The sequence below is a fragment of the Mixophyes fleayi genome, chromosome 11, assembly GCF_038048845.1.
Source record: "Mixophyes fleayi isolate aMixFle1 chromosome 11, aMixFle1.hap1, whole genome shotgun sequence".
Classification (NCBI taxonomy): Eukaryota; Metazoa; Chordata; class Amphibia; order Anura; family Limnodynastidae; genus Mixophyes; species Mixophyes fleayi.
In genome coordinates, this window is record NC_134412.1 from 89,247,879 (window position 1) to 89,313,630 (window position 65,752).

At 40.1% G+C, this 65,752-nt stretch overlaps 5 protein-coding genes across 5 annotated transcripts in view; 4 read left to right on the forward strand and 1 right to left on the reverse strand.

The window, feature by feature from the left end:
• Positions 1-9,177: 9,177 nt before the first annotated feature.
• On the forward strand, positions 9,178-11,394 carry LOC142106680 (olfactory receptor 5V1-like). The gene is made up of 2 exons (XM_075189668.1): positions 9,178-9,207; positions 10,441-11,394. The coding sequence occupies exons 1-2, from the start codon at positions 9,178-9,180 to the stop codon at positions 11,392-11,394; spliced, it is 984 nt and encodes a 327-aa protein (XP_075045769.1).
• Positions 11,395-22,591: 11,197 nt separating this feature from the next.
• On the forward strand, positions 22,592-23,581 carry LOC142106681 (olfactory receptor 5V1-like). Its single transcript, XM_075189669.1, has one exon. It carries the CDS (start codon positions 22,592-22,594, stop codon positions 23,579-23,581), a length of 990 nt encoding a protein of 329 aa, XP_075045770.1.
• Positions 23,582-40,021: 16,440 nt separating this feature from the next.
• LOC142106682 (olfactory receptor 1f45-like) lies at positions 40,022-40,996 on the forward strand. The gene has a single exon (XM_075189670.1). It carries the CDS (start codon positions 40,022-40,024, stop codon positions 40,994-40,996), a length of 975 nt encoding a protein of 324 aa, XP_075045771.1.
• A 1,524-nt stretch (positions 40,997-42,520) lies between these two features.
• ZBTB45 (zinc finger and BTB domain containing 45) lies at positions 42,521-58,354 on the reverse strand. Its single transcript, XM_075190168.1, has 4 exons — positions 58,118-58,354; positions 54,540-56,156; positions 48,422-50,193; positions 42,521-48,365 (listed from the first exon to the last, which is right to left on the reverse strand). Exons 2-3 carry the CDS (start codon positions 56,134-56,136, stop codon positions 49,940-49,942), a joined length of 1,851 nt encoding a protein of 616 aa, XP_075046269.1. The 5' UTR covers positions 56,137-56,156; positions 58,118-58,354; the 3' UTR covers positions 42,521-48,365; positions 48,422-49,939.
• Positions 58,355-65,544: 7,190 nt separating this feature from the next.
• Positions 65,545-65,752, forward strand: part of THAP7 (THAP domain containing 7) — a 10,148-nt gene continuing 9,940 nt past the window's right edge. Inside the window, exon 1 of the mRNA XM_075190169.1 lies at positions 65,545-65,673. The gene's annotated coding sequence lies outside the window, so the exon portion shown is untranslated. The remainder of the gene's footprint in view (positions 65,674-65,752) is intronic.

Genomic DNA, 65,752 nt, shown 5'->3' on the forward strand with positions numbered 1-65,752 from the left:
GACACCGCTGCAACACCACCCGCCCAACTTCCAAAGAAACCGAGGTAAAAGTAGAGGCAGACGAGAGACCCACGCCCCAGTGGAACGCACTGTGCGCTCCACCAATACCAATACACTGGGAGACATCAGGAGAACCCACTCGGCCACAGCTACACAGACCGCTCGGTACACGCTACAAGTAACTCTGACTACAGCGTCTACCCACAGATCAGCCAGGAGGGATGACAACTATTATACCCAACTGCTCTTATATAGCAAAAGAAACACCTACTTACCACCCTCACATCCATATATATATACACATATTAACTGCCCAAAGGACACATAGCCACAAGCACAGCCTACACAGAGAGCTACATACAACATACAAGAGCTATAAACAGCCTTATTTAACAGCAGCACCCACAGTTTCCATAAAACATCACCACTGGAGGCAGTCCCCCACCACCACTGCCCTCCTATTAGAGCTATAAACACTGAAGCAGCTAAGAACTAAAGACACCCCTGCCCACCACCATCACCAGAGCTATAGACATCCCACATACAGAAGGTACCACTACCACCACAATATACACAGCTTTAGAGCTTTAAACAGGGCAAAAGAGCTATAGACCCACATCAGCAAATCGAGCTATAATCCACTGCTTACCCATAAGCATCTACGTATATTGTTGGTACCAAATCTGTATCTGTGTTCTCGCCATACCCCATACCCCCCTCTTTCTCCACCCCAGGTTGCGCCACGGCACAGACAACGATACAAACAAAAAGTTCGGGAATTGGAACACCCGAAGATTCCGTAATGGCAGCACCAACCCCTAAGACACTCCCATCAAGCGCAGACGTCCAAGGTAAGCTCCCCAAAAAGAGCCCCTTCCACCTACTCCTGAAATAGAACCTGACTGCAATCCCTCATCTTGAAACTCCAAATCAGAGACCACCCTACTAGCAGATTGTGCCAACGGGCAGGGTGTCTTCATACCATTCATGCTCAGTGACTACCCTTTTGCATTTGCTCACCTGCAGTTCCCCATCAAGCTTTGTTTTGCCGTCATCATCAAGTCTCAGGGGCAGTCCTTTAAAGTGGCTGGGATCAACTTGACGGATCCATGCTTCTCACACGGACAGTTATACGTTGCCGCTCAAAAGCCGGCAAGAAGTAGAATCTCCAGATCCTGACCCATACCAGAAGAACCCAGAAAAATGGTAACTTGTTAGTAGCTAATATAACAAACCTGATTTATCATATTATATACTCTAGCTTTATTCAAATAAAAAAGTTTAATGAAACATTTGCAAATATCCTATAATTTCATAAGGAAGTATTGGACATAATCGATCACATAGGGACTGATTCATCTTCGAACGCAAGGTGAACGCAACTTGTGTTTAAAAAAGAACGCACGTAACTTGAACATCCGTTTCGAAGTACAAGTGAATCTCAAGAAATGTTTTGATTTGAATATGGGTATAAGTGCACTCTGGCTATACGTTACTTGGGGTAGTAATCGTTTTTACGATTACCACTGTTCCGACATGGAGAAGGCCTACAAAGAAAATCAGAAATTATGAAAAACCGATTGGAAAAGAAACAGACTTACCTTCAACCCGACGTTGGAGATCTCAGATGGGAGCACCATGCTGACAGCAAGTGATTCCGATTGGAGAAGTGTTCGGCACTGCAGGCTGAAGTCATCGCGACGTCTGTCAATAGAAATTTAAAGCGGATTTTCTATGTAGGCCTTCTCCATGTCAGAATAGTGGACATCAGTAAAGTGTACCCAACCCATTACTTGCCGTATGTAGACAGACAGACCACAGTGCAGGATACGCACATGAATATGTGCACTATAAGGTCTGATCAGAAAGCATGCAAAAAAAAGAAATCTATTAAATAAATGTTCATATCTTAATACTATAATCATTAATAAAAATATATGTTTAAAAACTATTTTTTTTTTTTCATTTTGAAAAACATAAAATCGGGATGTTCTTAATTTGCACTGTACATAAAATGCATTTTGAAAGTTCCTCTTACTTACAAACACATGTCCTGGCGTGCTTACGTGTAGTCATCACTATCAGTCAGCACCTTCCCAGTAGCTGGTGCACGTGATACGACCAGGGCTGCCAAGAGGAATTCAGGGCCCCGGTACAGAAACCCCATGGGGCCCCCGTATTGGGGGCCCAAAAAAATTTGCGCCGCCGCTTCGCGGCGGCAATTTTGGGTGCGTGCCTATAGTGGGAGTGGCCACTCATTTGGGCGTGGCTATGCATAATTGGGGCCGGACCCATGTCTACCAGGTTAAAAGCATGATACTGTGAGATGTTTACAAGTTTTCCCTTTTATAAGACTGCAGACTTTCCAAGTATTCTTAGTAATGACATATATGGTTATATATATGGTTATTGTCAGACAGTGTATGTATAGGTCCATTCCAGTAAAATTGTTTTCAGAGATCAGCGTTAAAGGGAGTTTAGCAGACTTCTAGAATGTGCATTTAATGTACATGTTCTATCAATGCATGCAGACATGAAATAAGACGAAATGTCCACTCAATTAATTGTATGGAAAGCATTTAGTGAAAGTGAAACCTGCATAAACTGTTTCAGGGAGTTAGAGCTACCCTTCGCCAGGTATGATCGGAAGCACACGGTCACAAATAATATGTACATTGCCGGACACTTGATGACCCCTTTTGCTCCAATAGATTACATACTTATTTTTCTATACATAATCTTAGGTGACCCTATGTATATGTGATGTTGCTCCCTCTAGAGGGCAGGGGTTGGTGGCAGCTTTCAGACCGAGCAGAGTCCTTGTCTGGTAATCATGTCCGAGTACTGTGCGCAATGTTTCTCTGACAGCCAGCAGAAGTCATTCCATTGCTATGATAACAGAGAGGAAAGTGCACAGCAGATTGCAGAAACACCCTCTGAAAAGGCGTGGGAGAGTGTGTCCTATGGGAAATGATCCATGGTACTTACAATGTTCCCTGCTGCAGCCTGCACCGAAGACAGCCCTATGACTCGCGCTCCTTACAGGCGCGGTCACAGGCTGTAAACAAGTAGTCAAAGTCACGCGAGAGCACAGCAAAGCACTCTCGCGTGACGTCATCGCATCGGCTGACTGGTCCAGGCGCCGCGGAAGGCACAAGGCACAACTAGTGTGGCACCCCCGAAACGGAAACCAAGCCAACCCCCCCCCCCCGGAACTTCAAAAAAGTTTTGATGAAAAAAGAAAAAAAAAATTTTTTTTTATTATTTAAAAAAAAAAAAAAAAAACGGCAGTGCAGCCCCGGGCCCCCTGTCATACCCGGGCCCGGGTAAATAGTACCTGCTCCCCCCCCCTCTCGGCGGCCCTGGATACGACTAAAAAACATGAACCTGAGAGATGCCCTGAACTTGAAATGGACACGTGCACACACTTGCCCTCACATGCCCTCACATGCGTTAGTTCGCCCCTTCCCCTTTCCAGTTTTTTTTATCTCCCTGTATCTGGGAGAGTCGAGCCCCAACAGCTATTTCAGATGCATCTATAATGAATGGCTTGGTTGGATCAGGATGAGCTATAGAATTGGAGCAGTTGAAGAAGCATTTATTAGATATTCAAAATCTTTTTGGGCAGGTGTTGTTCAATTAAAAGAAAGTGGTCTCTTTAAGGGTTAAGACATATTGGTTGAGTAATCTTAGAAAACATTTTTATAACATACATGTGGCAATCATCAAAGCAGAGAAAACATTGTACCGCTTTTCGGTCATGCAGTAAAGGCCACTTCACAGTTGCCCGAGTCTTACAAGGATCCATTCTTAGATCTTCAGCAGATTGGATATATCCAAGGAAGTCTATCGCTTCAGCTACAAAATTAATTATTTTAAGTGTGACAGAACTAGGGGTTCAGCAGCAACCTATGAGTTCTGAGATGCTCTAGAACTATTCATACATGTCGTTGATGCTTGGCTATTGACTGTGAAGATATGAGAATATCATCCAAAAAAGATGACTACAAATTGGTCCAAAATATCTAAATAAAAACATTGTTTGCAAAATTCGGGAGGGTGACTGGGGCATTAGCGAGGTTGAATGGCATGACTAAATACTCAAAGTGTCTATAACAACGTTGGAAAGCTATAATCCCCTCATTCCTAGGATGTATGTGGACTAAATTATAAGGCCTTCTAGATCCAATTTAGTAAAGATTTGTATAGAGTGCAATCACTCAAACAATTCTGGGATGAGGATAACAATTTCAGATAGTTGCTAAATTCAGTGCTCTGTAGTCCACACATGGTCACAAACCTCCATTCTTTTTCCCCACAAAGAAAGCAGGTGCACTGGCTGGTGATGTAAATGGGCAAATAAAAGCTTGCTGAAGGATTTCTTCAATATGGTCCTTTAAGGTGGCCAGTTCTGGTTCCAACAAGAAGTAGATGCACCCAAAGGGAATCGAAACACAAGGCACTAAGTCAATAGGACAATTGTATGGGCAGTGTGGAAGAAGAGTCTCGGCTTGTTTCTTATCAAAGTCATCTATAAATCCTCGGTAGGGTTCAGAAATTTCAATGTTGCTTGAAAGGACGGAAACCATAACCATACAAGTTGTGTCGGTAAATAATGGAGACTACAGTATTTTAAAGTAAACAAAAGCTCTTTAGAAATCCAATTGATTATGGCTTATGCTTGGTAAGCCAAGGAATACCTAGGATCATGGGGAATTTCGGAGCTGGAACAACATCTAACATGAGCACTTCTTGGTGACACTTAGGGGAGTTTTTAAAGTACAGTTTACCTGTCCACTGGCCCAGAGACAATCAAGGAACTGTTTATGGTTGAGAGGGAAAAGGGTGAAGCTTGACAGTAGAAGGAATCTGATACCTTTTGATAATTTCATAAACAATAAAATTATGGAACTGGAGATAACATAGGTGCAAATAAATATAACAGCATGGAATAGGGTCAATGGGACTAATATAGTTAGTTTGGAGACAGATTGAGGTTGCATGACCCAAGTCCCACAGAAAGCAATTGTGGGTTTTTTTGCACGTGCTTGACAGGGGCTTGGTATGATAGATTTAGTGAGGTGTTGGGAGGTGTTTAGGCTGTTTTTGCAATCACTTGGGAATATGGGTTGTGATTTGCATAGTAATAAGTGACCAAAAATGGAATATTAAATAATTAGGACTGTTTTAGTGGGTGATCAGGTGTGATAAAGTATCAGGAATGGGGGGATCTACTCCAACATCTTTAGGACAGTATCCATATTTGATCACTTGCAGGTCAAAGAGCTGAGATTGCTGTCATTTGACTTACTGTGACGTCCCTGGTCCTTCTCCTGTGTATGATCCAGCAATGTACACAATTACATTACTGCACAGCTAGTCCAACAGGCTGACAGTTACTCTGCTTAATCAGTTAGTGAAGCACCTGCCTCCTAAAACGGCTAACTGCTGTAAAGGAGTGACAGAGAGCGTGATGGACATATTTAGTATAATACACACTGTGACAGGATGGACCTCCTATACCACCCTGTCATGGTATTTAGGACCGGCCGAGCTTGCCTTGCCAACATCCCCTTTCTTTATCCCAATTGCCCCCTCTAAACGCAGTAGCTCTGCTGTCACCACTAGTCTCCTTCACTGGCACCTAGAACCACTTGTTCTGGGTAACTCTTGCTGCTAGTGTACCCCCTTGCTAATTCAACAGGACTGGTACCCCTGACCTCTCGCTTTCAGATCAGGGTTGCTGAGGATGGTACCCCCTGGCCTATCGCACTGGCTAGAGCTGCTGGTATCGGGCAGAGCATTGTTACTAGGTGCTGGGTCCCAGCCTCAGAACAGCTGGATAACGGATTAGATTGGCCTGATCTGTAGGTCACAGGAATTACAGCAGGTAAGTAGGCATCAAAAACAGGATCTTGAAGCAGTGATATTTATTAGCATAAGAAGTCCTTATAAGGATAGTTATGCAGTAGTTAGTGGAACTAATGATCTCTAGAAGCTCAGATGGTATAGTACATAACATAGTCAAACAGGGTACTTTTTATACAGTTTCTGGCACACATATTGGCAGGGAGTATCCCAGCCCCCTGATCCTAGCTGGCACCACAAAGTCTGAGATATTACATCTGATGTCTACCTTCAGGATGTAATATTCTCTAGACTTGGAGATAACACAATTTAAATTTAACAAAATTTACATCAATTTCTGATTTCCAAAATCACTTGCTGTTCCATTATTCAGACAGGTTCTAAGCCACAGGATTATAAATTACACAGAATAGAAAGAACTCCTGCTGTAAGTTAAGACAATAAAGATATGTTGGTCATACTGAGATGAAAAGACAATTAGCATGGGAGTTCCTTTCTTTCAAAAACAAGCTTCTTCCAAAATTACATATTACCTCATAAATCAATACATGAACAATATGAGAATAAATATATTTACACTCCCAAAGCCCAGCGGCCAGGACATTACCCTTTCTGGCACTGCACCCCGGTTACTAACCCGCACCACAGCATCCATGCATTAAATATTTACATTTAAATGGATAAATATCCCTTTAATACATCTTTGATCCCTTAGTTTTGAACTTTAACCTATTTGGCACAGCAACATCAGGTATTAACCCATTCGATGCTGAAGCAGTCATCTAGACATGTGGGAGGTAAGGGGGGCCCGACCACACACTCCAGTTTTAAATGCACAGGATTTTGAATAAATTAAATAGTGGCTTTACTTGCTCATTAAGTGTTAAGTCATGTTTTGTTTTGTTTTTTATTTGTGCGCTGGGGTCAATTATAATATAGGTGGCAATGGGAGGAGAATTTCCCAATGGGCAATTTTCTCAGGTTAAATATTCGGAGTCTCCAGGAGTGTTCATTAGGTAGGTGCAGAGTGCATACATGCTTACATTGCTTTTATAGACTTAGACTAAACTTGTAATCATGCAGTAATAATATAATACACGTTTAATTTACTTTCTATGCTATAGACCTAAGTAACCTAAGCAATATAACATATGCATTTCTATTTGTCTCAATGCCACTAAGAATTCTATTCAAGGACTTTTCAGGTTAGTATACACATATATTTTTTTTATTTTGCACTACTCTTTTTGCTTTTTAGCTCATTTGAACAGACATGTTTATTGTTATTAACGTAACTGGAGTGTATTTTTCATCAGTTACGATCCAATCAGTCAATTTGATCATTTTTTTTACCAAATTGCTACAAAGCTGACTAGTGATTTTTTTTAGTGGAAAATGTTTCATCCAAAAGATATCATAATGAAGCTGGTCGAAGTTTGCGTTTTATAATTGTGCAATTAATGCCCAAGTACCCTACAACTGTCATAAATTGTACATGTGCTTTCACCTCTATCAGATCACAGGTAAAATGTATGAGAATAAATCAGTCTTTTTTTTATTGATTTTCAAACAATCTGATATTATTTTAATGCAAGAGTATTACCCTCATGTAACAAACTTTTACAAATGCGATTTAATTAAAAAATAACAACATTCATACGTAAACATGCCTGAGACAGACATAGGTCATGCTGTAACAATGTATCATTCATAAGTAAAATAGCGTCATCTGTGTATACCTGAGGTTCACATTCTTAAAACCTAAGTAGCAATCAAGGATGTTCTGATCACAGAAACATTTTGACATAGCTGATAGGTACAACTTGACTGTATGTTTCTATGATTTATTATAGAAATTACAAGACAGAAATGTAAGAGGAAACAGAATTGGTAATTTAACTAGATGTTGAAAATAATTTACTATTGAATCCCAAGGCCTTATGGTATTACTATATGATTAGTAGAATACTTCTTTGTAGTTCAGTATATATACTGGAGATCGTCTGAATGACACAACATCATCTGTCTAAAAACAAACGTATTATGTGCAGCATTGATACATCTGGAGATATCTTATATAGTAACGTGACAGCAGCAGAATTTATATTTTTAGTGCGTTATGCAACCAATCTTGTTATTGCACTTGTAGTTGTTTCTGGGAGCAGGACATTCAGTTGCTGACATTTTGACAATGTCACGGTTGGCTAAGATTGAATATATTCCTTACACAATGTTAAGAGACGTTACTGACGGCCACCGATTTTTACTGACATATTCATGTAGCATGCATGTATTAAAAATGTGTTAAAAGTGGATGAAAATCAACGTAGAGGGCTGTTTTTAATAACAGACAAAAAACTTATTTTCTCTGACTGTCAGTAAATTTACTGATTGGTTGGCAAACATGAGCACTCTCATTCTGGTGTCAAAACTATAATGCATGTACCAATAGGTTCAGCGCTGTTCATCTCTGCAACAGGTCCCATTGGCAATACATGCCACATATACACAGGGAAATGACTGGAGACAGAGGGGTAGATTTACCAAACCTTCTAAAAACCTTCTGAAAATTAAAAGTGGAGGTGTTGCCCATAGCAACCAATATGATTCTATTTATCATTTATCTAGTACATTCTAGAACATGATAGATAGAATCTGATTGGTTGCTATGGGCAACACCTCCACTTTTCCTTTTTTAGGAGCATTCATAAATCTATCTGAGAAACAAGGAGAAATTGTTCCGCACTTACACCTGTATTTAAACGGAAACGTTTCTTAAGATCCGCTTGTACCTGAATACGGGTGTAAATACGTGTTATGCTTTAAAAACTGGAACATAAAGTGCTGTATTTCATAACCAATAATAACCAATTGTCATTTCCTTTTTAGGTGTCAATGATAGTTGCAAAGTTTCGCCTATCGCTGTCTGAAATAAGGTAATAAATAGATTACTTCTAAGAGGTGTTTAGTAGAGAGGGACCTATTTAGGAGATATTTACTATGCAAAGGGATTAATGAACAATAACAAACTCCTGTTAGAAAAATGTATGGTATTTTTGAACATTTGCAATATATAATAACAGATAGCAATACTAAGGGGCTATTTAAATAGTGCAAAACTCCTACAACACTATAGTAATTAGTGCCTAAATGTGACATTATTGGCACCAACATTTGAATTTTAGCAGGTTGTTTAGTGAATAAGATGGCATCATTTCTAAATACACTCAGATTAACAATGTGTGGACCAGGATACATTATACCATCTAAGGTGTAATGGATAGTCCTAGGTCTCCTTATTGTACCAAGATGGACCCGTCATTAGAGACCAGGAAAAAGGTAACATGGGTTCCTCAACGTGGGTTGGAATCACAGCTCAGAGAGGAAGCCAGGTCAAAATAAAACAAGTTCATCTTGTCATAACTGACCACCACAAGCTATAGAGTACCACCAAAAGTCTTGCCCGGATATGATTAAATAGGGCTGGCCAGATCCTGATTATTCAATAGGCTGAGTAGGCTGCAGCCTTAGGGCACAAAGCCTGTAGGGGGCGCAAAATTATTGGAAGTGCAAAAATGTGACTGGGAGAGGTATGAACTGAAATTAATTTTAAAGTATGAAAGAATAGTTGTTCTCCAAAGCAAAAAGAAAATCTAAAAGACACATGTAGTAACGTTTTAATCTTGAGGTATTCCCATGGTAAAGGTTGAAGACAATGAGTCATTGCAGGGACAGTACTTAAGGACAAGCGAGCAAGAGAGACAAGAATGGCGACAGGCTGAGACGTGACAGCCACTTCCCCTTCACACCTTCACCCTCAGTATTGCTCGTTCATGCCTCCGTAAACATTGGTGGGGGGGGTAAAGGAAGCCACATTTTAAATTAAAGACGTGTTCGTTTTTATCTACCACATATTAGCTTGGCATGGTAGATGAGGGGGTACAACGGGCGTATTAGCCTAGGGCGGTCAGAACCCTTAAGCAGGGTTTGGGGCTGGAGTTACCATTAGGTTTGCCTAGGGCGCCAATGGTTAGGGGGTATCTAAAACACTATAGAAGTGACAATGTTCCTCATCCAGTAATTTTAATGCTCCTGTGGGACCCCCATATGGAGCTTTGGATGCTAACATGAAGGAGAATTAGGCAGCTGGTTCTTATATGCCGACTGCTCGTCCTCCCAGGTCAGTGGTACAAGGGGAGGGTGGCGCTCGGCTATGATGTCACTACCAAGCGCCACACTCAGAGGTGAGGATTCCTCCCCCCCCCTCCACTTCCAAGGGCGGGGTGACTTCTAGGGGCACCCAGGGATTACGCCAGCCCTGTAATTAGAGCATGTATTTGTATTTTAGTTGTATCATGCGAGAAAGGGATGAATATGAGAGAAGTTTTTACGTTTAAGATGGTAGGCGGTTGGTAGAGCGCAAATGTAAATAGTGAATTAAAGAGCAGAGGTGATAATGAATACAAAGCAGCGAGCTTGGGGAAGTGGAAGATTGGAATGTTCTTAACCATGATTAAATAATCTATTCATGATGTCTTTACTTTAAGTGATGTTTATTTCTTATCATTTCAGATGCCATTCATTGAATCACAAAAACGTGAAAATCAGACAACAGTGAAGAATTTTCTATTGCTCAATTTCTCCGACAGTTGGGTTTTCATCACCATTTTATTTTCGATTATTTATTGTAGCATCTTGGTAGGTAATATCTGCATTTTCGCCATCATTAGACTTGAAACCAGTCTGCACAGCCCCATGTACTTTTTCCTTAGCAACCTGTCCCTCTTGGACATCTGTTACTCGTCTACCACACTCCCAGTCACGTTATTTAATTGTGTAACAGGCAACAAAAAGATTTCTTTCGGCAAATGTATAGCGCAGTTGTATTTGTTTGTATCGCTCGGGAGCGCCGAGTGCATTCTGTTGGCTGTCATGGCATATGACCGTTTCATCGCCATTTGTAACCCGTTACATTATCCGGTGGTCATGAACTACAAACTCTGCGCCAGTCTTGCAGCGGCATCATGGTTGAGTGGATTCCTCAACTCCATTCTTCATACCGTCATGACCGCAAACCTCTCCTTCTGCCAGTCAGAACAGAGTATCAATCATTTCTACTGTGACGTCCCTCCTCTCATACAGGTAGCCTGTAATTCCACCATAACTAGTAAAATATTGTTGTACGTAGTCAGTATTTTCCTTGGTTTCACTCCATTCCTTTATATCGTTATCTCTTACGTCCACATCATCTCCATGATCTTGAAAATTAAGTCTTCCGATGGTCGTTGGAAAGCATTTTCGACCTGCTCCTCCCACCTCATCGTCGTGACTCTGTTCTATGGAACAGCTAACTTTAACTATGTTGGACCATCGGGATACCCTTTGGAAGTTGAACGCTTGGCTTCTCTCTTGTACAGCATTCTGACCCCTCTCGTAAACCCTATTATCTACTGCCTGAGGAACAAAGAAGTAAAAGGGGCCTTGAAAAAAAATTTCAGACGTTTTTATTTTATGACTTATAGATAAAATTGCATTATAAGCCTGTACTATAATCCGATAACAGTCCTGGAGATAGTTCGCTATCTTTATGTTCATAGATCATAATTGCATATGGCTCACTATTGCTACCTATGTAGAGGGTTGTGCAAATAAAGCTGAGTTCATGAGTTTGATTCCAAGCAGGGCCCTATCTGTGTGGTGTTTGTATGCTCTCCCTGTTTGCCTGGGTTCTCCTTTGAGTGCTCCGGTTTAACCCCACACTCCAAATACACACCGATAGGTAAATTGGCTTCTAACAAAATGTACCTTACTGTGTGTGTGTGTGTACCATAGGGAATTTAGACTGTAAGCTCCAACGAAGCAGGGACTGATGTGAATGACAACATATCCTCTGTACAGCTCTATGTAATATGATTTTCACTATATAAATAAAATTCAACACCATGATTTCTCTCTTGTTTTGGGTAAAACAATAATACAATTAAATGTTCTGTGACATCAATATAAATGCAGACAGCTTCCTTAATGGCAATATTCAAACCCCATTATATCAAAATCAGCTGCTACCCTTTAAGAAACCGTTCCTCAGTGTTTGTCTGGAACATAAGCACAAAGTAAAGGAGGGTTGCATTAGAGTGCAGCATTGTTTATTCACCTAAATATAAAGAGGTTAAACACATACATATACTAATTAAAAGCAGTCACGTATCTGATCATTGACTATAATGGCGAACCAGTCTGTTTATTGCTACTTCCAAAACTTTTCTGGCACCCTCTGACTTCATTTTTATATTGGGGCATACACATAACGTGCAATACAACCCCAGAACATTAGTTACGGACACACACCCAAACTTATGTCACACAGTATATATTTATGTATACATTAATATTTATGCATAGATCCATATAATAAGACATAAAACAATATTATCCGCAGTATCACCAATAAAATAAAACAAATTAAATTTGCCACTTAAATCCCTCCTCCCTCCCAACCGGAATCCCATTGGACACAAGCAAAATGAAACAGGATAAGAAGAACAAGACACTCACAGCGCTGGAGTCATGAGTTCAATTCCCGACCATGGCCTTATCTGTGTGGAGTTTGTATGTTCTCCCTGTGTTTGCGTGGCTTTCCTCCGGGTACTCCGGTTTCCTCCCACACTCCAAAAACATAATAGTAGGTTAATTAGCTACTATCAAAATTGACCCTAGTCTCTACCTGTCTGTCTGTCTCCCTCTCTGTCTGTGTGTGTGTGTGAGTGTGTGTCTATATTAGGGAATTTAGACTGTAAGCTCCAATGGGGCAGGGACTGATGTGAATGAGTTCTCTGTACAGCGCTGCGGAATCAGTGGCGCTATATAAATAAATGGTGATGATGATGATGATTATGACACTCACGGCACATCCACATCCCTGAGGAAGTCTACGGACGAAACGCGTTGGAACCCTTACATACCCAGTGAAAGACCCCCTGCATAACTCAATCCACTCCTGAAAGCTCTGGACACCGCTGCAACATCACCCACCCAACTTCCAAAGAAACCGAGGTAAAAGTAGAGGCAGACGAGAGACCCACTCCCCAGTGTAACGCACTGTGCGCTCCACCAATACCAATACACTGGGAGACATCAGGAGAACCCGCTCGGCCACAGCTACACAGACCGCTCAGTACACGCTACAAGTAACTCCGACTACAGCGTCTACCCACAGATCAGCCAGGACGGCTGACAACTATTATACCCAACTGCTCTTATATAGCAAAAGAAACACCTACTTACCACCCTCACATCCATATATATATATATACACATATTAACTGCCCAAAGGACACATAGCCACAAACACAGCCTACACAGAGAGCTACATACAACATACAAGAGCTATAAACAGCCTTATTTAACAGCAGCACCCACAGTTTCCATAAAACATCACCACTGGAGGCAGTCCCCCACCACCACTGCCCTCCTATTAGAGCTATAAACACTGAAGCAGCTAAGAGCTAAAGACACCCCTGCCCACCACCATCACCAGAGCTATAGACATATCCCACATACAGAAGGTACCACTACCACCACAATATACACAGCATTAGAGCTTTAAACAGGGCAAAAGAGCTATAGATCCACATCAGCAAATCGAGATATAATCCACTGCTTACCCATAAGCATCTACGTATATTGTTGGTACCAAATCTGTATCTGTGTTCTCGCCATACCCCATACCCCCCTCTTTCTCCACCCCAGGTTGCGCCACGGCACAGACAACGATACAAACAAAAAGTTTGGGAATTGGAACACCCGAAGATTCCGTAATGGCAGCACCAACCCCTAAGACACTCCCATCAAGCGCAGACGTCCAAGGTAAGCTCCCCAAAAAGAGCCCCTTCCACCTACTTCTGAAATAGAACCTAACTGCAATCGCTCATCTTGAAACTCCAAATCATAGAGACCACCCTACTAGCATATTATGCCAATGGGCAGGGTGTCTTCATACCATTCATGCTCAGGGACTACCCTTTTGCATTTGCGCACCTGCAGTTCCCCATCAAGCTTTGTTTTGCCGTCATCATCAAGTCTCAGGGACAGTCCTTTAAAGTGGCTGGGATCAACTTGACGGATCCATGCTTCTCGCACGGACAGTTATACGTTGCCTGCTCAAGAGTCGGCAAGTAGAAGAATCTCCAGATCCTGACCCATACCAGAAGAACCCAGAAATAAATTAGTATTTTTTATAAAATGTATACGATTTCTTTGGAAAGCATGTGAGAAAAAGGGTAACTTGTTAGTAGCTAATATAACAAACCTGATTTATCATATTATACACTCGAGCTTTATTCAAATAAAAAAGTTTAATGAAACATTTGCAAATATCCTATAATTTCATAAGGAAGTATTGGACATAATCGGTCACATAGGGACTGATTCATCTTCGAACGCAAGATGAACGCAACTTGTGTTTAAAAAAAACGCACGTAACTTGTACATCCGTTTCGAAGTACAAGTGAATCTCAAGAAATGTTTTGATTTGAATATGGGTATAAGTGCACTCTGGCTATACGTTATTTGGGGTGGTAATCGTTTTTTACGATTACCACTGTTCCGACATGGAGAAGGCCTACAAAGAAAATCAGAAATTATGAAAAACCGATTGGAAAAGAAACAGACTTACCTTCAACCCGACGTTGGAGATCTCAGATGGGAGCACCATGCTGACAGCAAGTGATTCCGATTGGAGAAGTGTTCGGCACTGCAGGCTGAAGTCATCGCAACGTCTGTCAATAGAAATTTAAAGCGGATTTTCTTTGTAGGCCTTCTCCATATCAGAATAGTGGACATCGGTAAAGCGTACCCAACCCATTACTTGCCGTATGTAGACAGACAGACCACAGTGCAGGATACGCACATGAATATGTGCAATATAAGGTCTGATCAGAAAGCATGCAAAAAAAAGAATTCTATTAAATAAATGTTCATATCTTAATACTATAATCATTAATAAAAATATATGTTTAAAAACTATTTTTTTTTTTCATTTTGAAAAACATAAAATCGGGATGTTCTTAATTTGCACTGTACATAAAATGCATTTTTAAAGTTCCTCTTACTTACAAACACATGTCCTGGCATGCATACGTGTAGTCATCACTATCAGTCAGCACCTTCCCAGTAGCTGGTGCACGTGATACGACTAAAAAACATGAACCTGAGAGATGCCCTGAACTTGAAATGGACACGTGCACACACTTGCCCTCACATGCCCTTGCCTACGTTCGTTCGCCCCTTCCCCTTTCCAGTTTTTTTTATCTCCCTGTATCTGGGAGAGTCCAGCCCCAACAGCTATTTCAGATTCATCTATAATGAATGGCTTGGTTGGATCAGGATGAGCTATAGAATCGGAGCAGTTGAAGAAGCATTTATTATATATTCAAAACCTTTTTGTGCAGGTGGTGTTCAATTAAAAGAAAGTGGTCCCTTTAAGGGTTAAGACATATTGGTTGAGTAATCTTAGAAAACATTTTTATAACATACATGTGGCAATCATCAAAGCAGAGAAAACATTGTACCGCTTTTCGGTCATGCAGTAAAGGCCACTTCACAGTTGCCCAAGTCTTACAAGGATCCATTCTTAGATCTTCAGCAGATTGGATATATCCAAGGAAGTCTATCGCTTCAGCTACAAAATAATTATTTTAAGTGTGACAGAACTAGGGGTTCAGCAGCAACCTATGGGTTCTGAGATGCTCCAGAACTATTCATACATGTCGTTGATGCTTGGCTATTGACTGTGAAGATATGAGAATATCATCCAAAAAAGATGACTACAAATTGGTCCAAAATATCTAAATAAAAACATTGTTTGCAAAATTCGGGAGGGTGACTGGGGCATTAGCGAGGTTGAATGGCATGACTAAATACTCAAAGTGTCTATAACAACGTTGGAAAGCTGTAATCCCCTCATTCCTAGGATGTATGTGGACTAAATTATAAGGCCTTCTAGATCCAATTTAGTAAAGATTTGTATAGAGTGCAATCACTCAAACAATTCTGGGATGAGGATAACAATTTCAGATAGTTGCTAAATTCAGTGCTCTGTAGTCCACACATGGTCACAAACCTCCATTCTTTTTCCCCACAAAGAAAGCAGGTGAACTTGCAGGTGATGTAAATGGGCAAATAAAAGCTTGCTGAAGGATTTCTTCAATATGGTCCTTTAAGGTGGCCAGTTCTGGTTCCAACAAGAAGTAGATGCACCCAAAGGGAATCGAAACACAAGGCACTAAGTCAATAGGACAATTGTATGGGCAGTGTGGAAGAAGAGTCTCGGCTTGTTTCTTATCAAAGTCATCTATAAATCCTCGGTAGGGTTCAGAAATTTCAATGTTGCTTGAAAGGACGGAAACCATAACCATACAAGTTTTGTCGGTAAATAATGGAGACTACAGTATTTTAAAGTAAACAAAAGCTCTTTAGAAATCCAATTAATTATGGCTTATGCTTGGTAAGCCAAGGAATACCTAGGATCATGGGGAATTTCGGTGCTGGAACAACATCTAACATGAGCACTTCTTGGTAACACTTAGGGGAGTTTTTAAAGTACAGTTTACCTGTCCACTGGCCCAGAGAAAATCAAGGAACTGTTTGTGGTTGAGAGGGAAAAGGGTGAAGCTTGACAGTAGAAGGAATCTGATACCTTTTGATAATTTCATAAACAATAAAATTATGGAACTGGAGATAACATAGGTGCAAATAAATATAACAGCATGGAATAGGGTCAATGGGACTAATATAGTTAGTTTGGAGACAGATTGAGGTTGCATGACCCAAGTCCCACAGAAAGCAATTGTGGGGTTTTTTTTGCACGTGCTTGACAGGGGCTTGGTATGATAGATTTAGTGAGGTGTTGGGAGGTGTTTAGGCTGTTTTTGCAATCACTTGGGAATATGGGTTGTGATTTGCATAGTAATAAGTGACCAAAAATGGAATATTAAATAATTAGGACTGTTTTAGTGGGTGATCAGGTGTGATAAAGTATCAGGAATGGGGGGATCTACTCCAACATCTTTAGGACAGTATCCATATTTGATCACTTGCAGGTCAAAGAGCTGAGATTGCTGTCATTTGACTTACTGTGACGTCCCTGGTCCTTCTCCTGTGTATGATCCAGCAATGTACACAATACATTACTGAACAGCTAGTCCAACAGGCTGACAGTTACTCTGCTTAATCAGTTAGTGAAGCACCTGCCTCCTAAAACGGCTAACTGCTGTAAAGGAGTGACAGAGAGCGTGATGGTCATATTTAGTATAATACACACTGTGACAGGATGGACCTCCTATGCCACCCTGTCATGGTATTTAGGACCGGCCGAGCTTGCCTTGCCAACATCCCCTTTCTTTATCCCAATTGCCCCCTCTAAACGCAATAGCTCTGCTGTCACCACTAGTCTCCTTCACTGGCACCTAGAACCACTTGTTCTGGGTAACTCTTGCTGCTAGTGTACCCCCTTGCTAATTCAACAGGACTGGTACCCCTGACCTCTCGCTTTCAGATCAGGGTTGCTGAGGATGGTACCCCCTGGCCTATCGCACTGGCTAGAGCTGCTGGTAGCGGGCTGAGCATTTTTACTAGGTGCTGGGTCCCTACCTCAGAACAGCTGGATAACGGATTAGATTGGCCTGATCTGTAGGTCACAGGAATTACAGCAGGTAAGTAGGCATCAAAAACAGGATCTTGAAGCAGTGATATTTATTAGCATAAGAAGTCCTTATAAGGATAGTTATGCAGTAGTTAGTGGAACTAATGATCTCTAGAAGCTCAGATGGTATAATACATAACATAGTCAAACAGGGTACTTTTTATACAGTTTCTGGCACACATATTGGCAGGGAGTATCCAGGCCCGGAGCTCCCATTAGGCAAGGTTAGGCAGTTGCCTAGGGCGCCGGGCTCTGGAGGGCGCCACAGAATTAAAATTACTTTAAAACTGTGCAGCGACCGCTGACCATACCTTTCACGGCCGCCGTACAGCTTCACATACATCCACGTGGAGGGGAAAGGGGCTATGGATTACCACCGCCGCCCTCCCCTCCAACAGCTGATGGGACGCTCCGTCGCCTCCCCTCCACTCACTGACTGTCGGGCGTGACATCATCATCACGGCCCGACAGTGTCAGTGAGTGGAGGGGAGGAGGCGGAGCAGAGAGGAGCAGCTTTATGGAGGCAAGATAAGGTAAGGAAAGACGGGGGGGGCGGATTTTGAAAGTGTGCCTAGGGCGCCAAGGACCCTAGCACCGGCCCTGGGAGTATCCCAGCCCCCTGATCCTAGCTGGCACCACAAAGTCTGAGATATTACATCTGATGTCTACCCTCAGGATGTAATATTCTCTGGACTTGGAGATAACACAATTTAAATTTAACAAAATTTACATCAATTTCTGATTTCCCAAATCACTTGCTGTTCCATTATTCAGACAGGTTCTAAGCCACAGGATTATAAATTACACAGAATAGAAAGAACTCCTGCTGTAAGTTAAGACAATAAAGATATGTTGGTCATACTGAGATGAAAAGACAATTAGCATGGGAGTTCCTTTCTTTCAAAAACAAGCTTCTTCCAAAATTACATATTACCTCATAAATCAATACATGAACAATATGAGAATAAATATATTTACACTCCCAATGCCCAGCGGCCAGGACATAACCCTTTCTGGCACAGCACCCCGGTTACTAACCAGCACCACAGCACCCATGCATTAAATATTTACATTTAAATGGATAAATATCCCTTTAATACATCTTTGATCCCTTAGTTTTGAAGTTTAACCTATTTGGCACAGCAACATCAGGTATTAACCCATTCGATGCTGAAGCAGTCATCTTGACATGTGGGAGGTAAGGGGGGCCCGACCACACACTCCAGTTTTAAATGCACAGGATTTTGAATAAATTACATAGTGGCTTTACTTGCTCATTAAGTGTTAAGTCATGTTTTGTTTTGTTTTTTATTTGTGCGCTGGGGTCAATTATAATATAGGTGGCAATGGGAGGAGAATTTCCCAATGGGCAATTTTCTCAGGTTAAATATTCGGAGTCTCCAGGAGTGTTCATTAGGTAGGTGCAGAAGGCATACATGCTTACATTGCTTTTATAGACTTAGACTAAACTTGTAATCATGCAGTAATAATAAAATACACGTTTAATTTACTTTCTATGCTATAGACCTAAGTAACCTAAGCAATATAACATATGCATTTCTATTTGTCTCAATGCCACTAAGAATTCTATTCAAGGACTTTTCAGGTTAGTATACACATATATTTTTTTTTTTATTTTGCACTACTCTGAATATTTTTGCTTTTTAGCTCATTTGAACAGACATGTTTATTGTTATTAACGTAACTGGAGTGTATTTTTCATCCGTTACGATCCAATCAGTCAATTTGATCATTTTTTTACCAAATTGCTACAAAGCTGACTAGTGATTTTTTTTAGTGGAAAAGGTTTCGTCCAAAAGACATCATAATGAAGCTGGTCGAAGTTTGCTTTTTATAATTGTGCAATTAATGCCCATGTACCCTACAAGTGTCATAAATTGTACATGTGCTTTCACCTCTATCAGATCACAGGTAAAATGTATGAGAATAAATCAGACTTTTTTTTATTGATTTTCAAACAATCTGATATTATTTTAATGCAAGAGTATTACCCTCCTGTAACAAACTTTTACAAATGTGATTTAATTAAAAAATAACAACATTCATACGTAAACATGCCTGAGAGACATAGGTCATGCTGTAGCAATGTAACATTCATAAGTAAAATAGCATTATCTGTGTATACCTGCGGCTCACATTCTTAATACCTAAGTAGCAATCAAGGATGTTCTGATCACAGAAACATTTTGACATAGCTGATAGGTACAACTTGACTGTATGTTTCTATGATTTATTATAGAAATTACAAGACAGAAATGTAAGAGGAAACAGAATTGGTAATTTAACTAGATGTTGAAAATAATTTACTATTGAATCCCAAGGCCTTATGGTATTACTATATGATTAGTAGAATACTTCTTTGTAGTTCAGTGTATATACTGGAGATCCTCTGAAGGACACAACATCATCTGTCTAAAAACAAACGTATTCTGTGCAGCATTGATACATCTGGAGATATCTTATATTAACGTGACAGCTGCAGAATTTATATTTTTAGTGCGTTATGCAACCAATCTTGTTATTGCACTTGTAGTTGTTTCTGGGAGCAGGACATTCAGTTGCTGACATTTTGACAACGTCACGGTTGGCTAAGATTGAATATATTCCTTACACAATGTTAAGAGACGTTACTGACGGCCACCGATTTTTACTGACATATTCATGTAGCATGCATGTATTAAAAATGTGTTAAAAGTGGATGAAAATCAACGTAGAGGGCTGTTTTTAATAACAGACAAAAAACGTATTTTCTCTGACTGTCAGTAAATTTACTGATTGGTTGGCAAACATGAGCACTCTCATTCCGGTGCCAAAACCATAATGCATGTACCAATAGGTTCAGCGCTGTTCATCTCTGCAACAGGTCCCATTGGCAATACATGCCACATATACACAGGGAAATGACTGGAGACAGAGGGGTAGATTTACCAAACCTTCTAAAAACCTTCTGAAAATGAAGAGTGGAGGTGTTGCCCATAGCAACCAATATGATTCTATCTATCATTTATCTAGTACATTCTAGAACATGATAGATAGAATCTGATTGGTTGCTATGGGCAACACCTCCACTTTTCCTTTTTTAGGAGCATTCATAAATCTATCTGAGAAACAAGGAGAAATTGTTCCGCATTTACACCTGTATTTAAAAACGGAAACGTTTCTTAAGATCCGCTTGTACCTGAATACGGGTGTAAATACGTGTTATGCTTTAAAACCTGGAACATAAAGTGCTGTATTTCATAACCAATAATAACCAATTGTCATTTCCTTTTTAGGTGTCAATGATAGTTGCAAAGTTTCGCCTATCGCTGTCTGAAATAAGGTAATAACAAGATAACTTCTATAAGGTATTTAGTAGAGAGGGACCTATTTAGGAGAGATTTACTATGCAAGGGGATTAATGAACAATAACAAACTTCTGTTAGAAAAATGTATGGTATTTTTGAACATTTGCAATATATAATAACAGATAGCAATACTAAGGGGCTATTTAAATAGTGCAAAACTCCTACAACACTATAGTAAATAGTGCCTAAATGTGATATTATTGGCACCAACATTTGAATTTTTGCAGGTTGTTTAGTGAATAAGAAGGCATCATTTCTAAATACACTCAGATTAACAATGTGTGGACCAGGATACATTATACCATCTAAGGTGTGATGGAATAGTCCTAGGTCCCCTCATTGTACCAAGACAGATCCCTCATTAGAGACCAGGAAAAAAATAACATGGGTTCCTCAACGTGGGTTGGAATCACAGCTCAGAGAGGAAGCCAGGTCAAAATAAAACAAGTTCATCTTGTCATAACTGACCACCACAAGCTATAGAGTACCACCAAAAGTCTTGGACAGATTTGATTAGATAGGGCTGGCCAGATCCTGATTATCCAATAGGCTGAGTAGGCTGCAGCCTTATGGCACAAAGCCTGTAGGGGGCGCAAAATTATTGGAAGTGCAAAAATGTGACTGGGAGAGGTATGAACTGAAATTCATTTTAAAGGTTGAAAGAATAGTTGTTCTCCAAAGTAAAAAGAAAACCTAAAAGACACATGTAGTAACGTTTTAATCTTGACGTATTCCCATTGTAAAGGTTGAAGACAACGAGTCATCCTTGGGACGGTACTTGAGGATAAGCGAGAAAGAGAGACAAGAATGGCAACAGGCAGAGACGTGATAGCCCCCTCCCTCTTCACACCTTCACCCTCAGTAGCACTCGTTCATGCCTCCGTTTTGCTTTACAGTTCTGATTTTAATGAAAATGAATTTAGTGACAAAAATTGCTATTAGCATTTTAACAAGCCAAGTGGAGCTGAATATCAACAATACAGGAACATAAACATTGGTGGGGGGGGGGTAAAGGAAGCCACATTTTAAATTAAAGACGTGTTTGTTTTTATCTACCGCATATTAGCCTGGCGTGGTAGATGAGGGGGTACTACGGGCGTATTAGCCTAGGGCGGTCTGAATCCTTAAGCAGGGTTTGGGGCTGGAGTTACCATTAGGTTTGCCTAGGGCGCCAATGGTTAGGGGATATCTAAAACACTATACAAGTGACATAATGTCACTCATCCAGTAAATTTAATGCTCCTGTGGGACCCCCATATGGAGCTTTGGCTGCTAACATGAAAGAGAATTAGGCAGCTGGTTCTTATATGCCGACTGCTCATCCTCCCAGGTCAGTGGTACAAGGGGAGGGTGGCGCTTGGCTATGATGTCGCAACCAAGCGCCACACTCAGACTCTGAAGAAGAGCTGAGGATGCCTTCTAGGGGCACCCAGGGATTACGCCAGCCCTGTAATTAGAGCATGTATTTGTATTTTAATTGTATCATGCGAGAAAGGGATGGATATGAGAGATGTTTTTAAGTTTAAGATGGTAGGCGGTTGGTAGAGCGCAAATGTAAATAGTGAATTATAGAGCAGAGTTGACAATGACCAGCGAGCTTGGGGAGGTGGAAAGACTGGAATGTTATTTACCATGATTATATAATCTGTTCATGATGTCTTTAAGTGATGTTTATTTCTTATCATTTCAGATGCCATTGATTGAATCGCAAAAACGTGAAAATCAGACAACAGTGAGGAATTTTTTATTGCTCAATTTCTCCGACGATTGGGTTTCCATCACCATTTTATTTTCGATTATTTATTGTAGCATCTTGGTAGGTAATATCTGCATTTTTGCCATCATTAGACTTGAAACCAGTCTGCACAGCCCCATGTACTTTTTCCTTAGCAACCTGTCCTTGTTGGACATCTGTTACTCGTCTACCACACTCCCCGTCACGTTATTTAATTGCGTAACAGGCAACAAAAAGATTTCTTTCGGCAAATGTATAGCGCAGTTGTATCTGTTTGTATCGCTCGGGGGAGCCGAGTGCATTCTGTTGGCTGTCATGGCATATGACCGTTTCATCGCCATTTGTAACCCGTTACATTATCCGGTGGTCATGAACTACAAACTTTGCGCCAGTCTTGCAGCGGCATCATGGTTGAGTGGATTCCTCAACTCCATTCTTCATACCGTCATGACCGCAAACCTCTCCTTCTGCCAGTCAGAACAGAGTATCAATCATTTCTACTGTGACGTCCCTCCTCTCATACAGGTAGCCTGTAATTCCACCATAACTAGTAAAATATTGTTGTACGTAGTCAGTATTTTCCTTGGTTTCACTCCATTCCTTTATATCGTTATCTCTTACGTCCACATCATCTCCATGATCTTGAAAATTAAGTCTTCCGATGGTCGTTGGAAAGCATTTTCGACCTGCTCCTCCCACCTCATCGTCGTGACTCTGTTCTACGGAACAGCTAACTTTAACTATGTTGGACCATCAGGATACCCTTTGGAAGTTGAACGCTTGGCTTCTCTCTTGTACAGCATTCTGACCCCTCTCGTAAACCCTATTATCTACTGCCTGAGGAACAAAGAAGTAAAAGGGGCCTTGAAAAAAAATTTCAGACGTTTTTATTTTATGACTTATAGATAAAATTGCATTATAAGCCTGTACTATAATCCGATAACAGTCCTGGAGATTGTTCGCTATCTTTATGTTCATAGATCATAATTGCATATGGCTCACTATTGCTACCTATGTAGAGCATTGTGCAAATAAAGCTGAGTTCATGAGTTTGATTCCAAGTAGGGCCCTATCTGTGTGGTGTTTGTATGCTCTCCCTGTTTGCCTGGGTTCTCCTTTGAGTGCTCCGGTTTAACCCCACACTCCAAATACACACTGATAGGTAAATTGGCTTCTAACAAAATGTACCTTAGTGTGTGTGTGTGTGTGTGTGTGTACCATAGGGAATTTAGACTGTAAGCTCCAACGAAGCAGGGACTGATGTGAATGGCAACATATCCTCTGTACAGCTCTATGTAATTGTCACGGGCACTAGGAGTTTCTACCCAGGATTCACCAGGTGTGATTATGCTTACCGGAGGGGCGGAGTTTATCACAGCGATCCTCTGGGCAGTATGGTGAATGGTTGGAACAGTACAACAAACTAAGGATAAGGAATGTCAGCGACTTGCAGCTATGCAGCAGGAGAGTCAGCGACTTGCAGCTATGCAGCAGGAGAGTCAGCGACTTGCAGCTATGCAGCAGGAGAGTCAGCGACTTGCAGCTATAATGCGGACGTAGGTATAACAACTGATGTGTAGTGAAGACTCGTGCCAGTGCAGGTAGGTAGCGGGGAGAGTCAGTGGTCTGCGGATAGCAAGTTGTACCACTGCGGTGATGAGAAGACTTGTCCAGGTGCAGGTAGGAGCGGGAGCGTCAGTGGTCTGCGGATAGCAAGTTGTACCACTGCGGTGATGGGAAGAGTTGTCCAGGTGCAGGAGGGTAGCGGGGAGCGTCAGTGGTCTGCGGATAGCAAGTTGTACCACTGCGGTGATGGGAAGAGTTGTCCAGGTGCAGGTAGGAGCGGGAGCGTCAGTGGTCTGCGGATAGCAAGTTGTACCACTGCTGTGATGGGAAGAGTTATCCAGGTGCAGGTAGGAGCGGGAGTGTCAGTGGTCTGCGGATAGCAAGTTGTACCACTGCGGTGATGGGAAGACTTGTCCAGGTGCAGGTAGGTGGTGGAATAGCGGGTAGTCTGTAGCGGCAAGTATACCACTGATGAGCAAGGGAGACTTGTCCAAATGCAGGCAAGCAGCTGAATAGCGAATAGTCTGTGGAGGGTACGTTACCACTGATGAGCAGAGCAGGCTTGTCAAGGTGCAGGTATGCAGCGGAATGGCAAGCAGTCTATAGCGGGTACGTTTACCACAGAAGAGCAGATAAGGCTTGTCCAGGTGTAGGCATGCAGCGGAGTAGAGGTAGTCTGTAGCGGGCAAGTTTACCACGGATGAGCAGAGCAGGCTTGTCCAGGTGTAGGCATGCAGCGGAGTAGAGGTAGTCTGTAGCGGGCAAGTTTACCACGGATGAGCAGAGAGGACATGTCCACAGCAAAACCGATCACACGAGCAGAACACAGGAAACACCTAGGAGTCTCAAGGGAATGAGAACCAAGAACAGGCAACGTTACTAAGGACACAGGTGCCTTAAATAGTGAGTGGTGATTGATTCACCAATAGGATTAAAAGCAAGGTTTTAAGTTCAAGAGTCCTGCACATGCGCAATCCAGTCAAGATGGCGGACGGCCGCGGCTTAGGACAGGCGCCGGCAGGAATGAGAGAGAGCCACGTACCAGACCAGAGGCACTAACCGTCCGGTGAGTGACAGTTATATGATTTTCGCTATATAAATAAAATTCAACACCACGATTTCTCTCTTGTTTTGGGTAAAACAATAATACAATTAAATGTTCTGTGACATCAATATAAATGCAGACAGCTTCCTTAATGGCAATATTCAAACCCCATTATATCAAAATCAGCTGTTTCCTCCCACACTCCAAAAAAATACTGGTAGGTGAATTGGCTGCTATCAAAAATTTACCCTAGTCTGTGTCTCTGTGTGTGTGTTTGTTAGGGAATTTAGAATGTAAGCTCCATTGGGGCAGGGACTGATGTGAGTGAGTTCTCTATACAGCGCTGCGGAATTAGTGGCGCTATATAAATAAATGATGATGCTGCCTTTTTGCACCTAAATGCAATGTTAGTAAATGAGCCAATGAAAATGAAAATGGCATCACTTTATTACTCTAAGTAAAGGGATAAGTGCATAGAGAGGTCCCTCATATACATATACGCACACAGGAGTACACTGAGCTGGGTCAAGTTAAGAGAAATCTTAGACAAACTGGTAAAAAAACATAACATTTGTAAAGAATAGGGAGATACTGGGTCTTATTTGACAGGCACCGCTGTTTCTAACAAGATACAGGGGTAATTTATCATATCTTCTGAAAAGGAAAAGTGGAAGTGTTGCCCATAGCAAAGAATCAGAATCTAGCTGTCATTTATCTAGTACATTCTACACAACCACAGTCTATAAATCGGCTGCCTTCACTGTGTGTGGAAGTGAATTGAGGGTGAGGGGTGGAATGTGACCGGATGTGAAAAAAAAAAATGGAGTTATTAATGCTTGTTACTCTACACTCCATTTTATATATCATATATGTTTCTTACTACAGCTAAAATGAGCTGTATTTAAAACATGCATTAAAAAGTTTTAAAACACTCAAAACTTGGTCGTACATTGGATTTTCCCTGGTGGATCAAAGCATTATTCTTCATAGCCCTCTAACTGTCCTGAAAAATCCCTGAAGACAAGTCTGGTGTTGGTCCAGGCAAAATAACTGTACGGGGAACGTGATTTGAATGTCTGGGTCCGATACCAGCACATTACCTCCCCTATCCAAACTCCACAATGTGACACTCATATTTCACTATAATTTAATAATTTTTAATATCATTTTATAAAGTAAATTGTGCTTTTATTAAATTTTTCAAGCAAGTAAAAGCTGTTCTTATTATAACATCAATTACACAAACGTTGCTTTAACCGATAGAAACCAAGCAACCAATGAAATATTTGCTTTCATTAGATTGCAGTAGACTGATAAAGAATTCAGTTTGATTAATTGTTATAAGTTACTTGCTATGCGTTAAGCAATGTCATATTGATAAATAATTTTAAAAAATGCAAATATGAATTATCTTTGTTTATTTTATTTTCTGAATGAACAGATAAAGTATTTGAAGTTCTTTTCATACTCCTGTGATATAGTGAAAGACGACTCGTGAGGTCACTGAGCTGCCCTTAATCAATTAATGCCACGGTAGCAGCTCACGACCAATCAGACGCAGCGCTCTACTGCACTGACCGCTCCTATCTTATAAACTTCTGGATGGTCAAAAGCCGCGGTCAGCGTAAATCACAAGGGGGTGTACAGGGGAATCTATAACACCTTTAAGCAATAACAGCTAATTTGAGAATGCGGGATAAGTACGGATCTGGACGCCAAATTTGGTGAGATCCGGACATTTGGTGCTTATGGACTACATGGGGGCCTGTTATAGGTCAGATGATGATGGCAAACCAAGGCTAAAAGTGGTTATCTTACGACTACATTTACCAAAATACCCGATAATCAGATTATTATAGGGTTTCAATCATACAGTGATATTGGGTCATTATTGGTCCACGGCAAATGCCACTTTTTCACATTTTTTAAACCCCCACTGCAGACTTTTCCACAAAAAGGACCCCGAAAGTAAAACTTGCTGCACTCGGAAAGCCTTTTACCGATAATTAATTATTCCTCTTAAACACTTTCAAATTGGATTTTGAATCTTAAAACTTCCTGACATTGATTCTTTTGTTCTTATAAATTGTCGTTGCTTTTTTGCTTGTAAATTTAGTGACAGCTGCAGGCAACCAAAAAAACCACCATAGTAGGTGGTTAACGCATCAAACAAAATGCAACTAATATCTCTACTATCGTCATTTGCAAAAAAAGTGTAAACGTGTGGATGCACATCACGTTTGAGAAGAGGTGCATTTAGCCTAACTTAAATTTATCACCCCTCCAGGCGCGCAGGGGTAAATGTCCTTCTCTACTGTCCATGAATCCAACAGCTAAATGTTTCAATTACATACCAAAAATATTTATTTCTGTTTACAATTACGTCACGCACAAAAAATAGAAGTTAGGAAGTTGGAAATGTATTCACGGCAAAATTTGTGCAGTGTCACAACAGTGGTCATGGAGGTCCATTCATGAAAGTTAATACAATAATTGGAAATCTGTTCTTATGACTGGTTTAAGTGTCTCTTATAAAGTAAATAATTTTCATGTAGATGGAGCACAAATTATTCTAAATAAGATTTACAATTTAGGTAGGCACGCATGTTGCAACGTTAGGGCTTAGGACAGATATTAGGAATGATGCTAATATTAGGGTTATAAAAGGGTTATGGGCAGTACGGTGGTTCAGTGCTTAGCACTTCTGCCTCACAGCGGTGGGGTTATGAGTTCAATTCCCGACCATGACATTATCTGTGTAGAGTTTGTATGCTCTCCCCGTGTTTGCGTGGGTTTCCTCCGGGTGCTCCGGTTTCCTCCCACACTCCAAAAACATACTGGTAGGTTAATTGGCTGCTATCAAAAATGTACCCTAGTGTCTCTCTCTTTGTCTGTCTGTGTTAGGGAATTTACACTGCCAATGGGGCAGGGACGGATGTGAATGAGTTCTCTGTACAGCGCTGCGGAATTAGTGGCGCTATATAAATAAATAAATGATGATGATGATGATTAAGACTGTGAGGCTATGGTTGAGGTTAGTTTTCCTACATATTAAGCAGATCTTAAACAAGTAACTTGAAAAGGGAATTTCCTAAATACAAGAGGTATCTTCCTACAAGGCCAGGATCCCGAGACAGATTCTCCTATTCAGAATCCATTTCTTGGAAGATTAATGGCAGGACCCTTGTTCTAAAAGGTCAAATATAATTTAAACTTTTCTGATTCAAACAAACTTTTATGATTCAACCAAGTGGTAGCCTTCTGCAAACGGACAGTAAATATAATGAAGAAAATAATGTACTATGTAATGTCGTATGTACATAGTTCTGTTTAACAAACAAGAAGATAAACTCATTATAGGTTTTTATTTTCTTGGGTACAAGGGATTAATTAACACGAAGGCAATCATTTTCTTTTTGTAATAAGTATAAATTGTTTTCTCCGCAGAATAACTTTGGTTCCATCATTAAGAGGCCACGTGGGATTTCTGAAAGTCTCCAAAGATAAGGTTTGCATTTATGGATAGCAATCACTGGTATGTGTATAATTAAGTAAAACAATATAAGAAATAAAACAAATATATATTAACTGTTAGAGAGATTGGTGAATGACCTAAGTATTAAACTTGAAATTCCACAGAGTTTTTCTCTACTAGCTATTGTATATATAACTATATTCTGTCATTAGATTTCTTAAAGGAGAACAACAATTAAGATGTAGGTTACTTTATATAAAAAAACATTGATACATATACAGTATATAGAGTATAAGAAGAAGGGGCCTGATTCATTCTTAACTTGAGAAACTTCTTATTTCAGTCTCCTGGACAAAACCATGGTACAATGCAAGGGGTGCAAATTAGTATTCTGTTTTGCACATAAGTTAAATACTGACTGTTTTTTCATGTAGCACACAAATATCAACTTTAAATTTCAGTGTACAAATAAGCTATCAAGTATCTGTGTGCTACATGAAAAAAACAGTTAGAAAACTAATTTGCACCCCTTGCATTATAACATGGTTTTGTCCAGGAGACTGAAATAAGAAGTTTTTCAAGTTAAGATCCTTAATGAATTAGGCCCAAGATTAATAGAACTGAAGACATTTGTTCAACTGTAGGGTACAAGTAAAAGGATATTGAATAGTGTTGTCACCTGGTGACATTTGTCATTTCAATGTGGGCGACTAATTGACTGGCACATCTCTCAGTCATATATTAGTGGTTAACAAAATTGACAACTTTATCTTCCTTCTAGAAAACTGGTGCAAAGGTCAAGTAAAGGGAACGTTTGACAGAGGGCAGGAGGGAGAGATGAGTATTGGATTGTGTCTAGTGTCCATTTGGAGTCACTTTTAGATACTGGTAGCCACTAGCAAGTTGTGAGTAAAGAGAGTAAATTACAAAGTGGACCCTCTGCTCATCGAACTTGCAGATGGCAATGTGACATCAACAATGGGCATTTGTAGGCCCTGCACATAATGTACCAAGCATACATTTTCACAACAAGACGGCTGTCTCAAAAAGCCATACAGCTGCATAACAGCAGTTGCCCACTTTCTGTTTTTAGCTTTATTAGAATAGTCCTCCAACATGATGGTTCTACACCTCCTTTCCCTCAGATTCCTAAGACCTTCTCTATCTGATGATATTACTGTCTGTAGACTCAAGCCCAATGTAGAAGACCTGGTAGGTTATTATTGCTCTGTTCTCTGTAATTATCCATCTACTCTGGCCCTAGGTACAGCAATGTAGAAACTGGGAAGATTAAAAGCAGGAGGAATTCATGACATCTACACATAGCCGGATCATCCACTAGGCAATGTAGGCTCCTGCCTAGGGCTAAATGGTCCAGATTATGCTAACCTGTTTTTATGTTGGATTTTTTGACAAACGGATGTTGTCTAGGACCCTATGGGGTCTTAATCTGGGTCTGCATCTACAGTCTTAGGGCTTCACTGATATGTGTATATAACTTGTAGACCTTCCACCATTAGAAAGCCAGAAAATTTGAGAAAATAATAAAGCCACGCAATCCTTAAAGCCACATCCCTTTCCTGATAGGCTACAAGTTAAGAAGCTAAAATCATGACTGTCCCTCCAACAATGATACTGTTGGTAGGCATGCACTTCTGTCCCTTCTTGTCTCTAACAAAGGGTATCCCTTCCACGATTTTAGGGGTTGCCGACATCACCTATGTCCCACGCCTGCATTCGTTAGCCTGGTGGCAGTCTCACCTTCCATATGTAGAGCGCAATGACAGTGGGACTAGAATTTGAATAATTTCTCTTATACATAGATTATGTGAAGTCTCCCTGGATCATCCACAGCTGACATTTTTGTAGCAGGGAATTTTCAGTCATGTACTGCAAGCTGCTAAAATACAGTACATAAACTATGGTCTCTCCACTTGGCACCATAAACACCTTGACACAAATATGTGGCATTGATAGAAGTAGCAGAATCACTGTGAGGAGAGACATCGCTCAAGGTCTCCTCCAAACAATAAAGAAATGATATGGTACTTTAGCTCAGTCAGACTTAAAATTGCTAGGTTGTATCTCAAAATGAATGGAACATTGATTATAGAAACCCCGACACGGCTTGAGGATGAGCAGACAAATGAGAACATTTTGAACGATACACAATCAATTCTAGAGGAGGTGATGGAGAAGAGACAACACTTGACATGTTCTATTCAGTCCTCCCTTGAATAGACCCGAGTGGAAATAAGGTTCTGGCCAGTTCCTGGCTCCATGATTTGATCCTGTTTACTTTCTTACTTTATGAATGATGCCACAGTGTCTTGCGTAGCCAAAGAAGACAGGGCTACATCTTCAGGGTGTCAGGCCAGTCCCATAAGCAGCAGTTGACTTACTGGACTGAGACATAATTGACGTAAGGGACAGGGTCAGAAGAGGTGGTAGAGATTCCTAAATCATGGACTCAGGTTGGAGCTAACTCGAGTTAAAAAGAAAGGTCAAAGGGTAGCCAATATTAATCCGAAAATACACAGACGGAGATTACAGTAGGCAAATCTATCAAAGCTAAAAGAGCAAATGACAGGACAGGGCTTATAACAGGAGTGTCAATGATATCAGCAATAACGCATCCCAGCTCAACGCCTGAGACAGCGAGCAAGAAAAAGTGTAGACTGCTACTCGGAGAAAGGGCCATTTACGAACCTGATTCATTGTGAGGGCTCAACATAAAACCTGGTTCTTTTCTTTTTGTGATGTCGTGCACCTAGTTCTGTGCATGATGTCACAAAGCTCTAATGATCCCTCACAACCAGAAAAATATAATTTAATAAAACATGCTGGAGATTTAACAATACTGATGGGATTCCTCTCAATAATAGTTTCAGCAATAACACATTATAAAAGCTCAATCTCGAGTAATTCTTTCTTTTGCTGGATGCTCAACCACGGTATAACATCATCAGTCTAAGAATACCACTTACTTATTAGGTTACACTAGAAGTAAGTTGTTCGTATTCAAATGTTATAGTTACGCTAATTATCTATCTCTTAATTTTATCTGCCACACTTGAAATATCTGAAAACATTTTTCACAAACTTAGATGACAGTCAGACTAATAAGTGGTGAAATGTTCACTATTCTATCTTAGTATTACTGGTAACTGTCAATGAATAAACTGTTCTCCACCAGAGTTTGTGTGAACCCCACAAAAAGTTATAGACTGGAAGAATAAAAATGGGGACTGCGCTAATATTCTATAGATCAGTACCAATATAGCAAAATATTTATGAATAGTGTCCCAACTCTTGTTTCATATGTATTAAAAATATAAATTTGTTAAACCATACATAATATATAAAATAAAAAAAAATAAAAAACATCATACATAAAACAAGAATAATGTTATAAGATATCTGAATGGGCTACAGGCGTAATATTGAATATAATCAGTGTCCCAATTGACTCAGATTATGCAGCACTTAAATGAATCATTATGTTAAAGATATGGCTATAAATGGAGAAGATTGTATATAACTTCTATTGCTGTGCAAATATCTTCATTAAGATGAGGGGTAGGAAACCAGCGGAAGATTGTACAACAGGGTTTTGTTAAGCGGCCTTTCACAATCTCAATATAGGGAGACTTTCATACTGCTCCAAACTTTAGTAGTAAACAAGAGAGATGGAAAAGCTATCTGTGGGTGATTTTTAAGTATATAGTATGGACCTTACAATAGCAGCCTTAAGACAGGGATTTCCAAATCACCTTAATGCATTTCTTCAGAAGGAAATGTATGGAGTGAAAAATCGTGGTATTTAAATCTCTTAGAAACACCTGTGCATTATCATTTGAAAACATTAAAAACATGTATAAGTTTTAAAACAGGAGCAACACCAATAAAACAATTATATATAAAATATGGATTTTTGTATGTGTCTTTTTTCATGTAATTTAGTAATTATTATATTTATCAGTTTGTTAAATTATTTAGTTTTCAATATTTCAGTTTGCATCAATGTATATACAAGTAATAAATATTTGTCACACATATATACATTTAGCATACCAATATTTAAACATAATCTAAAACAAAAAATTAAACCAAGGTGCAATAAAAACAAATAGGTAAACAAACGGCAATAAAAGCAAATAAGAATATACAAATATTACAGAATATATATATATATATATATTATATATGACAAATTTTAACTAGCACACAAAGTTGTGTAATATTACGTTACAATTAAAAAAAAACTCGATGGTATGTCATTTTCACAATCTTTAGCAAGGGAAATATTTTCACTAATCCATTTTCATTTCATAACAGGTTTGTAAACTGTTCAGAGTGGACTCTAAGAATATTGTTGTGTTGTAAATTTAACCAATAGTATTCATTGATGTATTAAATCCATTTACATCTGACAAAAATAAGTGGTATTGAAAATTAGTAACAAATGATTCAAAAAAATTCTGTTGTATATAGTTAAATGTTATACATCTCTTTCATACACATTTATAACAACCTATCATTTTTAGTGATTTTGTGAGCCAATTGTGATTCTCATTACATTGAGAAGAAGTGCATCTTCCTTTATAGTGACAGGGAGCTAAGAAATTACCAAGATTTTTAGCTTTTTTTGAAAACTACTTTAGTTTTCTATATCTGATTTCAGCAAATGATTTAAACATAAGATATCATGGTTATCACTGATTATCTTTCTTATTTTTTTCTGGAACAAATATTGACTTTAGACACAAAGATTGAAATATGTTATAGAATATCATTATTTTTAAGTCTTTTTATCTTTTAATATAATATCTTTATGCAATTGAGAGACATATTTAAAGGAATCATCTAAAAGAGTTATATGTTAAATTTGATGCTTGTTCTACAAACTCTTGAATAGTTTCTACATAATCTTTTTAATTGACCAGAGGGTATGTTTTGCAGCCGATTTTTATGACAATTACGAAAATGTATAAAGTTATTAGCCTCCACTTCTTTTTGATAAGTATAGGTTTGTATATGATTATTCAGCACTTCAAGTCTGATATCTAAAAAAATAATGGATAATGGATCTGACACCCCTGTAAAGGTGATGTATTAAACATTGTGATAAAGATAAGTGAGAAAACGAGCGATAAACTTAAGGTCACTTTTCCAAATTAAAAAAAAGATCATCTTTGTATCTTGAGTAAAATTATTATATATTGCCTTTAAATTAATTCCTCTGGTCTCTTCTATATTTCCTTTTTTTTATAGTTGTGATTTCTTTCTCAAATGGTGTGAGTCTTTTATTAATCCATTATATAGAGACAAAGAAAATCAAATTAATAAAAGACATACCAATTTTCAATCAGATTATAATTATTTGAGATCTATTTTTATCACCCAACAATTACTGCACCCTCCAGAGTTGAGAGGATACTTGGTGGTAGATTATTATAGTGAAACATATGAGCAGCTCAAAAGCAGCTAATGGTTTTCACTATTGTTTTGTCAAATGTGCATTTCTGCTTGAAATCCAAAACACAAAACACCAGCCCGATTTTGCTTAATCCAAAACCGACAGCCAAAAATGTAAATGTAATATTGGGTGGTCACTCATTCGTATCGTATGTAAACAGTACAGTGTTTTAAATGTAGTAAAGTTGCTTATAATGTAAATTAATTTAATTTGTTTAAACTTTAAAAACAAAAAAAAGAGTAATATAAAAGTAACAAGTTTAATAGTCATTTCAGCTATCATTTTCATTTCATTTGGCTAATGAAGGGGTCTTAGAGGGTCATTTAGACTGTAAGCTCCAATGGGGCAGGGACTGATGTGAGTGAGTTCTCTGTACAGCGCTGCGGAATTAGTGGCGCTATATAAATAAATGATGACGATGACATAAGAGACTTCTGGGTGAAAAGTGTATACACATTCAGAGGCACTTTAATTATTTTGGTGTACTTGGGAGATAAACTCACACGGTCGTGGATACTTGGCAAACAGGTACCATCATAAAGGGATTAGGGATATACAGTATTTTCTGACTATACCCAGCTGCTATATATATATATATATATATATATATATATATATATATATATATATATATATATATATATATATATATATATATATAGTATCATACATACACACAGAAATAAAATCCCTCTGGAGACCATAACAAACAGGATAACTAACTAATCTACCGGGATTGTTCCTTCAGGCGAAGCCACTAACAAAATTATACTTCTCTCCTGGGAGGTCTGACTTTATGTATTTAATGTAGTCTAAAATAGAAAACAGGTCAGACAACAACAGTCTAATATATAGCTCATCTTCATTTAATTTCCCACTATATTTCATATGATTCCCATATTCGATAACAGCACTAATAAGTGATATACAGACCCAATTTTTACGCTATATGGCAGCAATTTGCAAAACTGTAAGTTAGTTTATTGTATAGTTACGTTTCATACATTTTATATATCAATGTGTCCTGGCATGAGTTCTAATTTTGCCATTGAAATAATGATAATTTAACTTATCACATAATGATGTATCACTTGCAACAGCTGTTGATTTACAGTCATTGTTTTAAAGGTTCCTTGGATTATGTCTGTAGCTAACAATTATTATTTAATAATTTTATTTATATAGCGCTGCAATATAGTACTGTTTCTTGTGTGCTGTATATATATGTGGCCAAACAGGGTCCCACTGGACTGAGGACATTTTATTCATTACCCATTTATCACAGTTTAATGTACTTTTTAATCCTTGGCTCAGTCTAAGTATCTACGCCAGAGCATCAGTATATTGTGTATTGTTATTTCATGTTATTAGGTAAATTTTGTCCATGCTATTACCTGTAATATTGTATGTAGTATAAATATAAAGACGGTTGCCATACTGTGTGCAAATAGCAGGACAGCAGAAGCCATGTTGCTTTTGTTAGCTAAGGTAATTAGTTTCAAGTGTCCATTGTTATGAGGTGTGGGTTAGATCTGGCTTGTTAGTAGTCACTCAGATATCATTTTGATTGTATTACTAAGATAGTTAGCTGGCAGCCCAAAGTAATTATCTAAGTCAACATGTAATCTGGGAGGTAATTGGGTTAGAACTTCCAGATAATGTATCTCCACAGCATCTTACTGGCAGAAAATGTATCAACATGTATCAATATAAATGTTGTTTTAAAATGTATCTCAGAAATCGCGTAATGCTGCAGGTACAATGTGCCAAATGTCTTAATGTTTCACACAAGCATGAAGTGTCATTCCCTGATGTAATATTGTAAGCCTTTGTTAAGTGGATCCAGCCCAATAGCTAATTCAGTCAAGCCATTTACCCTGTACCTTGTGAACGTGTAATGGTGTTGTGCTGTTATAATAATGCCTTATTTTGGATATATTCTGGTCTGCCAGAGTAAGTTGAACCCCATGGAGGGTAACCACCGTCCCAGCTAATGGTGTAAAAATATATAAAATAGAGAAGCCAGCTACTACAAGATCCGGATTACCTAAATTAAGGTCTCCCCTGTACCGTTTCAGGTTTCTAGTGCTGGGTGTTAAATGTAATTCTTAGAATCAGCCCTTATTCCGTATCTAAGGAACTGTACATAATCCCACTTATCTAATGCCAAATGCTTGATGTCATTTAAACAATCAGTTATTTTGTATGTCTGAGTGCACAGTACAACTCCACTTGCTCTGTATGCTGAATGTAATTATATCAATCTGTTCTTATTCCGTATGTCTGACCAAGTGCATAGTACAACTCTCTTGTTGGGTAAGCTGAATGTAATCATCAATATCTTTTTGTTCTGCACAAATATAACTGCACTACAGCGCTGTTTAAAATGCCCAATGTTAACTGTGAAATAAACAGGTAAGGTTAGGAGTACCAATGTTTTGCAGCAGAAAACAGGTTCTTGAGCATTCAGAAAATCCTCTTAGTAAGTAACTGTATATTGCAAAAGAAACATCCTACTATTTAGATTTTTTCAGGGTTAAATATGCACCAACACACAGTATTTTGTAAATGTAACCCCCATCATACGTCTTCTCATTTGTACGATACTCTGTGTAGAAGGCCTGGCACTCACCTCCGCTGCAGCCTCTCCATTTTCAGGGGTCTGGAGTACGCAGTCACTAGTCCACGTCTAGTCCCAACCATCTGCACCACCCGTCCGACATCAATGCAGGATTCACACTAACCGCTTCAAGCTCGATGACCGAGGGTTTGTGTTGCATGGGTGTATACAGAGGACTGCATATATCTAGCCACCCAAAAATGTAGATTGTGCTGCAAAGTTTTATGCCACCTACACTCTGCTAAAGAGTGTATCTAGCAAATTATTTTGTGAGCTTTTATTTTGCAAAATAGATAAAAAGGAGCGTCTACAAGGGCACTGTTCACTAGCAGCAATAACGAAATTATGCAGCCAAGTCAAAAAAGGGCGTGTGACAGACCCCACCCCCACCAAAAAAAAAAAAAAAGTTAATGACCATCACTATTCAATATACAATAAAATGTTCAAAAAATTGGAAATAAACAAATACCAGGCTTGTAAACATAACACTAAAAACTTTCATATTAAAAACATACAATAGAAAATGTATCACTTGACATAGTCCATTCACAATATAGGGACCGCCACAATCGGATTGGTAATTACATCCCAGTCTTCAATTAGCGGCAACTGACAAGGTGAATATAATGTGTGAAAAATCCCATCTGCTTTCCTGATCCTACATTGTGACTGGTGTTCAGTTTTCCAGAATAAAAACATTATTTCGGACATAATTATAACCCTGCCTGAGGCGATACCTTTTTTTTGGATTTGAATGGATCATGTCAGAGCATATTCATACTAATTAGTAAGAACAGTATTAATTAAGATGAATGCTGCTCACGGCGATTGCAAGAACCATAGAGTGAGTTACATTTATAAATTGCTGCAGTTATTTCCTTTGTAGTGGTTTCAACTCTGTTTAAAGCACATTTATCGTGTTACAGACAGCACAATTCCAATACAAAGAACCTTCATCTACTGCAGGGAAATTATTTGTGCGTCATGGACCTTAAATGAACACGATTTTATGCAATAGTCACAGGTATAATTGTTATTTCCACAACAGCACATTTTAATTGAGTTATTATAAAATTATTACCTACTGTTGCAGTAATAAATGTGAGTTATATTTGACTTTTTATTCCTAATGTCAACAGGGAGAAAATAATATGATCTTGAGGGGCACTCGAATGACTTAAAAATAATATAAAATTATAATCTTTATTGACATTTATTAAAACCCAATATATAAAATTGTAGAATAAATACTTATCTTTAGAAGAAAAAAACTGGTAGCGAAATATTAAAAAATGTATTGTCCAGAATTTAATTAAACAACTGTTAAGAAAGACAGTGGTATACCGTCATACCGCGTCGCTGTTCTAATTAAATATGTAAATATATCCACTTCAAATTAGTGATTTGAATTGTCACTTTATTCAGGTTATATCACCTCATAAAAATATATTTCCTCCTAAAACTTTATTTAGATTTAATTAGGACCTCTTTTTACTTGAGAACATATAAGGTGTCCTGGTATCCTGCTGTCAAATAGCGTTATACACCAAAACAGCCAGTATATAAAAGGTATTGCCTCCCTAACCACTGTGAAAAGAGGTCTCACTGGATCCTATAAACCATAATTTATATATATCCTATTCTTTATAAATTATTTAGAGGTTCAGTAACACCTATAATATAGTGCAGCAGACAAGGCGTCCGCCGGCATTAATATTTCCCTTCACTGGAACTAAGGGGCTCAGGCTAAACCATGAAAAACAGCTCCAGACCATTATTCCTCCTCTACCAAATATTACACATTTGGATAGGAAGCGCTCTCCTGTCATCCTCCAAACCAAGATTTGTCCATCTGACTGCAATATGCTGCAATTCATCACTCCAAAACACACATTTCCACTGCGCCAGACTTCACTGGCACTTGGACCACTCCAGTGGACGTTTTGCATTGCTCATGATGATCTGAGGCTTGTGTGTGGCTCCTCAGCCATGGACCACGCATTCTATGAGCATGCGTGGTCTATCTCCTGGCACCTGAGCTGTTGCTCTTAGTTGTTTCCACTTCACCATAACAGAACTTACAGCTGATCAGTCAGCTCTAGCAAAGCAGAAATTTGATGAACTGAAAGTCGCTGAGCTTTTCAGTACGACCCATTCCACTGCTAACATTTGCCTGTGGATATTGCAAGGCTGTATGCTAGATTTCATGCATCTGTGAACAATGGGTCTGGCTGAAATGGCCAAACATAATAATTAGAAGGGGTGTCATCTTACTTCTGGGCATGTGGCGTAGAACATTCCTATAATAATCTTCTGAACTTCCTTTCTCACCGCTCCACATCTGCTGCACCACTTTGTAAATCCCTACTCTGGCTCCCTGTGTCCTCCAGAATCAAATTCCAATTTCTCACCCTTACCTACAAATCCTTCAATACCACCACCCTTTCATACATCTCAAATCTCATATCAAAATACTCTCCCTCTTGCCCTCTTAGATCTACCTCTTATCTGCGCCTTGTCTCTGGTAACCACCTCTCACTCCTGCCTACAAAACTTCTCCTGTGCTTCTCCACACTTACGGAATTCCCTACCACGCTCAATCAGCCTTCAAATCTTTAGATGCTCTTTGAAAACCCTATTTTTTATTTTTGAGGTGACCTTATCCCCAATAACACTATTCACACTAATACACCCTCACAACTATCCCCATCTAAACTCTGATCCACACTCGCTCCTCTTGTTTCAGCTGTGCCCTCTTCCCTTTAGAATGTAAGCTCTCTAATGAGCAGGGTCCTCCATACCCTTTGCTTTATTTTGTCTGCATTTAATTTTGTCTACCTTGTGTTCTTGTTTTACGTACGTACTGTTTAATGTATGTCGTTGTCTTCCCTACTATACGGCGCTGCAGAGCATGGTGGTGCCATACAAATCTACGATAATAAACACTTTATTTTTGCTTAAAACACTGCTCGTTTTATCCTTATTATGTATTCTATAACTAATGAGAGGACATTGCAGCTTCCTTTATTTCAAGTGTTATCATTTGAGAATTATAAATTAAATTGGTTTATCTCTGTATATTAAAGTTTAGTATCACCCAATACTGAATAGTCATGTATGACTTACATGAATTCCATTTTTCAGGCGATACTTGGTAGTAAGATATGAAAGGAGAAAACAAATCATCTGCCACCTATTTTGTTCTCCAAGGATTATCGGACGTTCCTGAGATACAGCTTTTTCTATTCTTTTCATTTTCAACCATCTATTTTCTCACTCTGCTCGGAAATTCTGCCATAGTGACCGCCGTACATGGAGACAGAAGCCTTGCGAGCGTACCCATGTACACCTTTCTTAGTCACCTCTCTTTTCTGGACATGTGTTACACCACAGTGACCTTCCCCAAAATGCTGCTGACTCTTATCTTGGGCGATAAAACGATATCCTACACCGGCTGTTTCACCCAGCTGTTTTTCTTTATATCCTTTGGTCAGTCGGAGAGCTTCCTGTTGGCGGTCATGGCATATGATCGCTATGTAGCCATCTGCTGTCCTTTGCACTACATGGATATCGTAACACAACGTTTTAGTGTTTATCTAACAGTCTTCTCGTGGTCTGCAGGGTTTCTCAATTCAGCCCTCCACACCGGCCTGGCCGCCCGGCTGACCTTCTGCTCTCCAAGAGAGATTGGCCACTTCTTCTGCGACATCACGCCATTGCTGAAATTGTCTTGTGTGAGCACCATGTTGAATGAGATAGTGATATACGCAGCTGGGGTGTTCGTAGTCCTTACACCATTCATCTGCATTCTGGTCTCTTACGTGTACATTATCCATGTGATCCTTAACATTCCATCTGCAAAAGGACGACACAAGACCTTTTCCACCTGCAGCTCGCATCTCACCGTGGTTTGTATGTTCTACGGCACAGTCTTACTGATGTACATGCGACCATCCTCCTATGCCCAGGCCCATGACAAGATATTTGCCCTGTTATACACGTTTATCACACCATTACTAAACCCGTTTATTTATGGCTTAAGAAGTGCAGAGGTAAAGGAGGCTTTCAAGAAAATGAGGAAGAAGGACACTTGTTGTAAAGGATATCTCCACCCTAAAAGTAGCTGTTTTGCTTATTAGCGTGATCGAGCGGTAGACTGCAGTATCCCAGCTCCTCTTTGCCGCGGAGTCTATTAAAGTTGAGACGTCATGCCTGCATAGTAACCAGACATAAAAACAGCGATGCAGACTACACTGGATATATACAGGAAAAAAGCAGGACTTATACCGCTGGACAAAACAAGAGCACTTGATGAAAACCTCCTTCACTCCAGCACTTGGCTCCAGGTAACAACGTGGGATACACTTCCCCCTATTTGCCCTAAAGGAACTGGGGGGGGTTACTTAAAATAATCTAACATTATTTTTAAAAAAAGTTTTTAAGTGATTCTTTCCAAATAAACTACTGGACTGGTATACTTTTTTTTTTCTTTTTCTCTTTCTTTTAAATCAAGTACTTTATTTGGGGGGGTTTGTCTACTTTTTGCTGTCCTCTCCTGTAGTTTGTAGTCTCCTGTGGAGCTCCCCCCAATGAGCACCTTTACTTGCATTGATGTGGCGCAGTCACACTGCTATCTTGCAGCATTCATTAGCATTGCTGTGCATGAGACAAACTCCCAGCCCCGTAGGTGCATCCTGTATGTGGCAGCTAATTGGGAACTAAATGCAGTAGAACATGAATTCTAAACAAGTTTACATTCTTCATAGAGCAGCATTTTTTTTGTATTATTCCTAGGCTCAATGTTCCCTTAAATCGAGATTTTCTAATGAGAAACTCTGGGAGAGGTGAATAAAATACAATTTGCCTTATATAATATATACCCAACCATTAACATCTACCTTGTTTTTCCTATTCAAACCAGACATCACAGGCTTTATTCATTAAGCAGCGTAAGTCCCATGTTTTGCATTAAAATGCTCTGAAATGGACTATACACCAATGAATGCAAGGGCATGCAATTCAAGTTTGAATGCATACGACACTTCCGACAGCCTATGCTTTGAAGGGCATAACAGGGGTGGGTGCACGTAGGCAATGTACAGAAAGGGCATGCACCATTGTCCAATAAAAGCTCTGGGCATCTCTAAGGTACGTTAGTTGTACCTTATATTGCACACATACATAGTGCGTATCCTGCTTTGTGTTTGTCTGCAAACAGCAAGTAACGTAGAGTCAAAGCGAACTTCTACCCATATTCAAAAATGGAAACGTTTCCCCGAGATCCACTTGTACTTGAATATTGAATACAGGCGGTTAGAGCTTGCAATCTCCGTCCGTTTAATGAAAAAGCAAATTGCGTTCACTTGGCGTTCCTTGATGAACAGGCCCCACATCTCTAACCACTCCAGCCTGACTGAATTGGCCGATAACAGATAACAATAGATTGCTCTCAGCTGAATAGAAGCACAATGATAAAATAACTCAAGGTTCTGTCTAGGTATGGGAACATTTAAAAACATCCCTATGAACGTTACAAGATGTCTTCACATTGGACCAACTTTTAGATATTCCGCATTCTGGGCAGATGGTGGGTTTGACATGCTACTGAAATACTGATAACAGAGTACAGCGTCATAAACTCAGTAAATGAACACGAACACAGATCATAATAAAACAATTTTATTTCACGTTGTGTATAATGAACATAAAATGGAGAACAGACAGAACAAGTAACTACTAGTCCCATGTACCTGCACAACCTCCGGTCATTATAAGCGATAGCAGAACCCAATAATACATATTATTAAACTGCTACGTTTCACACTAAATGATCATTTGCTTTTAAGCACTAAACAAGATGAAATGCTCAGAGTCATCTTTCGAAATGTAACACCATTACTACACATTCAGCTATATGCCAGATACATTGTACTTTAAAAGTGGTTTCCTCACCTGCAGACGACTTTAATCTATTGGGCTGTACACAGTCTGGTTTATTTTCATGGATGTGAAAACGGCTTAGCTCTGCACATTGGTAACAATTGTATCAACAACGCAGTTCTGTTGTGGTGTCCAAGCGCAAACAATGAATAAACAGAAAACAGAAACCAGGAACATAAAGCTACTATGTATTTAGGAAAAATTAGAAAGCAATAAATTAAAGCCGTCGGAAAGTGGAAAATATCTTAAGAGCGTATGAGGGGAACAAGCTTAATGCCACCCATCACTAGAAGTCAGTCAATTTTTGAAACTTAAAAACAATTACTTATCAGACAATACCTTCACCAAACCTGCAGGTGGCGCTGCTGCAGAGAAGGATGATTGCTCTTTAAATAAAATTATTATAAACTTAGCAGTTCAACTGCATTACTACGCACGTGTCTCACTAACAATACTATTTTTCACTTATATACTGCACTTTCCTCCCAACAGGGTACATATAGACCATTGATGAACGGTCAGCTTTCATGATGCCACGTTAGTGTCGAAGGCGCTTGAGATGCTTATAAAAGGGAAACTACACTCCTAGACATGAAATTAGGTTTTGCCTATGCACAAAGGCTGGCAGAGAACACTGGTACTTGTAGTTCCACAGCAGCTTGGCTGAGGCCATGCGTTTTCCCACCACTGGCTCCCACCACCCATGCACAATCTTTGACTTAAAATTTCAGAATCCTGGTGCATCCAAATAAACAGATAAGGGGGGATTTAGCTTCATGGCTAATTTACTTCATTGGGTACCCAGCTGGAAGCATGAAACGGCTTTAATAGCATGAGCAAATTTCAGGTGACACGGGTGTCCCGGAATTCCATAATTCTGGGAGCCCCAGCTAAGGCAGAGAGCTGTACTGAGCAGCTAAAGGCAGCTTGATCCCATTTATAAACACATTTTGAAACTTTCCTTATATGATAAATACATGCAAGAGCACGTCTAACTCACTACAAGCAGATTTCCTGTATTACAAGCATATTTAGGTTCTGAAGAGATACCCTGTTTGTTTAGGACAGTGAAAGTCATGCCAAGGCTAAATATATTTAAATACAAGGTTTAATTGCTGTGGATGTTTTCTCTCCAATGCACAGCAAACTGTAAGCAAGTCTATTAAAGATACCCCCCAAACACAATTTCTGCAAATGGCAAGAGCTTGTAGTTTAGAGTTAGTGTTCCTAGAGACTACTGTGTATTATGAAGCTACAATTTGTATTTCTGTATCGTAGTAATCTCTTCTCCTACCCAAAACTTTGTCATTATATTATAGTGGAGCTTGTGGCCCAAGGAGAGAATCTGCACACGCCGAATTCCAAATAGAACAAAATGCGGACAATCCGCTGCGATAGTATTGTGAACACCAGAATGAGGCCTGTAACCATCAGGACTTCACACGGGTGATCTTGTAAACTGCCGGTTAGACCAAACTGCTGGAAAATTGTGTAGTATGCCTGCCCAGATAATACACAGCCACTGATGTGGGTGAAAACGGGGTAATTCATCCGATGCCGGAAGTGTTTTGGTGATCCGTTTGGAAGGTGGCATTAGAAAATTCTCTCAAAGCACAAGTCCGCATGAAGGGGAAAACAGTGGCTGGACTCTGTACAGAGTGGGCAGCAATGGTAATTACGGGTAATGTAGGTGAAGGAAGCAAACAGCTCTATAAGGGGCAGGTGAGGAGAACCCCTTTAAACAAAAAATATCTTCAGGTTAAAGTGACTTAAATAAAAGCAGCCCTTAAAGTGATATCCGATTATACGTAGTGTTGTTTCATGAAAGAGCTATAGAATGAATATATAATACTATTGCTAAATAACACTAAAGTGTTTGTATTTTAGTTTACACAACGCTTTACATTTCGACAAGTTTCCTCGCCTGTAGACTGAATTCACATGTGTGCGGCACTGTGTCTCCGTTACGGTCAACAAACATTAGACCATTGTTCACAGCCAGCAACAACGAGCAGGAGACGTCGTACACTAAGGGCAGCGCCAGATAGGCGGTTTAGAACGCTGCGATTCACACATTGCTGCGACGTATGAAAATGTTTAATCATTCACATCAGTAACCCATGAGAACACGAGAAGAACATACAAACTCCACACAGCGTCCTGATCTGGAAGCAGTTTATATCTGTGCCACCGCGCTACCCACATGTAATGTTACTCTGAGCGGATCCTCGTTTAATCCGGTCACGGTTTCCTGCTCAGCATTCTGACACGCCTGACCGGGCCCTTGAATAGGACTACAGTGACTTTCCCTTGTGTAGTTACCCTCCATCGCTAGATTGGTTAAGGAAAACATTGAACCTTAATATTGACAATACTTTTTTCTCCCAACTTTTTTTTTTATAAAAACAAAACTAACATGCAACACACATTAACTTTATTCTAAGAAAACACTACAATATTCTGTGAGTATTTATATGTGCACGGGAAATATGGTAAATCACAGGAGCCATTATTGGCTTAGCAAAGTTAATAGGTGACTTTGGCGGTGTTTAGTCAATATAAACACAATAGAGGCGGCTGTTTTGTGGTCTGAATCAATATGCAGCCTGAATTCACTAGGAACTAAAGAGGTCACTGAGACACGAGGTACAAAGTGCCCCAAATACAGTCAGGTCACTAGTAGCTAGTGAATTTGTAGGCCGCTTTCCCAAAATGGCGACTTTCACTGTTGGCGACGGGTCCGCTTGAACCAGCTTATCGCTGGCATAGATCTATAGAACACTGGATTTAACAGCGTTCGGGCGGAGAGGAGATCTGACAGTCTTTCCTCTAATTCTAAAGGGCTTTCCATAGCAAGACAAAATAAAGTTAACATATTTGGTCTCCTTAAACTTAAGGGAGAACTAGCTTATTACATTTTGGTATGAATATTAAGGTTAGTACTAGTACTATTAGTACTATTTAGGGGTATAAATAACATAAGGGGTTGGGATTATGTAAAAAAAAAAAAAAAAAAGTCATTTTCTGATTTTATTTACTCCACTTTGCTACCAAAAGGAAGCCCTACTTGTTAGAATCTACATACAGAGTTCTAAGAGATAAGAGCTTATTCCCAGTGGAACAGACACATTACTAAGATGTGAAAGTGATCCGTCATCCAATCATGAAGTGGTTAAGCAACATTATGCTGCCCAAGCTTACTCCAATGCAGTAATACTATTTTAGTTGTGGCAGGAAGACTTTGCTGCGACTACTGTGTACACATTCACGTCTCTCCATTCACCCATGCTACGTATAGTATAATGACAGATACAAGTAGGCAGGAGGACACTCTCTATAAAGGAACAGGCTGACAATGTACACCGGCTGCTAAACAAACCGGATGGCGGGATACGGACGCAGGAAAGCGGACAACGTCCTAAGTTTTCCTGTCCATGGTCATATGTTCATTTTGTAATAGATTTATGTGTCATGTGAACCCGTTCCGCCGCAGAGACCACTTATCCCCCCCCCCCCCCCCCCCTGTGCTTACCGGCCAAAATCACAATCGCTTAAGGCATGAGTCCTTATTGCTTATATAAGTATTTCACCTACAGAAGCACCAAGAAAAATAAACCATATCTGACCGTCTACAACAATCTAGAACAGCGAGTTCGGTGGAAAGTAATGGGAATTGGGAGGTGGAGGGAGCATAAAACAAAAAAAAGGCTAAAAGGCCACTTACGCCAAAACATTAAGCTTTTTTTTTATTGCCTTGATATCAATATAAACATAGAACAGATTCCATAGAAAGCTCTTGAATGCAGTGATTATAGTACATATCTCCTCTCCTGTAAATCATAAGGATATCATAGGAGTCCCAAATTCATATTAAAAAAAACAAACAAAAAACAGGCCACAAACTTTTAAGCAGGTCTCCGAGGTCACTTCCAATATCCGCTCTGATTTACAGTAGGGGGTGTGCCAGTCCATATAATACACAAGTTCTCCTAACAAACACTGAAGTGATGTCTCGGAACACACTGATTATAAGCGATGACATCAGAACTTATCCTTTATACAGACATCATACACGAGAGTTTATACATATATTAGCGTGACTTGTGAATTATAAAATAGTATCACACATGCAGAAATATATTTAGACTGAAATAAATACGGAGTATGACTGGAGATTAGCGTGTCATCACAGGGTGGGGGTACTCTGGTGCTAACATACAGCACGCGTGTAGACTAAGACACCCTTCTCCTCCCCCTACTGTTACATATCAGAAATCTAGCATTAATACTGGATGTAGTGCAAAAACAAGTGATTAGATGGCTTGCTGCATCCACATCTTCTATACATAGCACAAAGTGAGGGGGGCATTCACTTTATATACACTGATCAGCAACAGCATTAAAACCACCTGCCTAATATTGTGTAGGTCCCCCTTGTGCCACCAAAACAGCTCTGACCCGTCATGGACTCCACAAGACCTCTGGAGGTGTCCTGTGGCACCAAGACGTCAGCAGCAGATACTTTAAGTCCTGTAAGTTGCCAGGTGGGGCCTCCATGGCTCGGACTTGTTTTTCCAGCACATCCCACAGATGCTCAAGTGAATGGAGATCTGAGGAATTTGGAGGCCAAGTCAACACCTTGAACTCTGTCACGTTACTCAAACCATTCCTGAACAATTTTTGCAGTGTGTCAGGGCGCATTATCCTGCTGAAAGAGGCCGCTGCCATCAGGGAATACTGTTGACATGAAGGGGTGTACTTGGTCTGCAGCAATGTTTAGGTAGGTGGTACGTGTCAAAGTAACATCCACATGAATGCCAGGACCCAAGGTTTCCCAGCAGAACATTGCCCAGAGAGTATCACACTGCCTCCGCCAGCTGCCTTCTTCCCATAGTGCATCCTGGTGTCATCTCTTCCCCTGGTAAACTACACACACGCACCCGGCCGTCCACTTGATGTAAAAGAGAACATGACTCATCAGACCAGGCCACCTTCTTCTATTGCTCCATGGTCTAGTTCTGGAGTTCACCTGCCCATTGCAGTCGCTTTCAGCAGCGGTCTACAATTTTCTGACAGTGCATTAACTTTTTCAGCAATTTGTGCTGCAGTAGCTGTTCTGTGCGATTGGACCAGACGGGCTAGTCTTCGCTCCCCGCGGACATCAATAAGCCATGGCCCTGATGCCACGTCCTTCCTTGGACCACTTTCGGTAGGTAATGACCACTGCATACCGGGAGACCTGTCGTCTTGGAGACTCTTTGACCCAGTCGTCTCGCCCTCACAATTTTGCCCTTGCAAAAGTCGCTCAGATCCTTTCACTTGCCCATTTTTCCTGCTTCCAAAACATCAACTTGTCAGTGGTTTTACTGTTGTGGCTGATCGGTGTACATTATAAAGGAGGGGGGGGGGGGGGTTACCAGATTGTGCTGGAGAGCCATAATCTTTCTATCTTGTTTTTATTTACATTGCTAAGGCCTCCGCAGCAGTATGGTTCAATTTGTATCTGTTGCTGTAACCGCGAGCAAACCAGTGGACGTCATCTCAGTGACGTCATCTCAGTGACGTCATCTCAGTGACGTCATCTCAGTGACGTCATCTCAGTGACGTCATCTCAGTGACGTCACAGGTTCCTAGTGCATTGACGGGTGGAATTCTCGCGAGTACTGGTTCAGCCCACAAAGAGGCAGCAACCTCTGTCTAGGGGATGGTCAGTTCAAATGACATAACATCAGGGCAGCCTTAAAAACCAAGGCAACGTTAATGTAACATGAAATCATAATATTTGGGATTTTTACACTTTAGAACCAAACTAGAAAATTGAACTTGTTGATTGAAATTTGAGATTTGGGAATATCTACATTAACTAAAACGGAGAGATGTAATAATTTGAATTGTAACATTCGGCAAACGAATAGCGCAAATATTACGCTTCATAAATTGTCCAGGCGGGTGACGGTTTTATGGAAAGCCCCATTTTTAATTTGTTGGGTAGTAAATAAAAATGCTATGGGTTTTTTTTTTTGGTGTCCTCAATAATTAACAAAATAAAAAACGATCGGTGCATATATAAAACCAATTCTTACTCAGTTATAAATACATTCAAATGCAACATCCTTAAAAGCAGATTACAGGATTATAACGATACACGAGTATATAACACACTCTTGACAACAGGCCACACACGTTCATAAATACAAACATATAAGAGGGTTAAATAGACTATTCACAAATAGCAAGAGAATATTGGATTTTTTTGTTTTTGCACACGCAGATACTATAAAACATAAATGAATAATCTGGTCATCACTCCTCAAATAGTAATCTCATGTACTATGTGAAAATATCAACCAGCTCGCCATTCTATTCACACAAATGCTACAAGTGTAATATTGTGCATGTTTGATAGATGTAAATGGCAAGGTTTAGGATAGTAGAAAGAGTGTGGTCCACGATGTGCCCACATTTCACATCATTTTAACGCCTATTCTCAGGACGTCCTAATCCCCAAATTAATAAGGGAAAGAGTAACACTCACCATTTTTTCCATACTGATAATTAAAAGTAGACATAGTCACAATACTGTTCTAGCAACCAGAACACGGGTCCCAAATTGGACATGAAAAAACTGAATTGATGTTCCGCCAGGGAACAGAAATTCCTGGACACTCATCATATCCAGCGTTTCCTAACGATGCTTGTCCCTACAATGACATAAACCCTATGCTTGCAATGGAATGTGGATCCACGGGAGGTTGAGCGATATTTCATTAGGCGTACAGGTCAGTACTGTCTGCACACTCAGCAGCCCTATATATGCACACTATGATTGGCCACTACGTGATATTACTTGAAATACGGAACGGACGTAGCCACACTGTACAACAGACTGTGGGATCATCACCTTCATTAGATTAAGTCACCTTTGGATACCATGCGATAAGTGCTTTGTACTTCAAAATATCGAGAATCCCCGAAACGAAGATTCTTCAGAACAAAATGTACAAATGAACACAACTTGGCGCTATCGTTGTGTTCCGCCCCTCGCTATTACTCCATCCAATGGGCAGCAAGGTGGCGAGATGCCCTACACGACAGGGCATTTATACACCTAGTAGGCTGGGGCCAGAGGTGGGGATCCCAGATCAAGCGGTGTGAGTGGCGATGTGTCTCTCCAGGAGAGTGCGGTGGGAAAAGTACTTATTGCAGAAGCAGCACTGGAAGCGCTCGGGCCGGTGCGTGCGCATGTGAACGTTGAGCGAGCTCTTCTGGGTGAAGCGCTTGCAGCAGATGGAGCACTGGAAAGCACGCACCCCGGTGTGGGTCACCATGTGTTTGAGAAGGTAATCTCGTAAGGAGAAGGATCTCCAGCAGATGCTGCACTGATGAGGCTTCTCACCTGGAAGGAGACAAAAGGGGGGGGGACATTGTGATACATGAGCGGCAGAAAGACCGGCAACAATACATGACGGCTGACTTTCAAAACCTCACTTTATAAGAACTGGTGGCAGAAAAACAATAAGCTTCACGCATACATACAAAGCTTTTCCTGCACCAGAGGTCTCTTCCATAAAAAAAAAGCACAATGAAACAAATATGAATACCACCAAAATAATTTAATAAAATGATAAAAAGGCTAAAATATTTGCTCCTTTTTCTCAAAAACTACTAAACACATAAAACAGAAATAAAATAATGAATAATTCAACTCTTACAGTGAAATAGAAGGATAGTAGAAGCCACCTCGGTGTTCAGTGGTCCATATATAAGCACAAGGACCGTGTAACGTGCCTTTATATGGTCATGGAAAGCCTTGTGATATAAAATATACTGAGTTTTACTGCTACAGTATTATCCCCTATAACATTTCCTACCTAGACCTATACAGATGTCACATAATAGTCTCAAATCTCTGATTTTCCCTCCTGTTCTATTTATTTGGGCAATGATCGTTCCTTCTCTGGCCAAATTCAGAGAGAATTCCTATTCTATTCTGGCTGTAAAAGGTCTCTGTACACAAATAAAAATAAAGGCATCTTAAAATATTCAAACATATAGGACATCAGTGAAACCAAGGTGCGCCCTTTAAATTACTAAAAATCAAGCGAATAAAATCATTTCACAAAGTGCTGCGAGGACACGTAAGACCACTGTGTATGTGAAAACAAATGATAGTCCTGTTCTAAAACAAACAATATATAAATCACTGTGGGACAGCATATACAGAAGCAGATTTTGTGCACAATATAGCTATATTGCTGACACATAGTGATTTATATACTGTTTGTTTTAGAACCCAGGACTATGTTTTGTTAGTTTTATAAATACCTCTTACTGCAGACTTAGAGTATAGGTCAATCTTAGGTCTCCCCCAAACAGATATTACCTTGTCCCTGGTGGGGGAGCTTACGGACTTGGCCAAGATAGCAATAAGAATCTCTGTGTTAACCCGATAGGTTAGAAGTGCAGAAAATATTTCTTTTTTTATTTCAAATTGGCTTATTTAGGTCCTTAAATAAAAACACACACACACACACACACACACACACACACACATTATATATGCACATACACAAATATCTATCTCCGCCACAAATTGTTTTATTAGAACATAACATTTTAAAGGTTGGCTGCAGCTCCTATAGTCAGATATTCTGGAGAGCGACTTCTGAACATTCCGAGGAAATATTTATATGCTCTCCAAGAATTTAACACATAAATCCTCCCGGTCTAAGCTTTATTGGAGAGAATTCATTACCACTATTTTACTAGCTCTGGAGCGAAGGCATTACCTCCCTGTTTAAAGAATAGTGGACAGAACAGGGATGTTTATTCTTGCTAAGCAATTTATGATCAACAATGAACAAAAATGTTCATTACTTTATAAGTCCTGCTGGCACCTGTTTAGATAACCCCAATTATATATTTTTAAAGGTAAAGTTTGTACTAAATAAAAAGATTACCAGAAGCAATGTCAGGTTGAGTCTCAAGCCAAAGGGTCACTATGTCCTAAAGTGCAGAAAGAGTTTCATGTGCAATGATATATAATACATGTGTAAACAGTAATATAAATATACATGTGCCAGTTTATGGAGCAGACCTGAACAGATCTTCGATAAGATGTTGAACACATCTATTTTTGATGACTCATTGTCTTAAAGAACCAGTTAGGACAACAATTCCATTCAAACTAAACAAACAAAGCACTGTATATTTTCAAAGCACATTTAAATAGTCCAGTGTTTGCAAATAAATTAAATGTTGGCCCAAGCAGAGGGTGTATATGGTTGTTGACAAAATAAGATGTGTTTTTGTTTGGGAAGGTTAATGTTTTGTCTAATAACACTTGCAATAAAGATCTAACAACAGTAGTCAGCAAAAGGGACCTCTAGTGGCAGCATTCAGCGCTGCATCGACAGCACTTAAGCTTCTATTACAACCACCAGAACTCAATGTATAGTTCCCAAATGCCTTCTAATGTAATATTACATTTAATATGACACACACCTCAGTGATGTCACTAGTTAGTAGGCAACAGGATGATAATTTTAAGTTATTGAGGAGGAAATACACTTTATAGGCTTTAAAGACATTAATAGGTCCATAAGGACAATAAGACTGCATTAGTGGTCCAGACACCCCTTTCTAAGACATGAAAACTGTTTTCCAGAGTTAGCGTGTCAAATTTTTCAAGAGATCAAATACATGAAAGAAAATAAATCTATATAGTTTAAATGTTCTCCCCGTGTTTGCATGGGTTTTCTCCGGGTGCTCCTGTTTCCTCTCACACTCCAAAAGCATACTGGTAGGTTAATTGGCTGCTAACAAATTGACCCTAGTCTGTGTGTATATTAGGGAATTTAGACTGTAAGCCACAATGGGTCAGGGACTGATGTGAGCGAGTTCTCTGTACAACGCTGCGGAATATGTGACACTATATAAATAAATAGTAATAATAATATATACTATACACCTGTTTACTGGTGCCAATGATGGTGTAAGCTGGATTATAACATTTTTATTATTTGGAATGACAGGATCAGAATTCTGTTAGGTCTCGGGACATTTTAAGTTCGGATCTAGGTAGCAGCACTTTAAGGGCCACACATGGGCAAATCCCGTGGCTCAATCCGAGTAAACGGATCAACATTTATTTGCCCCATCAGACAAAATCTGGGCATTCATCTGTTGGCTCGATGGTCTTGATCACTTCATTGCAGCATGCCTACAGACTATACCATGCCTGGTAATAATCCTACCGATGTCGATAGAACATAGTTATCTGGCATCGTGATTGTTTAAAGGGCACACAAACTTTGAATAGTTGCAATAGCATGTGTGGCTTGCTTTAGTCATGTAACTTGTGCAAAGAGGAGATTCAACTCTAACAACTGGTCTCTTATCTTATAAGGAGACCAGAGGAACAAGTCTTATGATGGGAAATACTGCAATATATTTTAAAATACACAAGATCATGTTTGCATTTCTGTACATTTCAAAATCACTGAAAAAATTCTGAATAAGATTGATTGTCTTATTAGAAGTATACTGTGATTGCTAAGTTTAGCAATTTATGATTGCTAAATTAATTATTCATAATGTGTCCCTATTAGGATTTCCCCAATCAGCAGTAAAAAGGTGAAATCATTTTGGCAGCTATTGAAATATATTTAGTGCAAGGTGGGAAGTCATAACTCTAATAAAGTTGTAGAACAAAACGTGTAGTGTGGCCTCTATCCTCCTCTCTACCCTCCCTCCTGGATACCGCATCCAGGTCAGCTCTTGATGCGAAGGGCTTTGGTTGGCATGCAACCACTGCATGATAGGAATCAGATGACTATACTGTTACACGGTACTCATCCAGGTAAGCCTGAGTATTTTGTACATACTCATTTTTAGTTCGGCTCTTGGGAGTATTGCCCATCACAGAAGTCCCGGCAATTACCCTATCACTTAAACCTGGAATTCATTAATTTAATATAAGACCATTATGCTTATGCACTATTTGCATGCTCTCCTTGTATGTATTTATATAGGATATATATAAGATATAAGCAGCTAACATATTTTAGCAGTTGTATAGCAAACTATCTCATTACATTGTATTGTAGATCGCATCCATGTAGTATTTAAAGAAGAGTCAAGTTACCCACAAATCACCATTGAAAGACACTACTCAGACACCAAGTTAATCAGCGTAATAATAACTCCCTCTGTAATGCTATCTATGGCAGCCCCTCTCTTATGCTATTTTAGTTGTAAGCTGGAATTTAAACCATCTCCTAAATAAGAAGGTCTAAAAAGAATGGAAAACTGATCGACTCAGATAAAGATAGCAATGAAAATCACAGACACAAGTTAAATTCAAAAGTGAGCACCTTCAATCCCCCCCGAATACAACACAAACTAGTCTTTCTAAAGAGATGTAATGACTAGCAACACATGGAGAACGGGGTGTAGGTCTGCCCACCTCACCTACTGAACACGGGAGTGAAGCTACTGTTGCACGTGGATAGCTATTATGCAGATCCTAATTCGGCTTTAATTTGGCTGCCCTCACTGCATATCGGTAATGTAGTACAGTAGCTTAATGGCCGTCATGGAGTTGGTGATTGTGTGCCAAGTCACTCAGTAGGCCATTGCAGGTTTTTGGAGCTACGTACAGTCTGCAGCATACATGTGGGTCCCACCTCATTAAAGGTGGACAATTCCTTATATTCAAAATATCAGCAATGGAGAGCTTACCTGAATGGATGAACATGTGTTTGGTATAGTTCTTCCGAGAACTGAACGTCTTCTGGCAGTGACTACATACATAGGAGGGCTCTGGGTTACGCGAGGGTCCAGGGCGCAGGGACAGGTCGTTCTGTATATTTCCAGGGATCATATTTGCGTTCATTTGCACAATATTGCTGGTGCCGTCTTGTTGGACGCTGAAGAAGCTCTGAGTGACTCCGGACTGACTCTGGTTAGGATGCATCAGGTGGAACTGAAAGATGCTCGAGGAGCTGGTAGCCACAGCAGCTGACACGGATGGATTCTTAACGTCTCTGGGAACGACAGACGCCAAAAATGGCAGCCCCCTTGATTCTGCACTCCGTGCGTTAAAAGGTGGGCTAGACTTGAAATCCGTGCTAGCGACTACAGCCAAGTTTCTAAGGCTCGAGCCGTCTAAACTACAGTCTGGCCGGAACTTCTCTGCGCTTTCCATTGAAGTCTCTCTAGCTCCTTCTGAAAGGTTTTCTTCGTTTTGCCAAGGAGGTATAAATGATTCTGAAAATACATCCTGATTGGAAAAGAAGTCTGGCCCCTCTGAGGTAAACTCCATCTGGCTAGGGTCTTTGACCACACTTTCGGCATTACGGACTTTATCATCTGGACTTCTGACCTTCTCGTTTTCTCCACAACTGGGAAAAACTCCACTACACTCACTGAACACAGCTGCCTTGTCATCATCCGGATCTTCTTTGATATTACTCTCTTCAATCTCCTCCTCTTCATCATCGTCGTCCTCATCCTCATCTTTAATTATGACGGGCATGGAATCAGAGAGCTGGAGACGTACCGGTTGGCGCTGTTTGCGACTGTGACAGCTCTGCGGAGCCTCTGCTTGCGGCAAGTAAGCGGTTGATATGCTTTCACCATCTGACACGTGCTCAACCTCAGACATGGCTATCTCCCTGGCCTCCGGCATCTGTCTCAGTTGCGACGAGAGCATGTCTCTTAGCTTGTATCGCACTTCAGATGCGCACAGTAACTTGGGAGCTTCGCCCACTGTGCCCATCTGGGAGATGATCTCCATCTCGTTGGACCTTAAGGAAGGCTGTAAAGAACAATTGGAATCTCTAATCCCTATTGCTGGGGGGCAGCTGGGTTCCTTGTTAGATTGCTCTTGGATTTTGTTCATGGAAGATCGGCTCTGTGGTCCACAAGATGCCATTGCTCCAGCAATGGACACCGGCTTGTTTGCCCGACTCTGAGATATGATCTGTGTGCATTCATCAATAACTGTTTTTATCTGCAGAATACTGGCAGCAGTCAAGATCTGCAGAGCCTCAGATTGAGCAACAACCAGCGAGCCACTGTACATGAACTCCACCAATTGCTGTACCACCTGAGTGGGTACCACTGGTGGAACCTCTATCTCCGAGTAACCCAGGAGAAGCTTGTCATGGAAAAAGGGACTCCCAGCGGCCAGCACGCAACGATGAGCCCGCAGTGTTGCATCATGGATGTGCACGGTGACGTCACAAAAATGCCCACCCAGACGTTGAGCATTAAGAGTCTCTAGCAGAGACTTACTGAAGTTCTGCAGGTGGATGTAATGAACCGCATTCGTCATCTTTCCAGGTATGTGGTTGGCTAGATTGGGGGGAAAAAAATGCATTATTTCAACAATCAAAAAAATTCTGACGTTAATAAGCAGTCGATAACATTGCCAGAAAATTTACAGCATCAGTGACGGAAAATAACACTCAGAGGTCACAGACATCAAGTCAAACAATAAAATAGTCAATAAAAATAAAATATAAAGATACTAACACTCACAAGTGTATAAATATCAGACCTGATGATATTTGAGATAAAGTTGTGAATAAAGGGGATACTTTCCCTATGCACGCTAGGCATCCTAGCAGTCTACTGAAGAATACTGCAGTCTGAAATTGCTGATTTTGATCACAATTTATATTGTAGGTTTCACGGTCCAACAAAGAAAAGTACATTAAATTATATTTGGACCATGTACACGTGGAATTATTGGTCAATTGGAGGCTATGAAATAGGCTGGCCAATTGCACCCACAATGCACAGTGCATTTACCATCTAGCCACCTCGTTTTCACCAGGATATGCACACCACGCTATGTTTTTATATAACAGTATTGTTCATACTTTACGAGAGCAAACATTCTCAATTTGGCAGGTTAAACTTAATGTTTAATGCAAACACTACACCAGGTGGGAAGAATATACAAAACTAAACACAAAGCAGGCAGCTGATTATCCTGTTATATGTCACTGATGACTACATTCTTACAAAAAATTGCACGTGGATTCTTTTATAATAAAGAAATGTGTTCACCCTGACAAACTATTTTTTAACCCGTCCCCTACTTTCCGTATGGACAAATCCTTAAAAGGGAGTGTGTTTAATATGAAAATCACTCAAATCAAGGCTCCGGAACTGAACTAAGCTGGACAGTGCCGAGCTAGCTCCACCGCCCAGCCCACTACAACGGACAGTCTAGTGCTTTGGTAGTAAGTGATCTGTATTTTATAAGCCCAATTAAACATTGGGACAGCTTACGCAGAAACGGGGGCTGGTACTGGCGAAAACCGAGCACGATCCACCTAATTCTAGAAGAACAGCAGGGTGCAGGAAAATAGCACAATATAATAATAAAGCATTTTCCTTATCGTAAATTTAAAAATACAATGTTATTTTCTTCAAAAGATATCACAGAGAGAACACAAACAATGAATTGGACCTAGCTACTACACAACTGATAAAATGATACGTTAAAGCTCTATTAAACGTCAATGTATCGTCCTATGTAGAAATGGCATGATACGAGTTCACAGGGCATTTTATAGACACCCCTAGTCATCCACTGGAGTTCTGCACATACACTGTATAGATGTCATAACTGGGTGGAAGACAGATCCTGTAATGAAGGGCATGTGCTATAGAGATGTATATGAAATTATATGGTATCACTCATATGTATGCAGTGCAAATTACTACATGTATGTACACCCCCCCTCCTGTGGGTGCACACATATATAATTACATAGCATCACTGTATATATGCAGAGTATATCTGTCTACCCCCTCACCCTCTCCTGTGGGTGCACACATATATAATTACATGGCATCACTGTATATATGCAGGGTATATGGGACTATCCCTCACCCCTTCCTGTGGGTGCACATTATATATAATTACATGGCATTACTGTATATATGCAGAGTATATCTGTCTACCTCTCACCCCCTCCTGTGGGTGCACACATATATAATTACATGGCATTACTGTATATATGCAGAGTATATGGGACTATCCCTCACCCCTTCCTGTGGGTGCACACATATATAATTACATGGCATCACTGTATATATGCAGAGTATATGGGTCTACCCCTCACCCCCTCCTGTGGGTGCAGACATATAGATATATTTATATATATATATATATATATATATAATTACATGGCATCACTGTATATATGCAGAGTATATGGGACTACCCCTCACCCCCTCCTCCGGGTGCACACATATATATATATATATATATATATATATAGAGTATATCTGTCACTCACCGGCTCTCCCGTGGGCGCGCGCCCGCGCGTGCGCGTTCCTGGCCCCCGTCAGGATGTTGCTGGACGCCAGACGTTCGGCTCCGGGGTCCCTCTGGGGGACCTGGTGAACACCCGACACCGCCGCCAGTCTCTAGTCGCGGCCGCTCCGCCCGCTGACCGCCGCTCCCTGGAGATACCGAGTGTCCCCGGAAAGACAGGAGCACAGCCAGCCAGTGACACCGCGCATGCGCCGTATTTTTTCCAGCCAGACACAAAATAACTTTATCGACACAGACACGGATGACAGTCTTGTGTTCTATTATTACAGTACAGAAAGACAGACAATCTCTATTATTGATGTATGGATGACGTAGGGAGCCAGCACAATCTTTGTTTCAGTCTTCTCCATTTAACCACTTTAAACCTTACTGATGAATTGCAGGAAATAGCCTGGTGACATATGATCTTATATATCTCCTAATCTATCTTCATCCTAACATGTTTATGTTTAGCTCTGTTTATACATACAGTGGAGATTAGGTATATGAATATATATGTACGTGTGTTATTGTGTGTATATATGTATATATATATATATATATATATATATATATATATGTTTATCTATATATATATATATATTTATATATATATATATATATATATATATACATGTTTAAATATATATATATACATATACATGTTTATATGTATATATATATATATATATACACATACATGTGTATATATATAGAGAGAGAGAGAGATACAGTGGTGGGATTCAAATAAATTAACAACCGGCTCTCTGCCCTAATGACCGTTTTAAGTAGTGCCCCCATTTTAAATTATGCCACACTCTGCCATGCTGGTTTTACCCCCTTCACACTGTGCCATGCTGCTTTAGCCCCTCTTCACACTCTGCCATGCTGCTTTTACCCCTTCACACTCTGCCATGCTGCTTTTACCCCCTTCACACTCTGCCATGCTGCTTTTACCCCTTCACACTGTGCCATGCTGCTTTTACCCCCCTTCACACTCTGCCATGCTGCTTTTACCCCTTCACACTCTGCCATGCTGCTTTTACCCCTTCACACTGTGCCATGCTGCTTTAGCCCCTCTTCACACTCTGCCATGCTGCTTTTGCTCCCCCTTTACACTCTGCCATGCTGCTTTTACCCCCCTTCACACTGTGCCATGCTGCTTTAGCCCCTCTTCACACTCTGCCATGCTGCTTTTGCTCCCCCTTTACACTCTGCCATGCTGCTTTTACCCCCCTTCACACTGTGCCATGCTGCTTTTACCCCTTCACACTGTGCCATGCTGCTTTTGCCCCTCTTCACACTCTGCCATGCTGCTTTTGCCCCTCTTCACACTCTGCCATGCTAATTTTGCTCCCCCTTCACACTCTGCCATGCTGCTTTTACCCCTTCACACTGTGCCATGCTGCTTTTACCCCTTCACACTGTGCCATGCTGCTTTTACCCCTTCACACTGTGCCATGCTGCTTTTACCCCTTCACACTGTGCCATGCTGCTTTTACCCCTTCACACTGTGCCATGCTGCTTTTACCCCTTCACACTGTGCCATGCTGCTTTTACCCCTTCACACTGTGCCATGCTGCTTTTACCCCTTCACACTGTGCCATGCTGCTTTTACCCCTTCACACTGTGCCATGCTGCTTTTGCTCCCCCTTCACTCTCTATCATGCTGTCTGTGCTCCCCAAAAGGACACATTTATTGTGCTGTAAAAATGAATGCTTACACATCCTCCCATGTAAAAAAAACAAACAAAATAAACTTACTATACCAATATATAACCAATATACCTCCATGTAACCTTACAACTTACCAAGTATACTCCTATATAGGCTCATATGTCACCAGGGGGTAAATGTATCAAGCTGAGAGTTTTCCGGCGGGTTTGAAAAAAACAATCAGATCCTAGCTATCATTTATTTAGTACATTCTACAAAATGACAGCTAGAATCTGATTGGTTGCTATAGGCAACATCTCCATTTTTTAAACCTGCCGGAAGACTTTTAGCTTGATACATTTACCCCCAGATATTCAATATGCCATATGCAGACTCACATGCCAGTATATAGCCAATATGCCTGTGTAGCCTCACATGCCAACAGTCAATATAGACATATAGCCTTGTATAGGATTATATAGCCAAGATGCCTTCTAAAGCGCCATGCAGAAAATATTTTCCCATATAACCAATATGACAATACAATTAAGACCCTGGGGGGCGTTATTGGATCCTATGCATGGTAGAAGTCTAGAAAACCTGATTCCTGATTTCCTCAACACCCAACACATCATTGTGCCAGTACCCTCATGACTTTTCCATCGATTGGCACTTTGTACAAACCCAATTATACAGTTCTGCAATGTCAGCCACTTTAACTATTTGAATTACATCCAGCATACAGAACTGCGCTACTATGCAGCTGTTCAGTATTTAAACAACATTCACAAACACATTTGCACAATCAGGCACCGTCTGAATTTATACATAGTTGGAGGGGCTTTGTTGTTTTTTTAAACTTTATTAATTGGAAAGGGTGACAACCCCTTCTGTTTAATATAAAAAGACTTAGGGCTAGATTTACTAAGCTGCGGGTTTGAAAAAGTGGGGATGTTGCCTATAGCAACCAATCAGATTCTAGCTTTCATTTATTTAGTACCTTCTACAAAATGACAGCTAGAATCTGATTGGTTGCTATAGGCAACATCCCCACTTTTTCAAGCCCGCAGCTTAGTAAATCTAGCCCTTAGAATGATTTTCCTCATAAATACATTAAGAAAAATACATTGCACCCACACACCAGAAGATCATCAGTGCATTCATGTACTAGTAAAATAAAAAGTTTTAAATTCATAAATAAAACAAAATCCCCACTCTCTAAACGAAGGTATAATTTAGACTGTTAGCTCCGATGGGGCAGGGACTGATGTGAGTTCTCTGTACAGTGCTGTGGAATCAGTGGCGCTATAAAAATAAATGGTGATGATGATGATGATAACCAGCATTAGTGCTTATAGGTTGGAGTGACAAACAGCATCCCAGAGCAAAAGCTGCAACCCGCTGCAACCCCAGGTTATGCCAGGCTGGTCACACTATCACAGGGAGAAAATGCATTCTGGGATCATCCCACAAGACCTGCCGTTTTGGAGACGCTCTGACCCAGTCATCTAGCCATCACAATTTGGCCCTTGTTAAAGTCGCTCTGATCCTTACGCGTGATCATTTTCTCATGACTCTCACTCATAGGAGTGGTGTCTCTGTCTTCCTACTCTATCTGCAATTTGAGTCAATTTAGTTTTGGATTTGTGCACTATAATGGAACTTGACAAGCCTGTAATTGTCTCTGCGGATCAGTTTAGCTCTCGTTAGTCTTCGTCTTGAAAGTCTGCTTAGTATCTCTCAACGACACTTCAAGTATCAGCTCTCCACTCAGCACACACCTGGTCAGAGTCAGGACAAGGTCAAGGCTATTTCAAAGGCTTGGACTTGGATTCAACTTGACCACTACTCACTTCTCCATTAACTTTTTGGGTCTACATACACAGTGGGTAGTTAGGCTATGCGAGTTCAAGGGTCTTTATCGTCACACATATATGCTCCTCAAATCAGCATGTAGAATTATTCTCCCTACACTGAAACATTCTACCCAATTAACTGGATTCTATTTTAATATTCCAATCCCACCGCTGACACCAAATACCCTCCCAAGGAACAGTGCTTCCAGTTAACCTTTAAATGAAAACATCCACTAATAGTACTTAACCTGAAGGGGATTATATGAGTTTGATAGGTTTTACATATTTTATTTTTAACCTGAAACCATTAACAGTGGAAAGGGATTAGCAGATAGGTCTCACCTGCTCAGTGTAAGTTGCTATTAGATATAGTTTGTGTTGAATCGAATACTGCCTAGGTCTCCCTTTTAGTGAATGAGCGCACACAAATAGAAGTACAAGGTCTTTTACAACCTTCTGTATATGTTATTTTAGGGTTACTTGCTTACAACCTATTATATATACTCAGCTGGCATTCGTCAAGATTAAAGAGTAAATCCACTTAAAAATTATTTTGCTTCATTAAAATCATTATGCCTGTTACTGGATTTTTGCATGAAATCATGTGTTGAAACTCAGAAACACATGGTGATGCAATTTGACAGATATAGTGTGAATAACTGAGCTTTATTAGCAATATCTGTAAACGGAAACAATAGTGAACTGCCGAGATTGTATCTATTGTTACAGATGTTGCTAAGGTAGGTCGTCAATTATAGAGAGTGAAACCACATCATTTCCTGTAAATTGAGTTCTGGGGATGGAAGAAGTTCCGGTGACATAATCTTCGAGTTCCATTCTTCTTCAGCATTCCACGAAATGCCATTCCGCAATGTACTTGGAAAGTTACATATTGCAGAATGAATATAGCTGGGGGGACACTTTTAAAAATGTACTCATCTCTAGTGGCCATATACATGACAAGTCTGAACGCTCTCTTCCTCATTTGCCAAACCCGGCGTTCATCCTTTATTCCTTCCTATAAAATTCATAAGGATTATTCTGTATTTGCTTATCAGTAAGGGTTTTACATAAGAGTAGATTTATCGCACCTTCTAAAAACGAAAACTGAAAGGTGTTGCCCATAACAACCAAGCAGATACTAGCTGTCGTTTTGTAGAATGTACTAGACAAATAATAGCTAGAATCTGATTGGTTGCTATATGAGAGCTGCGTTGTATGTAATAATTAAATAAAATATTAGATATGACTCCAAAAATGTTTTGCATCTGTTGGTAGGTTGGTATATAGAGCTCTTGGTGAATTCCAGTCCTAAGTCTATAGATAAACTGTCACTTGCCTTTTCTATGCTTTACATAGGACCAGTTTATTTCAGGGAGTTCTTGCCCGCATCAAATTCCATTCCTAAATATATAGAGAAGAATCATCTATGTATTTGTAAGCTCCACGCTGACCCTCCAGGCTTTATATAGAATCAGTCTAACTCGGAGTGTTTGTGCTCACTGCAAATTGCCATCCTAAATATATACTGTACACAGCAATTGTCCATAAGTATTACTCTGCACATGAAGGCTTTATATAGCAGTGACCTCATGTGGGTCTGACTGGCATGGTGTGCGAACAGATGCCGAGAATTACATATAGTATACAGAACAAGTAAGATGGTAGAGGCAGGTGTCCATATATAAGGAATAAAACGGATACTGAGAATTACATCCAACATACCGAACACATGAAGTAGTACTGTGTAGTAGCTCATAAATACAACTGTGTATTGATAATGAGAATTATATTCAACATACAGAAAAGAGAAGTAGCTCTATTCCATATTTAGTATATACTGATTAAAGATGATCCTAATCCCTATGTTAATTCCATTTGGTTATACGTGTAATTGATCAATGTTTTGTCATTTGCCCTTTTTGTTGTTGTTTTGTTAAATTGGGCAAATACCAACTTTCATTTCACTCAATCCCAGAAAATTGTTTGTACTTGGCTGGCTCTTGTGTATACCCATGAAAGGTATACTCTTTGTTGCTATAGTTTTATATGTGTTTTAATGAAGTATATCCACTCAGTCAACTTGTTCTTTTTATTAGCCCTTTTACTTAATACTTTGGGTAACTACACCTCTTGCGCATTCTGCTTTTATCACCTGATGATAGGAGCCAAGGTCTTGCCTTACCTTTGATAAGTGCACTATTGCTACATATTACTATCAGGAACATGTCCCGCATTCGGCTCATCCAGTTGCAGATACCCTGCAGGAAATATGACAGTGCAGATTGTTTATTGCAACTACACTCTTCATCATTCATACACTGTACTCATACTGCACAATCTGTGCCACTGCTCATCTGGAGCCCCTGATACATTGTTAGAATTGTACCCCATTCATACTGCACCAAAATCCCGGGTTTTTGCCGGGACGAGCTCAAACGACCCGGGTCTTGGTGCAGTATGAAAGGTACATGTCAAAAATCCCGGGTCTAAAAACCCGGGTCTTCAACCCGGGATTTATCGAGGGGTAATTCCCGGGTCGGACCTGGGTTGCCTGCACTATGAATGGTGCAACCCGGGTTTTTCAACCCGGGTTGCACAGAAAACAAGCTTATTGGCTGTCTGCCTGTCTCTGGAGGATGATGTCTTTTGCATCATCTTTATGCATCAAAAAACCAGTCACCTTTCAATGACATCACCATTTTTCAGCCAATGAAAACTGCTCTGGTGATGACTCCCACAAATTGCCAGGGCACAGACTTGTGCAGTATGAATGGGGTCAACCCGGGAAATTCCCGGGTCCGAGGTGCAGTATAAATGGTGTTTTTGAGCTGGGAGGCTCCGAGTCCCGGCAAAAACCCGGCTTGAAAAACCCGGGATATTGCCGGGGCGGCAGTATGAAAGCGGTATTATTGATAGAAACTGCGGTGGAATTTTCTCACCTACTACAATATTCCATTCCACAGTGGACACATTTACAAACTCCCTCCCCCCCCCCCCCCCCCCCCAACCTGTACACCAATATCTTTTCCCCCATCATGTATGGAGTCATATCATACTGGCACATGTAGTTCCAACACAGCTGGTTTATATATCCTGGATATAAGATGAGGTACATAACCCTTTTACAGAGATTTTTTTCAAAGCCTGGTAATTGGGTTTTTGCCTTGAAATGCATTTTGAGACAAATAGATGCACTCGAGCTGTACTATCAGAATTAATTCCACTAAAGTACTTGGTAAATATATACATTACTTATAATACTACTATAAAATAGATTTTATTCATTGCTTCACTGCTGAGCTATCTTGCCGTTATGCATAGTTACCAGGGTCTCGGGGCATCTGCTCCCCAGGCCGGTCTCATAGTGGGCTACCTTAGGCTGGGTCACTGAGTTGCCTACATCATTTTTTTCCTTTAAAATAGGCTGCTGAGTTGAGTCCTCAAAAAAGGATTATCCCTGCCTAAATCAGGACAAATGAGGAGCTTTGCTCAATAGCAAAGTATGCTTGGTCTCGGTGAACGGTGGACCACTACAATCCCCATCATGTCAAGTATACTGAAATTATTTAGACGTTTTTTGTTGTCATTTGAAATACTCCACTTCAATAAATATTAACCTATAAAGTCCCTAGGATAAGAATTCATTGTAAGAATTGCATCTAAAATGCAGAAGAAGAGGTATTTCACTGTGCAGCTGGTCTGTATTGAAAAGCAGGAACATTTGCAGGGAGGAAAAAAAAAATCCAGGGACAAAAAATCTTTAAAACCAGGGACGGTCCCTGTAACTTAGGGTAGTGTATGTGCAAATCAACGTATAACTAGGTCTTGAATGAACACTGTCCACAGTGAGTGACAGCTGTGTCCTCCGTCCAGCAGGTGGCGCTGCAGCCGCAGAGCGGGTGATGGGGCTGTCTGCGATGGTGTACGGAGGATGGGGAAGTGAGGAGGATGAGGGTTGCTGGAGACAGATGAACCCGGATTCCCGTGGGCTGGGACACCCTCTCTCTGTATATGCAGCGGCCAGGTATAGCTGGGGGGCAGGGTCCTGTGCAGGGGGGGCTCTAGACAGGTTCATGCATGCACCAGTTATATCCATCACAGCT

Excerpts from the sequence above, each read along its gene's own strand:
- LOC142106682 (XM_075189670.1), top strand. The coding sequence starts at position 40,022 with ATGAAAGGAGAAAACAAATCATCTGCCACCTATTTTGTTCTCCAAGGA.
- LOC142106681 (XM_075189669.1), top strand. The coding sequence starts at position 22,592 with ATGTCTTTAAGTGATGTTTATTTCTTATCATTTCAGATGCCATTGATT.
- ZBTB45 (XM_075190168.1), bottom strand. The coding sequence starts at position 56,136 with ATGACGAATGCGGTTCATTACATCCACCTGCAGAACTTCAGTAAGTCT. Across the intron at positions 50,194-54,539 it reads ACACATGTTCATCCATTCAG|GTGAGAAGCCTCATCAGTGC; the intron begins GTAAGCTCTCCA and ends GTCTCCTTCCAG.
- LOC142106680 (XM_075189668.1), top strand. The coding sequence starts at position 9,178 with ATGGACCCGTCATTAGAGACCAGGAAAAAG. Across the intron at positions 9,208-10,440 it reads CATTAGAGACCAGGAAAAAG|ATGCCATTCATTGAATCACA; the intron begins GTAACATGGGTT and ends TTATCATTTCAG.